This window comes from Hyla sarda (assembly GCF_029499605.1).
Source record: "Hyla sarda isolate aHylSar1 chromosome 1 unlocalized genomic scaffold, aHylSar1.hap1 SUPER_1_unloc_1, whole genome shotgun sequence".
Taxonomy (NCBI): Eukaryota; Metazoa; Chordata; class Amphibia; order Anura; family Hylidae; genus Hyla; species Hyla sarda.
The window spans coordinates 36870-108958 of record NW_026607570.1 but is presented as its reverse complement, the minus strand read 5'-3'; the positions used below and the strand labels follow the sequence as shown (position 1 = coordinate 108958).

The 72089-nt window shown below is 44.6% G+C and overlaps 2 protein-coding genes across 2 annotated transcripts; both read left to right on the top strand.

Moving 5' to 3' along the window:
- Window positions 1-16661: 16661 nt before the first annotated feature.
- LOC130297895 (gastrula zinc finger protein XlCGF26.1-like) lies at window positions 16662-18840 on the top strand (the record flags this gene model as incomplete). The annotated part of the gene is given in 1 exon segment (XM_056550743.1): window positions 16662-18840. A coding segment is annotated over 1 exon segment (1806 nt), but the record flags the coding sequence as incomplete, so codon positions are not given.
- Window positions 18841-38843: 20003 nt separating this feature from the next.
- Window positions 38844-57470, top strand: LOC130297892 (oocyte zinc finger protein XlCOF8.4-like). The gene is made up of 6 exons (XM_056550737.1): window positions 38844-38986; window positions 39627-39806; window positions 41756-41882; window positions 41966-42030; window positions 42197-42578; window positions 56281-57470. The coding sequence occupies exons 1-6, from the start codon at window positions 38909-38911 to the stop codon at window positions 57201-57203; spliced, it is 1755 nt and encodes a 584-aa protein (XP_056406712.1). The 5' UTR covers window positions 38844-38908; the 3' UTR covers window positions 57204-57470.
- Window positions 57471-72089: the final 14619 nt, after the last annotated feature.

The following is a 72089-nucleotide window of genomic DNA, read 5'->3' as shown; positions in this document are numbered from 1 at the left end:
TGTGGGTGCACAACAAGGCTCAGGAGTGAGAGCTCCATGTACATTTGAGGTGATTTGCACAGGGGTGGCTGATCGTTACAGCGGTTCTGACATAAACGCAAAAAAAAAAGAAAACACCCATATGTGACCCCATTTTGGAAACTTCACCCCTCATGGAACATAACAAGGGGTATAGTGAGCCTTAACACCCCACAGGTGTTTGAAGAATTTTTCGTTAAATTTGGACGTGAAAATGAATTTTTTTTTTTCACTAAAACGCTGGTGTTATCCCAAATTTTTCATTTTCACAACAGGTAATAGGAAAAAAGCCCCCCAAAATTTGTAACCCCATTTCTAATGAGTATATAAATACCCCATATGTGGACATAAAGTGCTCTGCGGGCACACTACAATGCTCAGAAGAGAAGGAGCGCCATTGGGATTTTGGAGAGAGAATGTTTCTGGAATTAAAGGCCATGTTTGTTTACAAAGCACCCATGTTGCCAGAACAGTGGACCCCCCCCCCACATGTGACCCCATTTTGGAAACTAAACCCCCCCATGGAATGTAATAAGGGGTACAGTGAGCATTTACGCCCCACAGGTGTCTGACAGATTTTTTGAACAGTGGTCCATGAAAATGAAAAATTTTATTTTTCATCTGCACAGCCCACTATTCCAAAGATCTGTCAAATGCCAGTGGGGTGTAAATGCTCACTGCCCCCCTTATTAAATTCTTTGAGGGGTGTAGTTTCCAAAATGGGGTCACATGTGGGAGGGTCCACTGTTCTGGCAACACGGGGGCTTTGTAAATGCACATGGGCCCCCGACTTCCATTCCAAACAAATTCTCTCTCAAAAAGCTCAATGGGGCTCCTTCTCTTCTGAGCATTGTAGTTCGCCCACAGAGCACTTTATGTCCACATATGGGGTATTTCCATACTCAGAAGAAACAGGGTTAAAAATTTTGGGAGGCTTTTTCTCCTATTACCCCTTGTGAAAATAAAAAATTTTGGTTAACACCAGCATTTTTGTGAAAAAATCTAATTTTTCCTTTTTACGTCCAAATTTTGTGGAAATTTGTCAAACACCTGAGGTGTTAAAGGGGTTATCCAGCATAAGGTGATTTTAGTACGTACTTGGCAGGCAGTAATGGACATGCTTAGGAAGGATCTGCGCTTGTCTTGGGCTAAATGGCTATGCTGTAAGATTACCATAACACTGTGGCTAGCTTTCTGTGAACTTGTATTTCCTGTTTAAAGTTTTCTTGTTTGCCTACAAATCCCATGATTCCATTTTCCTCCTTCCCACACATCAGCTACTCCACCCAGACCTGTGGTCTTCAATCAGGGTGCCTACAGCTGTTGCAATAGTTGCAGATTGATCGCTCCACCCATTGAAGCAGACAGGCTCCCTGTCATCAGCTGACTAGTGATGTCAGGTCTCGGCCTCATTGCAAGCTGGGAAAAATCCGAGACAACAGTCATTTTGTATGCTGGTAAAAATAAATATTGGGGTGAAAATCACAGAAGAATTGTGAGAAAACCGTCACACACAGATACAGACATTATATTATGAACTGAAGCATAGTCAACTAAAAGAAATTCCTGGAATACTCCTTTAAGGCTCACTGTGCCCATTGTTACGTGCCTTGAGGGGTGTAGTTTCCAAAATAGTATGCCATGTGTTATTTTTTTTTTTTTTTTGCTGTTCTGGCACCATAGTGGCTTCCTAAATGTGACATGCCCCCCAAAAACCATTTCAGCAAAATTTGAGCATTGTAGCGCGCCCGCCGTGCACTTGATGTCCATATGGGGTATTTCCATACTCAGAATAGATGGGGTTACAAATTTTGGGGGGCATTTTCTCCTATTACCCCTTGTAAAAATGTAAAATTTGGGGAAAAAAAGCAGCATTTTAGTGAAAAAAAAAATCATTTACACATCCAAATTTAACGAAACGTCGTCAAACACCTGTTGGGTGTTAAGGCTCACCGTACCCCTTGTTACGTGCCTTGAGGGGTGTAGTTTCCAAAATGGTATGCCATGTGGGGGGTTTTCTGCTGTTCTGACACCATAGGGGCTTCCTAAATGTGACATGTCCCCCAAAAACCATTTCAGCGAAATTCACTCTCCAAAATCCCATTGTCGCTCCTTCCCTTCTGATCCCTCTAGTGCACCCACAGAGCACTTGACATACACATGAGGTATTTCCTTACTCGAGAGAAATTGGGTTACAAATATTGGGGGGCTTTTTGTCCTATTACCCCTTGTAAAAATTCAAAAACTGGGTCTAAAAGAACATGCGAGTGTAAAAAATGAAGATTTTGAATTCTCTCCTTCACTTTGCTGCTATTCCTGTGAAACACCTAAAGGGTTAACACACTTACTGAATGTCATTTTGAATACTATACTATAATTTGAGGGGTGCAGTTTTTATAATGGGGTCATTTGTGGGGTATTTCTAATATGAACACCCCTCAAATCCACTTCAAACCTGAACTGGCCCCTGAAAAATTCCGATTTTGAAAATTTTGTGAAAATTGGAAAATTGCTGCTGAATTTTGAAGCCCTCTGATGTCTTCTAAAAGTAAAAACTCGTCACTTTTATGATGCAGATATAAAGTAGACATATTGTATATGTGAATCAATACGTAATTTATTTGGAATGTCTGTTTCCTTACAAGCAGAGAGCTTCAAAGTTAGACAAATGCTAAATTTAAAATTTTGTCATCAAATTTTGGAATTTTTCACAAAGAAATGATGCAAGTATCGACGAAAATTTACCACTAACATAAAATAGAATCAGAATGAAAGGTAAAAGCATCCCAGAGTTATTAATGCTTAAAGTGACAGTGATCAGATGTGCAAAAAATGGCCGGGTCCTACAGTGAAAATTGGCTGGGTCCTTAACCCCTTAAGGACCAAGGACGTACCGGTACGTCCTTGGTCCTGCTCTTCTGATATAACGCGGGGTTACACAGTAACCCCGCGTCATATCATGGCGGGCCCGGCGTCATAGTGAAGCCGGGACCCGCCTCTAATAGCGCGCAGCGCCGATCGTGGCTAAAAGTGAAAGTGAAAGTTCCCGGCTAGCTCAGTGGGGCTGTTCGGGATAGCCGCGGCTAATCGCGGCATCCCGAACAGCTGACAGGACAGCGGGAGGGCCCCTTCCTGCCTCCTCGCTGTCCGATCGCCGAATGACTGCTCAGTGCCTGAGATCCAGGTTTTCTTATGAGAAACCAGTGATCAATGATAAAGATCAGTGTGTGCAGTGTTATAGGTCCCTATGGGATAACAATGATCAGTATAAGAGATCAGTGTGTGCAGTGTTATAGGTCCCTATGGGACCTATAACACTGCAAAAAAAAAGTGAAAAAAAAAGTGAATAAAGATCATTTAACTCCTCCCCTATTAAAAGTTTGAATCACCCCCCTTTTCCAATAAAAAAAAAAAACAGTGTAAATAAAAATAAACATATGTGGTATCACCGCGTGCGGAAATGTCCGAATTATAAAAATATATCATTAATTAAACCGCTCGGTCAATGGCGTGCGCGCAAAAAAATTCCAAAGTCCAAAATAGTGCATTTTTGGTCACTTTTTATATCATTTAAAAATGAATAAAAAGTGATCAATAAGTCCTATCAATGCAAAAATGGTACCGTTAAAAACTTCAGATCACGTCGCAAAAAATGAGCGCTCATACCGCCCCATACACGGAAAAATAAAAAAGTTATAGGGGTCAGAAGATGACAATTTTAAACGTATTAATTTTCCTGCATGTAGTTATGATTTTTTCCAGAAGTCCAACAAAATCAAACCAATATAAGTAGGGTATCATTTTAATCGTATGGACCTACAGAATAAAGATAAGGTGTCATTTTTACCGAAAAATTTACTACGTAGAAACGGAAGCCCCCAAAAGTTACAAAACAGCGTTTTTTTTTTCAATTTTGTCGCACAATGATTTTTTTTCCCGCTTCACCATAGATTTTTGGGCAAAATGACTGACGTAATTACAAAGTAGAATTGGTGGCGCAAAAAATAAGCAATCATATGGATTTTTAGGTGTAAATTTGAAAGAGTTATGATTTTTTAAAGGCAAGGAGCAAAAAACGAAAATGCAAAAACGGAAAAACCTCCGGTCCTTAAGGGGTTAAAGGAGTAGTCCAGTGGTGACCCAGTGGTGAACAACTTATCCCCTATCCTAAGGATAAGGGATAAGTTTGAGATCACGGGGGGTCTGACCGCTGGGGCCCCCTTCGATCTCCTGTACGGAGCCCCGACAGCCCACGGGAAGGGGGTGTGTCGACCTCCGCACGAAGCGTCGGCCGACACGCCCCCTCAATACAACTCTATGGCAGAGCCGAAGCGCTGCCTTCAGCAATCTCCGGCTCTGCCATAGAGATGTATTGAGGGGGCGTGTGGGCCGCCGCTTCGTGCGGGGTTCGACACCCGCTATCTGGCCGGAGAGCCTGGCCCCCGTACAGAGAGATCACAGGGGGCCCCAGCGGTCGGACCCCCCGCGATCTCAAACTTATCCCCTATCCTTAGGATAGGGGATACATTTTTCACCACTGGACTACCCCTTTAACCCCTTCACGACCACGAACGTAAATGTACGTCCTGGTTTGGCGGGACTTCCCGCACCAGGACTTACATTTACGTCCTGTGTATGACCATGGCAGGTATTGCTGCTTGCATAAATGTCCGAACTATAAAAATATATCATTAATTAAACCGCACGGTCAATGGTGTATACTTAAAAAAATTCTAAATTCCAAATTGCGTATTTTTGGTCATTTTGTATACCCAAAATGTATGAAAAGCAATCAAAAAGTCTCATCAAAACAAAAATGGAACAGATAAAAACTACAGATCACAGCGCAAAAGATAAGCCCTCATACCGCCCTGTATGCAGAAAAATAATAAACTTATGGGGGTCACAAGATGACAATTTTACACATACTAATTTTGGTGCATGTAGTTTTATAATTTTTTTAAAGTAGTAAAATTAAATAAATCCTATATTAATTAGGAATCATTGTAACCGTATGGACCTACAGAATAAAGATAAGGTGTCATTTTTACCAAAAAGTGCACTGCATAGAAACGGAAGCCGCAAAAAATTACAAAATGGCGTTTTTTTCAGTTTTGTCCCACAAATAATTTTTTTTGGTCTCGCTGTAGATTTTGTGGTGAAATGATAGATATCATTACAATGTAAAATTGGTGGCACAAAAAACAAGCCTCATATGGGTCTGTAGGTGGAAAACTGAAAAAGCCAGAAATTTTCCAGTTTTTCACAATATTTTGGAGTTTTTCACAAAAAAATGCTGCATGTCTTATATAAAGTACATTATGTCGCGAAAGAACAATCTCAAAATCGCTCTGCTTAGAAAAAGCGTTCTAAAGTTATTACCATTTAAAGAGATACATGTCAAATAAAAAAGAGCCGGTCATTAGGGTAAAAAGAGGGTCCGTCCTTAACCCCTTAAGGACGCAGGGTTTTTCCGTTTTTGCATTTTCATTTTTTCCTCATCACCTTCTAAAAATCATAACGCTTTAAATTTTGCACATAAAATTCCATATTATGGCTTATTTTTTGCGCCACCAATTCTACTATGTAATGGCATTAGTCATTTTACCCAAAAATCTACGGCGAAGCGGAAAAAAAAATTGTGCGACAAAATCAAAGAAATTTTTTTATTTTGTAACTTTTGGGGGCTTCCGTCTCTACGCAGTGCATATTTCGGTAAAAATTACACCTTATCATTATTCTGTAGGTCCATACGGTTAAAATGATCCCCTACTTATATAGGTTTGATTTTGTCGGACTTCTGAATCATAACTACATGCAGGAAAATTTATACATTTAAAATTCTCATCTTCTGACCCCTATAACTTTTTTATTTTTCCGCGTATGGGCCGGTATGAGGGCTCATTTTTTGCGCCGTGATCTGAAGTTTTTAGCGGTACCATTTTTGCATTGATAGGACTTATTGATCGCTTTTTATAAATTTTTTCATGATATAAAAAGTGACCAAAAATGCACTATTTCGGACTTTGGAATTTTTTTGCGCGTACGCCATTGACCGAGCGGTTTAATTAATGATATATTTTTATAGTTCGGACATTTCCGCACGCGGTGATACCACATATGTTTACTTTTATTTTTAGTAACACAGTTTTTTTTTTTTTTATGGGAAAAGGGGGGTGATTCAAACTTTTAATAGGGAAGGGGTTAAATGACCTTTGTTAACTTTTTTTTAAACTTTTTTTGCAGTGTTATAGCTCCCATAGGGACCTATAACACTGCACACACTGATCTCTTATACTGATCATTGTTATCCCATAGGGACCTATAACACTGCACACACTGATCTCTTATACTGATCATTGTTATCCCATAGGGACCTATAACACTGCACACACTGATCTCTTATACTGATCATTGTTATCCCATAGGGACCTATAACACTGCACACACTGATCTTATACTGATCATTATTATACCATAGGAAACTATAACCCTGCACACACTGATCTCTTATACTGATCATTATTATCCCATAGGGGACTATAACACTGCACACACTGATCTCTTATACTGATCATTGTTATCCCATAGGAGACTATAACACTGCACACACTGATCTCTTATACTGATCATTATTATCCCATAGGAGACTATAACACTGCACACACTGATCTCTTATACTGATCATTATTATCCCATAGGGGACTATAACACTGCACACACTGATCTCTTATACTGATCATTGTTATCCCATAGCAAACTATAACACTGCACACACTGATCTCTTATGCTGATCCCTGCAAAGCCATAGTTTTGCATGGATCAGCGAGATAGGGGCTTGATTGCTCAAGCCTGTAGCTCAGGCTTGGAACAATCAAACGACAATCGGACACGACGGAGACAGGTAAGGGGACCTCCGCTCGCGTCCTAGCTGATCGGAACATTGCGATGTGCCGATCAGCCCGACTGAGCTGCGGGGAAGCGTTTACTTTCATTTTTAGACGCGGTGATCAACTTTGATCGCTGCGTCTAAAGGGTTAATAACGAGCGGTGCCGCATGCTATTAGCCCAGGGTCACGGCTATCGTCAGCAGCCGGGACCGACCCGGTGTGATGCGGGGTAACACCGAGACCCCGTTTTAAACACCGGGACCGGGCGAGGGGCGTACAGGTACGCCCTTTGTCCTGAAGGAGTTAAGGGGTTAAAGAAGTACTCCGGTGGAAATTATTATCAACTGGTGCCAGAAAGTTAAACAGATTTGTAAATTACTTCTATTTAAAAATCTTAATCCTTCCAGTACTCATCAGCTGCTGTATGCTTCACAGGAAGTTCTTTTCTTTTTGAATTTCCTTTCTGTCTGACAACAGTGCTCTCTGCTGACACCTCTGTCTATGTCAGGAACTGTCCCGAGTAGGAGAAAATCCCCATAGAAAACCTCTCCTGCTCTAGACAGTTCCTGATATGGACAGTGGTGTCAGCAGAGAACACTGTGGTCAGACAGAAAAGAACTACACAACTTCCTGTGGAGCATACAGGAGCTGATTTTTTAATAGAAGTAATTTACAAATCTGTTTAACTTTCTGGCACCAGTTAATTTAAAAGAAAAAAAAGTTTTCCACCGGAGTACCCCTTTAAGGAGTTAAACCTTTTAGACAGCATCGGGACTTTCTCAGATTTTTTTTTCCATTCAGCTTTGCATCAAACTGGAAAGGGTTTCATACACCTTAACCCCTTAAGGACCAGGCCATTTTATACCTTAAGGACCGGAGCGTTTTTTGCAATTCTGACCACTGTCACTTTAAACATTAATAACTCTGGGATGCTTTTAGTTATCATTCTGATTCCGAGATTGTTTTTTCGTGACATATTCTACTTTAACTTAGTGGTAAAATTTTATGGTAACTTGCATCCTTTCTTGGTGAAAAATCCCAAAATTTGATGAAAAAAATGAAAATTTTGAATTTTTCTAACTTTGAAGCTCTCTGCTTGTAAGGAAAATGGATATTCAAAATAAAACATTTTTGGGTTCACATATACAATATGTCTACTTTATGTTTGCATCATAAAATTTATGAGTTTTTACTTTTGGAAGACACCAGAGGGCTTCAAAGTTCAGCAGCAATTTGGAAGTTTTTCACAAAATTTTCAAATTCGCTATTTTTCATGGACCAGTTCAGGTTTGAAGTGGATTTGAAGGGTCTTCATATTAGAAATACCCCATAAATGACCCCCATTATAAAAACTACACCCCCCAAAGTATTCAAAATGACATTCAATAAGTGTATTAACCCTTTAGGTGTTTCACAGGAATAGCAGAAAAGTGAAGGAGAAAATTCACAATCTTCATTTTTTACACTCGCATGTTCTTGTAGACCCAATTTTTGAATTTTTGCAAGGGGTAAAAAGGAGAAAATTTTTACTTGTATTTGAAACCCAATTTCTCTCGAGTAAGCACATACCTCATATGTCTATGTTAATTGTTCGGCGGGCGCAGTAGAGGGCTCAGAAGGGAAGGAGCGTCAAATGGTTTTTGGGGGGCATGTCACCTTTAGGAAGCCCCTATGGTGCCAGGACAGCAAAAAAAAACACATGGCATACCATTTTGGAAACTAGACCCCTCGGGGAACGTAACAAGGGGTAACGTGAACCTTAATACCCCACAGGTGATTCACGACTTTTGCATATGTAAAAAAAAAAAGTTTTACCTAAAATGCTTGGTTTCCCAAAAATGTTACATTTTTAAAAAGGATAATAGCAGAAAATACCCCCCAAAATTTGAAGCCCAATTTCTCCCGATTCAGAAAACACCCCATATGGGGGTGAAAAGTGCTCTGCTGGCGCACTACAGGTCTCAGAAGAGAAGGAGTCACATTTGGCTTTTTGAAAGCAAATTTTGCTCTGGGGGCATGCCGCATTTAGGAAGCCCCTATGGTGCCAGAACCGCAAAAAAAAACCACATGGCATACCATTTTGGAAACCAGACCCCTCGGGGAACGTAAAAAGGGGTAAAGTGAACCTTAATACCCTACAGGTGTTTCACGACTTTTGCATATGTTAAAAAAAAAAAAAAAAAAATGTTTACCTAAAATGTTGGTTTCCCAAAAATTTTTGATTTTTAAAAAGGGTAATAGCAGAAAATACCCCCCATAATTTGTAACACAATTTCTCCCGAGTACGGCGATACCCAATATGTGACCCTAAACTGTTGCCTTGAAATACGACAGGGCTCCAAAGTGAGAGCGCCATGCGCATTTGAGGCCTAAATTAGGGATTGCATAGGGGTGGACATAGGGGTATTCTACGCCAGTGATTCCCAAATAGGGTGCCTCCAGCTGTTGTAAAAGTCCCAGCATGCCTGGACAGTCAGTGGCTATCTGGTAATACTGGGAGTAGTTGTTTTGCAACAGCTGGAGGCTCCGTTTTGGAAACAGTGGCGTACCAGACGTTTTTCATTTTTATTGGGGAGGGGGGCTGTGTAGGGGTATGTGTATATGTAGTGTTTTTTACTTTTTATTTTATTGTGTGTTAGTGTAGTGTAGTGTTTTTAGGGTACAGTCGCACGGGCGGGGGGTTCACAGTAGTTTCTCGCTGGCAGTTTGAGCAGCGGCAGAAAATTTGCCTCAGCTCAAACTTGCAGCCGGATACTTACTGTAAACCTCCGCCCATGTGAGTGTACCCTGTACATTCACATTGGGGGGGGGGGGGAACATCCAGCTGTTGCAAAACTACAACTCCCAGCATGTACGGTCTATCAGTGCATGCTGGGAGTTGTAGTTTTGCAACAGCTGGAGACACACAGGTTGTGAAACACCGAGTTTGACAACAAAAGTGTTTTGCAACCAGTGTGCCTTCAGCTGTTGCAAAAGCTACAACCCCCAGCATGTACGGACAGCGGAAAGGCATGCTGGGTGTTGTAGTTATGCAACAGCCGGAGGCATACTACTTTGGCTGGGGATGCTGGGGATTGTAGTTATGCAACAGCTGGAGACACACTGGTTTGCTACTTAACTCAGTGTGCCTTCAGCTGTTGCAAAACTACAACTCTCAGCAGTCACCGACAGCCAACGGGCATGCTGGGAGTTGTAGTTATGCAACCAGCAGATGCACCACTACAACTCCCAGCATGCCCTTAAGCTGTTTGTGCAAGCTGGGAGTTGTAGTTACACAACAGCTGAAGGTACACTTTTCCATAGAAAGAATGTGCCTCCAGCTGTTGCAAAACCATAAGTCCCAGCATGCCCATAAGTGCATGCTGGGAGTTGTGGTGGTCTGCCTCCTCCTGTTGCATAACTACAGCTCCCAGCATGCCCTTTTTGCATGCTGGGAGCTGTTGCTAAGCAACAGCAGGAGGCTGTCACTCACCTCCTGCTGCTGCTTGATCGCCGCACAGGTCAGTCCCGCCGCCGCCGCCGTCGTCGCTCCTGGGGCCCCGATCCCAACATTAACGCGGGGGATCGGGGTCCCCAGCACCAGGGGTGCACGTCCCACACCCGCTCACGTCCTCCGGAAGAGGGGCGGAGCGGGTGCGGGAGCGACACCTGCAGCAGGCGCCCTGATTCGTCGGCCGGTAATCCGGCCGACGAATCAGGGCGATCGTGAGGTGGCACCAGTGCCACCTCACCCCTGCAGGCTCTGGCTGTTCGGGGCCGTCTCTAACGGCCCCGATCAGCCAGTAATTCCGGGTCACCGGGTCACTGGAGAGCCGATTGACCCGGAATCGCTGCAGATCGCTGGACTGAATTGTCCAGCGATCTGCTGCCATCGCCGACATGGGGGGGCATAATGACCCCCCTGGGCGATATGCCGCGATGCCTGCTGAACGATTTCAGCAGGCATCGGGCACCGGCTCCCCTCCGGCTAGCGGCAGGGGGCCGGGAAAGGACAGGACGTACTCCTACGTCCTCGGTCCTTAAGGACTCGGAAATGGGGGCGTAGGAGTACGTCCATTGTCCTTAAGGGGTTAAAGGGGTACTCTGGTGAAAAACAATTTTCTTCATAACAACTGGCTCATGAACGTTAAACATATCTGTAAATTACTTCTATTAAAAAAATCTTAATCCTTCCACTACTTATCAGTGGCTTCCTCTGTATGCTCCAGAGGAAGTTGAGTTGTTGTTTTCTGTCTGACCACAGTGCTCTCTGCTGACATCTCTGTCTGTCTCAGGAACTGCACAGAGCAGGAGAGGTTTGCTATGGGGATTTGCTTCTACTCTGGACAGTTCCTGTCATGGACAAAGGTGTCAGCAGAGAGCACTGTGGTCAGACAGAAAAGAACAACTCAACTTCCTCTGTAGTATACAGCAGAGGATAAGTACTGGAAGGATTAACATTTGTTAATAGAAGCAATTTACAAATCTGAATTCGGGTAGAAAACAGACATGGTCGCACATCTACAATCTTGTATAATGATCTGATTGCTTCTCAGCATAATATCAAAAACTAACAGGTTGTTATTATACATTTTTGATCAAAAAGTACAAGCCACTCGCCACGTCAAGGCCACCTATCCAGAGTGGGTCCCTAACGTCCCTAGCATAAAATGGCGCAGCACCGGGTGGCGACCACCTCCGCCGCGACACCAGTGCCCACGGGGGGGAAACGACCCACTGGCAGAGCGGCCCCAATGCCACTCAAACCAGTCTATGGGCCGCACCCCCCCGCAGAGACAGCGCCACAGACACCGCACAGCACCACACCAGTGTGAACAGGGGGTTACAGCTCACTTACCATGTTCTCCCAGTCAGACTGGGAGGCTGCTAGGAAAGAAATGGCCCATGTGCAGCTAACTACTACTTATATAGGGTTGGGCTGAGGGGGTGGGGAAGAGTGCAGACACATGTTCAAACAAAAAAAAGGAGGGGATAGAAAACACAGTGTGAATTCGGGTAGAAAACAGACATGGCCGCACATCTACAATCTTTGATATTATGCTGAGAAGCAATTAGATCATTATACAAGATTGTAGATGTGAGATCATGTCTGTTTTCTACCCGAATTCACACTGTGTTTTCTATCCCCTCCTTTTTTTTGTTTTAACATGTGCTGCACTCTTCCCCACCCCCTCAGCCCAACCCTATATAAGTAGTAGTTAGCTACACATGGGCCATTTCTTTCCTAGCAGCCTCCCAGTCTGACTGGGAGAGCATGGTAAGTGAGCTATTACATCCCTGTTCACACTGGTGTGGTGCTGTGCGGCGTCCGTTGCTGCCGTGGCGCCGTGTCTGTGGGGAGGTGCGACCCATAGACTGGTTTGAGTGGCATTGGGGCCGCTCTGCCAGTGGGTCGTTCCCCCCCCCCCCCCCCCCGTGGACACTGGTGTCGCGGCGGTGGTGGTCGCCTCCCAGTGCTGCGCCATTTTATGCTAGGGACGTTAGGGACCCACTCTGAATAGGTGGCCTTGAAGCGGCGAGTGGGCTTGTACTTTTTGATCAAAAATGTATACTAACAACCTGTCAGTTTATGATATTATGCTGAGAAGCAATCAGGTCATTATACAAGATTGTAGATGTGCGATCATGTCTGTTTTCTACCTGAATTCAATTTACAAATCTGTTTAACTTTCTTGAGCCAGTTAATAGGAAAAAAAAATGATAAAATCTTAACAATATATATATCTGGGAAAATACAAAGGGAGGCATTCATCATTGTAGGTGTAAGTGAAGCATTTGTGCCAAAGTAGCGCCAAATATAGATGGAAAAAAAGGGTAAACACAATGAAAAACACCATCCAAAATTCTTCCCAAAAAGAGAAGCGTCCAAAACAGGGACAGTAACAAAAAGCCGACTACATAGGACGAAATAAACTGTAGGGGTGTGGTTTACTGGAGCCTTATATCCCTTATGGGAGCCTCCTATAAAGGGGTACTCCACCCACAGACATCTTATCTCCTATCCTGTGGATCGCTGGATTCGGCATTCTTAACCCCTTGGGGACCAAGCCCATTATGACCATAAGGACGGAAGCATTTTTTTGCAAATCTGACCACTGTCACTTTAAGCAATAATAACTCTGGGATGCTTTTACTTATAAATTTGATTCCGAGATAGTTTTTTCGTGACATATTCTACTTTATGTTAGTGGTAAATTTTTGTCGATACTTGCATCATTTCTTGGTGAAAAATTCAAAAATTTTATGAAAAATTAGAACATTTTGTATTTTTCTAACTTTGAAGCTCTCTGCTTGTAAGGAAAATGGACATTCCAAATGAATTATATATTGATTCACATATACAATATGTCTACTTTATGTTTCCATCATAAAGTTGAGATGTTTTTACTTTTGGAAGACATCAGAGGGCTTCAAAGTTCAGCAGCAATTTTCCAATTTTTCACAAAATTTTCAAAATCTGAATTTTTCAGGGACCAGTTCAGTTTTGAAGTGGATTTGAAGGGCCTTCATATTAGAAATACCCCACAAATGACCCCATTATAAAAACTGCACCCCTCAAAGTTTCCAAAATGACATTCAGTAAGTTTGTTAACCCTTTAGGTGTTTCACAGGAATAGCAGCAAAGTGAAGGAGAAAATTCAAAATCGTCATTTTTTACACTAGCATGTTCTTATAGACCCAGTTTTTTTATTTTTACAAGGGGTAATAGGAGAAAAAGCCCCCCAAAATTTGTAACCCAATTTCTCTTAAGGAAATACCTCATATGTGTATGTCAAGTGTTCGGCGGGCGCAGTAGAGGGCTCAGAAGGGAAGGAGCAACAATGGGATTTTGGAAAGTGAATTTTGCAGAAATGGTTTTTGGGGGGCATGTCACATTTAGGAAGCCCCTATGGTGCCAGAACAGCAGAAAAACCCCCACATGGCATACTATTTTGGAAACTATACCCCTCAAGGCACGTAACAAAGGCTCCAGTGAGCCTTAACACCTCACAGGTGTTTGACGACTTTTCGTTAAAATCGGATGTGTAAATGAAAAAAAAAAATGTTTACACTAAAGTGCAGTTTTTCCCCCAAATTTACCATTTTCACAAAAGGTAATGGGAGAAAATGCCCCCCCAAATTTGTAACCCCATCTTTTCTGAGTATGGAAATACCCCATGTTAGGATGTAAAATACTCTGCTGGCGCAATACAATGCTCTGAAGAGAAGGAGCGCCATTGGGCTTTTGTAAAGTGAATTTGTTTGGAATGGTAGTCAGGGGCCATGTGCGTTTACAAAGCCCCCCGTGTTGCCAGAACAGTGGACCCCCCCCCCACATGTGACCCCATTTTGGAAACTACACCCCTCACAGAATGTAATAAGGGGTGCAGTGAGTATTTACACCCCACTGGCATTTGACAGATCTTTGGAACAGTGGGCTGTGCAAATGAAAAAAAAAAATGTTTCATTTTCACGGATCACTGTTCCAAAAATCTGTCAGACATTTGTGGGGCGTAAATTCTCACTGTACCTCACTGCACTTACATTACATGAGAGGTGTAGTTTCCAAAATGGGGTCTCATGTGGGTGGGGTCCACTGTTCTGGCACTATGGGTGCTTTGTAAACACACGTTGCCTTCAATTCTGGACACATTTTCTCTTCAAAATCCCAATGGCGCTCCTTCTCTTCTGCGCATTGTAGTTCGCCAGCAGAGCACTTTACATCCACTTATGGGGTATGTTCTTACTCAGAAGAAATGGGGTTACAAATTTTGAAAAATGAAAAATTTAGGGTGACACCAGCATTTTAGTGAAAACTTTTATTTTTTTTCATTTTCCCATCAAAATTTAATGAAAATTCGTCAAACACATGTGAGGTGTTAAGGCGCACTATACCCCTTGTCACGTTCTGTGAGGGGTGTTGTTTCCAAAATGGGGTCACGTGTGGGTATTTATGTTTTTGCGTTTATGTCAGAACTGCTGTAAAATCGGCCACCCCTGTGCAAATCACCAATGTAGGCCTCAAATGTACATGGTGCGCTCTCAATCCTGAGCCTTGTTGTGTGTCCGCAGAGCATTTTACACCCACATATGGGGTATTTCTGTACTCAGGAGAAATTGCGTTACAAATTTTGGGGGTCTTTTTTTCCTTTTACTGCTTGTGAAAATAAAAAGTATGGGGCGCCACCAGCATGTTAGTGTAAAACATTTTTTTTCTTACACTAACAGGCTGGTGTAGACTCCAACTTTTCCTTTTCATAAGGGGTAAAAGGAGAAAAAGCCCCCCAAAATCTGTAAGGCAATTTCTCCCGAGTACGGCGATACCCCATATGTGATCCTAAACTGTTTCCTTGAAATACGACAGGGCTCTGAAGTGAGAGAGCGCCATGTGCATTTGAGGACTGAATTAGGGATTGCATAGGGGTGCACATAGGGGTATTCTATGCCAGTGATTCCCAAACAGGGTGCCTCCAGCTGTTGCTAAATTCCCAGCATGCCTGGACAGTCAGTGGCTGTTCAGAAATGCTGGGAGTTGTTGTTTTGCAACAGCTGGAGGCTCCGTTTTGGAAACACTGGCGCACGATACATTTTTCATTTTTATTGGGGGGGACAGTGTAAGGGGGTGTATATGTAGTGTTTTACCCTTTATTATGTGCTAGTGTAGTGTAGTGTTTTTAGGGTACATTCGCACTGGCGGGTTACGGTGAGTTTCCCGCTAGGAGTTTGCGCTGCGGCGAAAAATTTACCGCAGCCCAAACTTGAAGCAGGAAACTTAATGTAAACCTGCCTGTGTGAATGTACCCTGTACGTTCACATGGGGGGGGGCAAACCTCCAGCTGTTTCAAAACTACAAATCCCAGCATGCCCAGACAGCAAAGAGCTGTTTGGGCATGCTAGGAGTTGTAGTTTTGCAAGATCTGGAGGGATACAGTTTAGAGACCACTGTATAGTGGTCTCAAACTGCAGTCCTCCAGCTGTTGCAAAACTACATATTCCAGCATGTCCAAACAGCAAACAGCTGTCTGGGCATGCTGGGAGTTATAGTTTTGCAACATCTGGAGGGCTACAGGTTAAAGACCACTGTATAATGGTATCAGACTGTAACCCCCCCAGATGTTGCTAGGTGCCTATCGCCGACATGGGGGGGGTCTGATGACCCCCCTAGGCATTTGCGCGGGGTGCCTGCTGATTGATATCAGCAGTCACCCCGGTCCCCGCCGGGGACGTGGTGTGGCGTGGTGTGACGAAGGGGCGTGGCGTCTCTGGACGCCCAAACCCAGCGTTCTAAACATACTGTGTAGAATGTCGGGTGCTGCAGGGGATCCAGCAATGGGACCCCATGATCAGACATCTTAACCCCGATCCTTTGGGTAGAGGATAAGATGTCTGTGGGTGGAGTAACACTTTAATTATTCTAAGGTCCTGCTAGTACACAGGGGCGGAGTTACCCCATCATTGTACTGCTGACTAGATAATAGGGAACCTATATTATGTGCACATTAACTATTTATTATTGGGAGGACAGGGAGAAGGTTCCATGATGTCACATGCTGCACTTATAATGTTCTACTAAAAAGACTATAAATATGGGCACAATTATTAATAAAATCTGTGTTATTCTCTGCAGATTCTTGTACCAGGAGATCAGAGGAGAATCTTATATCTTCAGATTATAAAGCAGATGATGATATCACACAAGATACATATGAAGAACATTCCATTATCCCAGATACACCCTCAGCCCTTCACAGCCAAGATCTGTCATCTCATCCTTATATACAGGTCCTGTCTTCTCATTCATCACAGGATGTTCAGCAAAATAAAGGTCACAGAAGGGGTGTTGGACATCAAGGAGCTCATACAGGAAATAAACCATATTCATGCTCAGAATGTGGGAAATGTTTTACTAGGAAATCAGATCTTGTAAAACATCAAAGAACTCACACAGGGGAAAAGCCATTCTCATGTTCAGAATGTGGAAAATGTTTTAATGTTCAATCAAATCTTGTTCAACATAAAAGATCTCACATAGGAGAGAAGCCATTTTCATGTTCAGAATGTGGGAAATGTTATACTCGTCAGCCAAGTCTTATTAGACATCTAAAAACTCACACAGGGGAGAAGCCATTTTCATGTTCAGAATGTGAGAAATGTTTTGCTCAGAAATCAGATCTTGAGCAGCATCACAAAATTCACACAGGAGAGAAACCATTTGTATGTTCAGAATGTGGAAAGTGTTTTAATAGTATATCACATCTTATTCAACATAACAAAACTCACACAGGGGAGAAGCCTTTTTCATGTTCAGAATGTGGAAAATGTTTTACTAAAAAATCATATGTGGTTGAACATCAGAAAATTCACACAGGAGAGAAGCCATTTCCGTGTTCAGAATGTGGAAAATGTTTTACGTGGAAATCAGATCTTGTTGAACATTAGAAAACTCACACAGGAGAGAAGCCATTTCCGTGTTCAGAATGTGGAAAATGTTTTACGGGGAGAACAAATCTTCTTCTACATCAAAGAACTCACACAGGAGAGAAGCCATTTTCATGTTCAGAATGTGGGAAATGTTTTGCTCAGAAATCATATCTTGTTCAACATCAAAGAACTCACACAGGGGAGAAGCCATTTTTATGTTCAGAATGTGGGAAATGTTTCTCTCTCAAATCAAGTCTTCTTCATCATCAAAGATTTCACACAGAGGAGAAGCCATTTTCCTGTGCAGAGTGTGGGAAATGTTTTACTCAGAAATCAGACCTTGTTGTTCATCAAAGAACTCACACAGGAGAGAAGCCATTTTCATGTTCAGAATGTGGAAAATGTTTTACTAAAAAATCATATATTGTTGAACATCAGAAAATTCACACAGGGGAAAAGCCATTCTCATGTTCAGAATGTGGAAAATGTTTTGCTCAGAAATCAGATCTTGAGCAGCATCACAAAATTCACACAGGAGAGAAGCCTTTTTCATGTTCAGAATGTGGAAAATGTTTTACTCAAAAATCATATGTTGTTGAACATCAGAAAATTCACACAGGAGAGAAGCCATTTCCATGTTCAGAATGTGGAAAATGTTTTACGTGGAAATCAGATCTTGTTGAACATCAGAAAACTCACACAGGAGAGAAGCCATTTTTGTGTTCAGAATGTGGAAAATGTTTTACGGGGAGAACAAATCTTCTTCTGCATCAAAGAACTCACACAGGAGAGAAGCCATTTTCATGTTCAGAATGTGGGAAATGTTTTGCTCGGAAATCATGTCTTGTTCAACATCAAAGAACTCACACAGGGGAGAAGCCATTTTTATGTTTAGAATGTGGGAAATGTTTCTCTCTCAAATCAAGTCTTCTTCATCATCAAAGATTTCACACAGACAAGAAGCCATTTTCCTGTGCAGAGTGTGGGAAATGTTTTACTCAGAAATCAGGCCTTGTTGTACATCAAAGAACTCACACAGGAGAGAAGCCATTTTCATGTTCAGAATGTGGAAAATGTTTTACTAAAAAATCATATCTTGTTGAACATCAGAAAATTCACACAGGAGAGAAGCCATTTCCCCGTGTTCAGAATGTGTAAAATGTTTTACCTGGAAATCGGATCTTGTTGAACATCAGAAAACTCACACAGGAGAGAAGCCATTTTCATGTTCAGAATGTGGGAAATGTTTTACTCGGAAAGAAAATCTTCTTATACACCAAAGAGCTCACACTGGAAAGTAATCTTCCAACTTGTGAAATAGAACAAATACTACAACCATTGCAGTCCAAGTCACAAGAGAGAGCAATAAACTAACATTGAAAAAGTATAATTATTCATTAAAAAATACTCAACCAGGTCGGGGCGTGTATGGCCATGGTGGTGTAGAGACGCACGTGTACAGAGCTCCTGCCTTATTCCACAATCAGCACTTTCATAATGGAGCGATCCACCAGAAACAAGAAGGGGAACACTCCTGCCATCCCCCTGTCCCCTCTGCTGGACTTAGAAACCTAACTACACCAACAAAAAAAGATACCAGTATACTGATTTGAATACAAAAATAGTGAATAATCTTTATTCAAGTGCATTATAAAATCATACATAAAATACAAGGTACTATACAGATGAAAGCTACAGAAAGAGGTAGTGATACTAAATCCACAATGGTAAACAGTACAGACGGCAGGAATACAGTCCACAGATGTCAAATTGCAACATGCCCATAGATAGTAAAATTAAATAATGAAACATACATATAATGAGTGTACAGAGCTGGTATATATCCTCAAACGGGCTATGAGTAAAGTGCACGTAACAAATTATATAGCACCTAGCCCTGTTCAGAGGTAAATCAGCAGCATTATATAATAGAAAAGAGGAGAGCATGAAAAACAGAAAAAAGTAACAAATACCTGCCATACACCAATAAGGGAGATCACTACCTGTACCCCAACGCGCGTTTCGCGTATGGGCTTCGTCAGGGGGCGACGAAGCCCATACGCGAAACGCGCCTTGGGGTACAGGTAGTGATCTCCCTTATTGGTGTATGGCAGGTATTTGTTACTTTTTTCTGTTTTTCATGCTCTCCTCTTTTCTATTATATAATGCTGCTGATTTACCTCTGAACAGGGCTAGGTGCTATATAATTTGTTACGTGCACTTTACTCATAGCCCGTTTGAGGATATATACCAGCTCTGTACACTCATTATATGTATGTTTCATTATTTAATTTTACTATCTATGGGCATGTTGCAATTTGACATCTGTGGACTGTATTCCTGCCGTCTGTACTGTTTACCATTGTGGATTTAGTATCACTACCTCTTTCTGTAGCTTTCATCTGTATAGTACCTTGTATTTTATGTATGATTTTATAATGCACTTGAATAAAGATTATTCACTATTTTTGTATTCAAATCAGTATACTGGTATCTTTTTTTGTTGGTGTAGTTAGTTTATGATAGGATCCAGTTTACGCAATTGCCTGTTAGCCAATTGTGTTTGTTCAGTGACAGAAGCACTTAGAAACCTACTTTACCCGGTCACAGCCTTCCAAACCGGGTACCTCACTGCCCGCTCCTGCAGCCGGCACCATCTTGAAGCCGCCGCCATGCGTGCTCACAGATCCAGCTCAGCACCGCACACCTCCGGCACTGGGGTCCTGCAACGCTGCCCATAGCGCACCATCCCCACTCCCTACCTGCTACCCGTCGGATCTCCTGCTGCCTCTCCGGGACTTGGCGCTGCTCCGTCCCCTGGCTCCGGTGACCTGCGACCTCCTGCGCCTCCCCAGCACATCGCTCCCCAGCTGCTACTCCGGCCTGGCCTTGCAAGCCTCCTCAGTGTCCGGTGAGTGTCAGCTCTGTCTCGGGGTGGGACCTGTTCTCTCTGGTGCCCTTGACTATGGAAGTAGTCCCCCTGCCTGGCTGCAATACTGGGGATACTCTACTGGTGCCTCCTGCTAGTCCCCCCTTGGGGCCCTCTCCCCCCCTGTTCTAAATAAGGACGCTATGCTGCTGAAGGGGGCTTCTAGCCTGGCCCCATGTGGCTCTCCAGCCTCCCCCGAGATGCTACCTGCCTTGGCTCCCCCTGTCTCCCCCCTGGGTGGCGTTCTGCCTGCTGAGCCCCCCTCTCCCCAGTGGTCCACTGGTTCTTCGTGGGAAGGAAATATGGTCCCTGCTGCCAAGTCACCTCCTGGGCCTACTGCCCCTTCTCCTACCCTCACCTCCCCCTGCGTGGGACCTCTGATTGACTCTCCTCCATGTGTGCTACTCCCAACTGTGCCGGAAGCACCTGCATGTAGCTTGGATGGCACCCCTATGCTGTTTCGCTCCCAGTCTCAGCCTCCTGACCCCTTGCCTTCCTCCAAGAATCCTTGTCAGGACCAATTGAGATATGCTTGGGCCACATCCTCCACCTCTGTACCTGTCACTCTGGCTGACCTGCAGGCCTTGACCCGCTCTCTGCCTACAAAAGATGATATCTTTGCTCTTACTAGACGGGTAGTTGATGAGTGTAAACAGGAATTTGCGCAGCTCAAGAGTGACTTGTCCTCGGTCACTGTCCAGGTGGATGCTATAGAAGTGGCTCAGGACTCCACTTTGGCCTCTCTTCAAGCCCTAGAGTCTGTTGTCAGTGGCCACACGGATCACCTTTTTCTATTTCAACAACACCTTGATGACATCGAAAACCGCAGCAGACGGAATAATATACGAATCCGTGGTCTGCCAGAGGCGGTATCCCCTGGGGAGCTGTGGGATGCCCTTACCGTTATCTTCAGTGATCTCCTGGACTGTCCTCCTGATTCACATATAGAAATGGACAGAGCCCACCGGGCGCTGCGCCCTCCTAGTGCTGATGATCGGAATCCTAGGAATGTTATTTGCCGCATCCATTTCTACACTCTCAAAGAAGATATCTTGTACTGTGCTAGATAGACTGAGGCGGCGGATCACCTACAAGGATGTACCTATACAACTGTACCCTGATCTCTCCCGCCATACATTGGCTCAACGTGCTGCTCTTAAACCACTTCTGCAAGTCCTTCGGGACCACGGGCTCTCATATCGGTGGGGATTCCTTTTCCCTCACGGTTCGTCAGCAAGGCCGTGTCTTCACTCTACGATCACCTGACGATCTACCAGGCTTCCTATAGGACTTAGATCTCCCAGATGTTGTCCTCCCGGACTGGCCTAAGCTACAGCCTTCTCAGTTCAAGAGACCGCTTCGCCCTGGTACTGCTTCACCTGCAAAGACTGTCCGCTCTGGTCCTTCTCCAAGTGATTCCCGCACTAGGGGTCCTCCTGCTGTATCCCGAGCACCTCCTGAGAAGTCGATTCCTGTTGTTCCGGCTGCTTCCAAGGCAGGGTCGTCTGATGAGTCATCCTTATGATATTGACTCCCCCCCCCCCCCCCCCTTTTTTTTTTTTTTTGTTGCATTATTTTTTTTCAGATGTTGCCTTATCTACTTGTACCTTTTAGCCTATGTTCTCTTCCTGGCTTTGGGGACTCAGTGTTCCCAATTATGGGGAGGGGGGGAAGGTAGCTGAATGTTGATGTTTATACTTACGGTTTCTATTGGCAGTCCCTCTCTGTCCTTGGTTAGGGCTTTAGTCCTGCCCTCTCCCTGGTTTCCCCCTATTGCACATTTCCCTTTCTCTCACTCAGTAAGGCACCTCTTTCTGACCCTTTGCATGCGCTATTTTACCTCCCTCATTCTCTTCTTGTATTCTAGGTAGCGTGGGAGCTCCGGTGTTTATGCTGACTGACCTACTCTTTCCCCCAATAGGTGTAGGATCCCTGCAGTGGGGTTTTTTCTGACTCCCTGGAGTGTTTTCCTTTCTTTACCTCTTTGGATAGTCATTAGTTGTTGCAGCGGTAGTTCTCTTTTCTACTACCGCTTGTTAGTGTTTTCCTCTCCCTCTCCTCTTTTTTGTTGTGGTCTTCTGTATCTTTGTATGTCCTTTTGGTGTTCCCATTCCCTACCTTGTGTTTCTGCGCCCACGTTTCAGTTCTCCAAACACCCCCTTTGTATTCCTTTCCCTTTCTCTTTTCCCTGCCTTCCTTGCTACTGGGTTCCCTCTTTCTTTCTCCCACCTCCTTCTACTAACCTCTCCCTCTTTTCTCCTCTCTCTCTGCTTGTCTCATGGCGGACTTCAAGATTGCCTCTTTCAACGCGAACGGCCTGAATCCTCCGGAAAAGAGAGCCCAGGTATTGCATCACTTTCACAAACAAAGGACCCATGTGGTGTGTTTTCAAGAAACTCACTTCAAGGTAGGACACAAACCCTCTCAAACACCCTCACTACACAACATGGTTCTGTGCCAACAACCCTCTTTCCAGGTCCTGTGGGGTGGCGATTGCAATCCATAAGTCCCTCCCCCACCAGGTCCTGAATTGTACGGTTGCTCCGGATGCCCGCTACCTCATAATCTTATTGTCAGTCGGGGGTCATGTCCTCACGATCCTCAATGTGTACTCCCCTAATCATAGCCAGGTCTCCTTCCTGTTGGACTTTAGAGACGTTGCCCTTCCCTTACTCAAAGGCACGGTTCTCCTGTGTGGCCACCTGAATCTCACTTTGGATCCCACATTGGACATCTCCACTGGCCGTTCCTCTATGGCTTACTCAGCCATTAAATGGGTCAAGAAGGCATTCAATTTATTGCAACTCTGTGACACATGGCGGATGCTTCATCCGGCTGACAGGGACTATAGTTTCTACTCTACCCCCCATGGCTCTTATAGTCGTATTGATTATGTTTTACTCCAACATAGTGCCCTCCCGTGGCTTGTTTCTTCCTCCATAGGCAGTATTCTATGGTCGGACCATGCTCCGGTGATCAGCACTTTACGTCTGCCTTTCCTTTCTAAAGGGGAATGGACCTGGCGATTAAACAAATCCCTTTTGCTCGACGCTGTGTGTGTACTGCCGAGGTGGAACAAACAATTTCCGATTTTATTTTAGATCATTCCCAGGTCTCTACTTCTCCTATGGTGAAATGGGAGGCTCTTAATTTTGTGTTACGGGGGTCTTCATTAAACATGGTGCACGCCTTAAGATGGAACATGCTGGTACATTGCGACAGGCCTTACACCGTATTGCTGAGTTGGAACTGGCCCACAAACGTGCACTCTCTGCTCCTGTTCTTGTCGAGCTTCTTTTGGCACGCCAGGAGGCTAGGCGCTTGCTTGATGCCTCCTCAAAGCGAGCCCTTCAAATGTGTTGCAGCAAATTCTATGACTTTGGCGACAAAAGTGGACGAATGTTGGCCAGAGCCCTTCGGGAACGCGTAGCTAGATCTCACATCCCCTGTATTAAGACCCCGTTAGTTCCAGTTGTACATGAGACCCCGTCCATAGCGGAGGTGTTCCATGCCTACTACTCTTGCTTATATAGCCTCCCCTCTCGTACAGATACTAGCTCTCGGTCAGACTCTTTCCCCCTCACCACACTCCCTCAGATTCTGATGGAAATGCTGGAGACCTTAGAGGCCCCGTTTTCATCTTCCCAACTCCAGGAGGTCATTATGTCCTGTCCAGGAGGAAAGAGTCTGGGCCCCGACTGCTTTACTGCTGCGTTTTACAAATCCTATAGCGAGCGTTTAGCTCCCCTGATGCTTGCAGCCTTTAACGCTGTCTCCCCAGATGCCCCCTTCTCTCCCCAATCTACCCTGGCGCATGTCGCGGTCCTACCTAAACCGGGAAAAAGGCCTGTAGCAGGTCAGTGCTAGCTACAGGCCTATTTCTCTGCTGAATGTAGATCTGAAGATTTTTTCCAAATGAAAGGAGTACTCTAGTGCAGAGTATTCCTGTTCCGTCCTTCCCGGGCTGCAAAATAAATGAAAATGAACCATCACTCACCTCCCTAAGTTCCCGCGGAGCGTCACTACAGCTGATCGGTCCTCCGGTCCATCTCCTTCATACTTCCGGGTGTAACGAAGCGTCACATGGCGCTCAGCCTATCCCCAGCTGCCGCGATGTTCTGCCTCGGCCGGCGATAGGCTGAGCGCCATGTGACGCTTCGTTACACCCGGAAGTATGAAGGAGATGGACCGGAGGACCGATCAGCTGTAGTGGTGCTCCGCGGGAACCCAGGGAGGTGAGTGATGGTTCATTTTCATTTATTTTGTAGCCCGGGCAGGACGGAGCAGGAATACTCTGCACTAGAGTACTCCTTTAATTGCTATTCGCTTAGGTCCTCTCCTGCCAGACCTGATTCACCCTGACCAGGCGGGCTTTGTCCCGGGGAGGGAGGCCCGCGACAACACTCTGAAAACCCTAGATATTATCCACCATGCTAAGTCCCGGGGGATCCCACTTATGATTCTATCCTTGGACGCTGAAAAGACCTTCGACCATATATCTTGTTCCTCTTTAAAGCAAGCCCTATCTACGATCGGTCTTGGCTAGTGTTGAGCGGCATAGGCCATATTCAAATTCACGATATTTCGCGAATTTATGGACGAATATTCGTCATATATTCTCTAAATTTGCATATTCATAATATTCTCGTTTTTTTTCCGCCTAGGCGAAAATTTGCATATGTGAAAATTTGCATATGTGAAAATTTATGAACTTTACATGTATATTGCTAATCTCCAACAACTGTATTTGCATCATTCTCATTGGCCCACAAGCTAAAAGAAGGGAGGGATCAATATTCGCGAATATTCCCATATGCGAATATTCGCCCGGAGGTCCCACACAGTAGTATTAGAGCCTTCTTACACCACACAAGCTGGAAGCAGAGAGGGATGATCACTGTGATGTGTACTGTGAAAAAAAAAAAAAGCAAATATTCGTAATTTCGAATATATAGTGCTATATTCGCGAATATTCACAAATTCGCGAATATGTTATATCCGCACATAGAATTCGAATTGCGAATATTCGCAAGCAGCACTAGTCTTGGCCCTATTCTTACTTCCAAAATTCTTTCCCTTTATCAGACCCCTTTTGCGCGGCTTAAAATTAATGGTACCCTGTCTAGGCCCTTTACCATACACAACGGTACTAGACAAGGGTGTCCACTGTCCCCGCTGTTGTATGTCTTGATCATGGAACACCTCTTAACGGCCATTCGCCAGAACCCTGACATCTCGGGCATCTCCATAGGTAATACTGAGTATAAGTGTTCAGCGTTTGCTGATGACCTTTTAATATATATAACTAATCCCCATATTTCACTCCACTCCTTGATGGTGGAGCTGTCTGGGTTTGGTGCGTGGTCCAACTTTAAGATTAATGTGGCTAAATCTGAGGTGCTTAATGTATCCTTTCCCCTGGCCTCGGTTAACCTTGTTAGACTTAATTTTCCTTTTGCATGGCCTACCACGGGTCTCTCCTATCTGGGTACGAAGATTCCCGCCGACCTATCTCTCTGTTTCACTGTAAATTTGTCCCTCTCCTATCACAGTTTGATGCTCTCTTACAGTCTTGGCGGAGGAAAAATTTCTCGTGGTTCGGAAGAATCAATATACTTAAAATGACTCTATTACCTAAAATGCTCTATTTAGTGCAAACTATCCCCATCTGTATTCCCTCCTCATTCTGGCGTGATATGCAGAGTAAATTTGGCTCCTTTGTGTGGGCCTCGGGTCGCTCCCGGATATGGCGGGAAACACTGTACTGTCCGAAAGAGAGTGGAGGTGTGGGCTTGCCTAATTGCCGCATGTACTGTATGGCGGCGATGCACGCCCGTTTGTTGGACATGTTGCATAATATTGATTCTAAACTCTGGGTGCGTATAGCACATGATGTCTCACCCATGGCAGTTGCTGGTCTTCCTTGGACTTGGCCCCCACCTCCGTCCTCTTTGCCCTTGCTTTCATTTACCATGCGTTAGACGCTTTCTGCCCTTAAGAGTTCTCCGTCCAATGGATCTCTTGTAGATCCCTTGGTCCCGATGTTGCCCATCACCAATCACCCAGATTTTCCCCCAGGGGCATTATCCCATTCCTTTCTGGGGGGGATGGGGGGGGAACTCCGCTGCGTTTTACACATGTGCTCTCTCCATCTGGTGTACTACCTCTATTTGACGTCTGCCCTGATGTGTCTTCTAGGCCCTGTAGTCCATCTGAGTATATACAGTTGAAACATTTCTATGCATCTGTCTCTCGCTCTGCCCGCCTACATCGGGACCTCACTCCATTTGAACACCTATGCCTCACTCCTCCTGTACCTCCTCATACCATTGGCTTCCTCTATCAGCTATTACTAACCAGATACTCCTCTTCCTTACCTTCCTTTTGCTCAGCCTGGGAGACCGAATAGGCAATTTACTCCGGCTCAGTGGCGGAAATGTTTCCTTCTCACACACAAATCTGTTATTGCTAACAAGGCTCAGGAGACTAATTATAAGATCTTATCTCGTTGGTACCGCACCCCAGAGATGCTGCATGGCTGATATCCTTCAGTTTCTGAACTATGTTGGCGTTGTAACAACGCGATCGGCACTTTATCCCACATTTGGTTTGTCCATGCGCCCTTTGTAGACTGCGGTACGCACCACTGCCCGTAGGGTTACCGGTGTGTCTATACCAGATTCCCCAGAAGCAACTTTGTTGTTTATGTTCGATGTCTCCTCTTCCTCTTATAAGAAGTCTCTTTTGCGCTACCTTCTGCAGGCAGCCAAATCGTTCATTCCTCGCAAATGGAGATCGTCGGATCCTCCCACAGTTAGTGAGTGGATGGCGGAAATTAACCATCTGCAGCGTATGGAGGAACTGATTGCTTTGTCCCCTGCAGAGAGCGAGCGCTATAGTAAAACCTGGTTCGATTGGCTGTCTTTCCAATCTACGCCGGAATATCGCACATTGTTGGCCTCTGGGAACCCAGTAGTCTCCTAAGTGTTCTCCGTCTTTTCTCCCCGTCGTGTCTTTGCCCTTTGTTGTCTAGTGGTGTCGATCTCTGTAGACCCCGTGTTCCTTGTCTGATTTCCCTCTTTTGGGTTCTCTCTTTTCGTATCTATTGTCTGGCTTTTAAATAAAGTAATTGGTCTCACCCTTCCTTTTTTCTGTCTTTTCCGTAAACAGTTGCTTTGCCCCATTTTTATTTTTTTACCTATGCTGTATTTGCATTACTGTTATTTCTACTCTCTTATACCCGATTGGTACTAGGTTCAGCGTACTACTTCCACTTGCTTGGATATTGAATGTAAACTACATTACTTATGCTTGTTTTGGTTTTTTTCAATAAAATTTTATTTGGTTTTCATAATACAACAAGGGTTCCGGGAAGTTCCCAGAGAGGATATATAAGTGCCGTAGTAAATAGCATATACATCATATCAGCCAAAACACCGCTAACAAAGTACAGCAGATATTACATGTTTGCTATGACATCCCCAGTCCCTCCCACCCTCACCCTCCCCCTCCCCCTCCCCTTATAACATCCAACTCAGCCCCAATAAACACAACAAAGCTAATGTGGGTCTCCCATTCCCGACTCTTATGCTTGTTTTGATCCATTGTCCTTGTTGACACCAGCGATTTTCTCTGTTATTGTTTGTCTCTTTATTTAAAACAAAACTTTGAATAAAAAAAAATAAAAATACTCAACCAGGTACTCGAATATTTTACCTTAATGTATATAAACTGGTCCCAAACCTTGTTAGGGTGCATTCACACCACGTTTTTGCAATACAGTTCCCGTATCAGGTTTTTGATGAAAAACGGATTCCTCAAAACCAGACTAAACTGTATGAAAATGTGTGTACAAAATTTTACCCGTACAGAGTTAAAAACCATATACAGTTTGAAAAATGATGTCCGGTTGCATCAGTTTTTTAAGAAAAAAGTGTATGTTTTTAACTTTTCATTCCATTATGAATAAAGTTTCACTTGTTTGATTTTCCAATAATAAAACTGTGCAAAGTCAATAACCATATGGTGCAAACGGGATGGAACCGTACGCACATACAGTTTCCAATTGACTCCCATGTTTTAAAAAAAACGTATACGGTTTAATACAGTTTTTCACCCGGACCAAAAACTGTGGTAGGCTACGGTTTTGGGTATGGGAAAAAACTGACATAACCGCACAGGATGCAAAACAGACACAACTGGATGCATCTTTTGGCATACGGTTTTCAATGGAGAGTCAATGCGTACGGCTTTCAATACGGTTCTGTGCGGTTTTCACATTGAAAACGTATATGGGAACTGTACTGCAAAAATGTGGTGTGAATGCAGCCTTACAAATGTTTAATAAAAATTTGCTTTTCAATATTAGTTTCTTCTCCATCCAATGGTTCTATTCCATGGGGAGCTGCTACTGATTCCTGAACTCAATAAGGTGGTCATGGCAGTCTGTAAGGCAATGTTTCCCAACGAGGGTGCCTCATAGCGATGGATGTTTACAGTGGGGAATCCACCATGGAGGGGGTTGGCGTGATGGCACAATAGGGCGTGGTGTTACATTACGTCTCCCGCCACGGGAACCCAGACATATTGTTTAGAATTCTGGGTGCTGCACGGAGATTGCAGGGGGTCACAGCAGTGGGACCCCGGCGAGCAGATACCTTTAAAGGGGTACTCCGCTTCTATACATCTTATACCCTATCCAAAGGATAGGGGATGTCTGATCGTGATGTAATGGCACGGTCCTCCATTCATGTCTATGAGAGGGGGCGTGTCTGCCGACATGACCCCTCCCATAGTCATGAATGGAAGGGGTGTAGTGTGACATCATGAAGAGGCGTGGCTGTGATGTCACAATCATGGCCTCCGGCATCGAGCGTTCTGAAGAAAATGTTCAGAACGCTGGAGTACCGGAATACCCCTTTATGAACAGTGACCAACGGCAGCTGCTGTGGGACAAGACGGTCCTGCAACACACCTATGGACTGTCGCCAACACACTCATGGGTCACGGTACCCAGTTTGGAAAGCTCTGCCCTAGGTTTTGGTGGGGAAATGATGTTGCTGGTGGGGGGCGACGACTAGGAGGTTGGTCAATGATGTGGCACAGGGCCTGATAAAGGGGGGGGGGGGGGGAAATGATATGTCACTGGAGGGTTCACAGGGAAGGAACAACGTGGCATTGCAGGGATAGAGGGAAAATGAAACGGCCCAAGGGGTATGAAATGGTTCAGGGGGTGATGAGGGGGGGGGGATGAAAATGCACAAGGTGGTGAGAACCACATTTATAGTGCTGATACTGGTATCATGAAGTAGGACACACAATGAAAAGTGGACACGGGCCTGTCACTTATGTGGGGTCTAAAACTATATAAGTGGGCGTGACTAGCCACTCCCTCCTGCCCCTCCATTCTTCCAGCCCCTCAGCCATTGCCTGTGCCCCTGAACTTTTAAAGGAGTACTCCAGCCCTAAGACAATATATCCTCTATCCAAAGGATAGGGGATATGATGTCTGATCGCGGGGGTCCCGGCGCTAGGGACCCCCGCAATCTTGCATTCAGCACCCACCTCTTTGAGCTGCATGCCGCACTGCCAGCTCACAAACTGCTGGGTGCTGACCAGGGGGCCGGAGTATCATGACAACTCCGCCCCCGTGTTACGTCACGCGTTCCTCCCATAGACTTGCATGGTGCTGCGTCACACAGGGGTGGAGTCATGACGTCACGATACTCCGGCCCCGTGGTCGGCACCTGGCAGTTTGTGAGCTGGCAGCGCAGCATGCAGCTCAAAGAGGTGGGTGCCGATTGCAAGACTGCGGGGGTCCCCAGCGGCGGGACCCCTGCGGTCAGACATCTTATTCCCTATCCTTAGGATAGGGGATAAGATGTCTTAGGGCCGGAGTACCCCTTTAAAGACGTAACAAGGCCCCTGGTACTGGCGAAGGATGAATGGGTAAATTTACAGACTCATCTTGACAAAACTCTGCTGCCATCTACCGGGATGATAATGAGACAAGGGCGAGAAGAGGACAACGATCCCAAACACACAGGGAACTCTCAAATGGTTCCACAGAAAATAAAGCTCTAGAAAGGCCGATCACATGACCCATTGAAAATCTATGGAAAGAACTGAAGATTGTGATTCGTAGAAGAGGCCCGCAGAACCTTCAGGATTTGAAAACAGTTTGTGTGAAAGAATGGGACAAAATCCCCCCAGAACAATGCAGAACACTACAGTCTCCATACAGGAGGAAGAAGACGTCATCAACAACAAAGGGTCTGTACAAAGGATTACAGAAATATCCGGAAATGTCTTCAATACGTTTCCCTGTATCATTTCACATTATTACACATCATTTCTGATATTATTTGTTTATTATGAAGAAATCAATATCATACAACAAAAACATGAAAAAAAGCACTACTGTGTGGGGTATAACAAATCAATAAATATTAGAAATGTATAGGATTGCCCGAAATTGGGTATTCATGTAAAAGATAATAAATGTATATATGCAACTCAACCCCTAGCCACGTGTACAAAACAGCCTCTTTGTTAGACTCCCCTGACGAAGGTCAGCAGCCCGAAACACGTGTAGGGGTGGCGGCATCCTGGGACTTGCAGTACTTTCTCCATATTACTGTGGTATGTATATGTTACTTATCGGTTACTATATGATCAATGTTTAGGCCTTATCTTGTTTGCACTTGCACTTTAACCGGAATTGCCAGCATATGCACTTATTGTACTTTCCTGCCTACTTATTGTACACACGAACTTAATGAGATTTAACAGTATTTACACATCCATTGCCATTGTCCCAGGTATCCCGCCTGTCTGTGCCGTATTCCTCCTTTTTTAACAAATTGCACTATGTTTTTAATATTATGAAATAAAGTTTATATTTGATATTTTGACCTATAATTTTTGAGTAGCTCCTTTTTTCTTTGGGTTCATTATGAAGAAATCAATTAGATTATTACCAACATCTGCTGAAAGTTTCACATGAATAGCAAATTATATATATTTAGAGGAAAATGGTGACGTGTTCAATACTTTCAATTTCACTTGCTGTACAGCTTAACTACATGTACATTACACATATACAGCTCTACTGTGTACACATACAGCTCAACTACATGTACATTACACATATACAGCTCTACTGTGTACACATACAGCTCAGCTACATGCACATTACACATAGCTCTACTGTGTACACATACAGCTCAACTACATGCACATTACACATATACAGCTCTACTGTGTACACATACAGCTCAGCTACATGTACATTACACATATACAGCTCTACTGTGTACACATACAGCTCAGCTACATGGACATTACACATATACAGCTCTACTGTGTACACATACAGCTCAGCTACATGTACATTACACATATACAGCTCTACTGTGTACACATACAGCTCAGCTACATGCACATTACACACATACAGCTCTACTGTGTACACATACAGCTCAGCTACATGTACATTACACATATACAGCTCTACTGTGTACACACAGCTCAGCTACATGTACATTACACACATACAGCTCTACTGTGTACACATACAGCTCAGCTACATGCACATTACACACATACAGCTCTACTGTGTACACATACAGCTCAGCTACATGCACATTACACATATACAGCTCTACTGTGTACACATACAGCTCAGCTACATGTACATTACGCATATACAGCTCTACTGTGTACACATACAGCTCAGCTACATGTACATTACACATATACAGCTATACTGTGTACACATACAGCTCAGCTACATGCACATTACACATATACAGCTCTACTGTGTACACATACAGCTCTGCTACATGTACATTACACATATACAGCTCTACTGTGTATACATACAGCTCAGCTACATGTACATTACACATATACAGCTCTACTGTGTACACATACAGCAAAGCTACATGTACATTACACATATACAGCTCTACTGTGTACATATACAGCTCAGCTACATGCACATTACACATATACAGCTCTACTGTGTACACATACAGCTAAGCTACATGTACATTACACATATACAGCTCTACTGTGTACACATACAGCTCAGCTACATGCACATTACACATATACAGCTCTACTGTGTACACATACAGCTCAGCTACATGCACATTACACATATACAGCTCTACTGTGTACATATACAGCTCAGCTACATGTACATTACACATATACAGCTCTACTGTGTACACATACAGCTCAGCTACATGCACATTACACATATACAGCTCTACTGTGTACACATACAGCTAAGCTACATGTACATTACACATATACAGCTCTACTGTGTATACATACAGCTCAGCTACATGTACATTACACATATACAGCACTACTGTGTACACATACAGCTCAGCTACATGTACATTACACATATACAGCTCTACTGTGTACACATACAGCTCAGCTACATGTACATTACACATATACAGCTCTACTGTGTACACATACAGCTCAGCTACATGTACCTTACACATATACAGCTCTACTGTGTACACATACAGCACAGCTACATGCACATTACACATATACAGCTCTACTGTGTACACATACAGCTCAGCTACACGCACATTACACATGTACAGCTCTACTGTGTACACATACAGCTCAGCTACACGCACATTACACATATACAGCTCTACTGTGTACACATACAGCTCAGCTACATGCACATTACACATATACAGCTCCACTGTGTACACATACAGCTCAGCTACATGCACATTACACATATACAGCTCTACTGTGTACACGTACAGCTCAGCTACATGTACATTACACATATACAGCTCTACTGTGTACACATACAGCTCAGCTACATGCACATTACACATATACAGCTCTACTGTACACATACAGCTCAGCTACATGCACATTACACATATACAGCTCTACTGTGTACACATACAGCTCAGCTACATGCACATTACACATATACAGCTCTACTGTGTACACATACAGCTCAGCTACATGCACATTACACATATACAGCTCCACTGTGTACACATACAGCTCAGCTACATGCACATTACACACAGCTCTACTGTGTACACATACAGCTCAGCTACATGCACATTACACATATACAGCTCTACTGTGTACACGTACAGCTCAGCTACATGCACATTACACATATACAGCTCTACTGTGTGCACATACAGCTCAGCTACATGCACATTACACATATACAGCACTACTGTGTATACATACAGCTCAGCTACATGTACATTACACATATACAGCACTACTGTGTACACATACAGCTCAGCTACATGCACATTACACATACAGCTCTACTGTACACATACAGCTCAGCTACATGCACATTACACATATACAGCTCTACTGTGTACACATACAGCTCAGCTACATGTACATTACACATATACAGCTCTACTGTGTACACATACAGCTCAGCTACATGTACATTACACATACAGCTCTACTGTGTACACATACAGCTCAGCTACATGCACATTACACATATACAGCTCTACTGTGTACACATACAGCTCAGCTACATGCACATTACACATATACAGCTCAGCTACATGTACTTTACACATATACAGCTCTACTGTGCACACATACAGCTCAGCTACATGCACATTACACATATACAGCTCTACTGTGTACACATACAGCTCAGCTACATGTACATTACACATATACAGCTCTACTGTGTACACATACAGCTCAGCTACATGTACATTACACATATACAGCTCTACTGTGTACACATACAGCTCAGCTACATGCACATTACACATATACAGCTCTACTGTGTACACATACAGCTCAGCTACATTACACATATACAGCTCTACTGTGTACACATACAGCTCAGCTACATGCACATTACAAATATACAGCTCTACTGTGTACACATACAGCTCAGCTACATGCACATTACACATATACAGCTCTACTGTGTACACATACAGCTCAGCTACATGTACATTACACATATACAGCTCTACTGTGTACACATACAGCTCAGCTACATGCACATTACACATATATACAGCTCTACTGTGTACACATACAGCTCAGCTACATGCACATTACACATATACAGCTCAGCTACATGTACTTTACACATATACAGCTTTACTGTGCACACATACAGCTCAGCTACATGCACATTACACATATACAGCTCTACTGTGTACACATACAGCTCAGCTACATGTACATTACACATATACAGCTCTACTGTGTACACATACAGCTCAGCTACATGTACATTACACATATACAGCTCTACTGTGTACACATACAGCTCAGCTACATGCACATTACACATATACAGCTCTACTGTGTACACATACAGCTCAGCTACATTACACATATACAGCTCTACTGTGTACACATACAGCTCAGCTACATGCACATTACAAATATACAGCTCTACTGTGTACACATACAGCTCAGCTACATGCACATTACACATATACAGCTCTACTGTGTACACATACAGCTTAACTACATGTACATTACACATATACAGCACTACTGTGTACACATACAGCTCAGCTACATGTACATTACACATATACAGCTCTACTGTGTACACATACAGCTCAGCTACATGCACATTACACATATACAGCACTACTGTGTACACATACAGCTCAGCTACATGCACATTACACATATACAGCTCTACTGTGTACACATACAGCTCAGCTACATGTACATTACACACATACAGCTCAGCTACATGCACATTACACACATACAGCTCAGCTACATGTACATTACACATATACAGCTCTACTGTGTACACATACAGCTCAGCTACATGTACATTACACATATACAGCTCTACTGTGTACACATACAGCTCAGCTACATGCACATTACACATATACAGCTCTACTGTGTACACATACAGCTCAGCTACATGTACATTACACATATACAGCTCTACTGTGTACACATACAGCTCAGCTACATGTACATTACACATATACAGCTCTACTGTGTACACATACAGCTCAGCTACATGCACATTACACATATACAGCTCTACTGTGTACACATACAGCTCAGCTACATGTACATTACACATATACAGCTCTACTGTGTACACATACAGCTCAGCTACATGTACATTACACATATACAGCTCTACTGTGTACACATACAGCTCAGCTACATGTACATTACACATATACAGTTCTACTGTGTACACATACAGCTCAGCTACATGTACATTACACATATACAGCTCTACTGTGTACACATACAGCTCAGCTACATGTACATTACACATATACAGCTCTACAGTGTACACATATAGCTCAGCTACATGCACATTACACATATACAGCTCTACTGTGTACACATACAGCTCAGCTACATGTACATTACACATATACAGCTCTACTGTGTACACATACAGCTCAGCTACATGTACATTACACATATACAGCTCTACTGTGTACACATACAGCTCAGCTACATGTACATTACACATATACAGCTCTACTGTGTACACATACAGCTCAGCTACATGTACATTACACATATATACAGCACTACTGTGTACACATACAGCTCAGCTACATGCACATTACACATATACAGCTCTACTGTGTACACATACAGCTCAGCTACATGTACATTACACATATACAGCTCTACTGTGTACACATACAGCTCAGCTACATACACATTACACATATACAGCTCTACTGTGTACACATACAGCTCAGCTACATGTACATTACACATATACAGCTCTACTGTGTACACATACAGCTCAGCTACATGTACATTACACATATACAGCTCTACTGTGTACACATACAGCTCAGCTACATGTACATTACACATATACAGCTCTACTGTGTACACATACAGCTCAGCTACATGTACATTACACATATACAGCTCTACTGTGTACACATACAGCTCAGCTACATGTACATTACACATATACAGCTCTACTGTGTACACATACAGCTCAGCTACATGCACATTACACATATACAGCTCTACTGTGTACACATACAGCTCAGCTACATGCACATTACACATATACAGCTCTACTGTGTACACATACAGCTCAGCTACATGTACATTACACATATACAGCTCTACTGTGTACACATACAGCTCAGCTACATGCACATTACACATATACAGCTCTACTGTGTACACATACAGCTCAGCTACATGCACATTACACATATACAGCTCTACTGTGTACACATACAGCTCAGCTACATGTACATTACACATATACAGCTCTACTGTGTACACATACAGCTCAGCTACATGTACATTACACATATACAGCACTACTGTGTACACATACAGCTCAGCTACATGTACATTACACATATACAGCTCTACTGTGTACACATACAGCTCAGCTACATGCACATTACACATATACAGCTCTACTGTGTACACATACAGCTCAGCTACATGCACATTACACATATACAGCTCTACTGTGTACACATACAGCTCAGCTACATGCACATTACACACAGCTCTGCTGCAGACATATATAACACACACATACACAGCTCTGCACCACGCACATCACACACACACACAGCTCTGCTGCATACACATAACTTCAGCTCATCCAGCAGCGATCACAACCAGCACAGCAGAGTCCTGCATACACTGAGCAGAGGAGCCTAGAGCAGCAGCCCCTGATCATGTGACTCCTCCATGTGACTGATCACATGACGGTGACATCATCGCAGGTCCTGTAAGCACACGGCTCCCGTACAGTCTGCAGGTGGAGGTATATACGGTTGTGGTGACATCAGGAGCGCTGGGGGAGGGGACATTACTATTAACCCCTTCAGGTACACAAGGTTTTATGGGTAGCTCTCACCAAACCTCTGTTTTTCTTTCTGTCATTGTCTATTACCCATCTATCCCTAACCCCCTCCCTGCCTTTAATTTTAGTTTTTTACTATATTAAAAATGGCTTTTTGTCTGCCTGGTTGTGTGCTCAGTATCAGGCAGACTTCCCCAGCAGGTACGATGTCACTGATGCCTGCTGGGGGGCCGACTTCTGCCCTTAGTTCATCTACACAGGGTGCCTCCAGCTGTTTCATTACTACAACTTCCAGCTTGCCCTGACACCTATTGGCTGTCAGGGCATGCTGGGAGTTGTAGTGGTGAAACAGTTGGAGGCACCCTGTGTGGAAAACAATAAGTTAGGGCCATGGCCGTGGCGCTACCTCCTCCGCTTGCCCCCCCCCCCCCCACCCCTACCTGTTGAAAGCTCCGCTCTCCCCCAACCCTGCTCTCCCCAAGACATACCCAAGTGCAGAGTGTACCCGTCATGCAGGAGACATCCCCGGCGTGCAGCAGATATAATAGTGTAGAAGACATCCCCGGCGTGCAGCAGATATAATAGTGTAGAAGACATCCCCGGCGTGCAGCAGATATAATAGTGTAGAAGACATCCCCGGCGTGCAGCAGATATAATAGTGTAGAAGACATCCCCGGCGTGCAGCAGATATAATAGTGTAGAAGACATCCCCGGCGTGCAGCAGATATAATAGTGTAGAAGACATCCCCGGCGTGCAGCAGATATAATAGTGTAGAAGACATCCCCGGCGTGCAGCAGATATAATAGTGTAGAAGACATCCCCGGCGTGCAGCAGATATAATAGTGTAGAAGACATCCCCGGCGTGCAGCAGATATAATAGTGTAGAAGACATCCCCGGCGTGCAGCAGATATAATAGTGTAGAAGACATCCCCGGCGTGCAGCAGATATAATAGTGTAGAAGACATCCCCGGCGTGCAGCAGATATAATAGTGTAGAAGACATCCCCGGCGTGCAGCAGATATAATAGTATAGAAGACATCCCCGGCGTGCAGCAGATATAATAGTGTAGAAGACATCCCCGGCGTGCAGCAGATATAATAGTGTAGAAGACATCCCCGGCGTGCAGCAGATATAATAGTGTAGAAGACATCCCCGGCGTGCAGCAGATATAATAGTGTAGAAGACATCCCCGGCGTGCAGCAGATATAATAGTGTAGAAGACATCCCCGGCGTGCAGCAGATATAATAGTGTAGAAGACATCCCCGGCGTGCAGCAGATATAATAGTGTAGAAGACATCCCCGGCGTGCAGCAGATATAATAGTGTAGAAGACATCCCCGGCGTGTGAGGCCAGGGAGCCGATGCGCTCTCAGTGCTCGCTCCCACCTGTCTGATTGACAAGCAGGGAGCCAGCGCAGGCTGAATGAATTCGGACCGATTGCCCGGCATCGGTCCGAATTCATGCGTGACGTGACGCCAGCCAGCAGTCGGCCACTAGGAGGGAGACCCCCTAGTGGCCGGTTTTTAAAATTAAATTAACTATTTTAATGAAGAAAAAAATAATGGGTGCATATTAGAGATATGTTGTAGTACTTAAGTACTACAACATATAAAAAAAAAAAAGTTTGGTGACAGTGCCCATTTAAGGAAGAAGATCACAAGATCCAGAACTTTCTGTATATTTGCCTCTTTCCTTGTTGTTTCTATTAGCAGCCGCCATTTCTCATCTCCTCTTCTTCCCTTCAGGTTTCTCCAATCCAGGATCCTCTGCTGATATCTTCTATATAAGAGAATTCTCCTGGATGACCCATCAACCATGGAGAGAGACAGGAACAAGATGGCCGACAGGATCATAAACCTCACCCTACAGATACTCTTCCGGCTTACTGGAGAGGTGAGGGATTCTGGGAGTGATGTCACATGACCTCATTCTTATCTATGTAATAACTGATGGATATGACTGGAGAGGTGAGGGATTCTGGGAGTGATGTCACATGACCTTATTCTTATCTATGTTATAACAGATGGATATGACTAGAGAGGTAAGGGATTCTGGGAGTGATGTCACATGACCTCATTCTTATCTATGTAATAACAGATGGATATGACTGGAGAGGTGAGGGATTCTGGGAGTGATGTCACATGACCTCATTCTTAATTATGTAATAACAGATGATATGACTGGAGAGGTGAGGGATTCTGGGAGTGATGTCACATGACCTGATTCTTATCTATGTTATAACAGATGGATATGACTAGAGAGGTGAGGGATTCTGGGAGTGATGTCACATGACCTCATTCTTATCAATGGAATAACAGATGGATATGACTGGAGAGGTGAGGGATTCTGGGAGTGATGTCACATGACCTCATTCTTAATTATGTAATAACAGATGATATGACTGGAGAGGTGAGGGATTCTGGGAGTGATGTCACATGACCTCATTGTTATCTATGTAATAACGGATATGACTGGAGAGGTGAGGGATTCTGGGAATGTATGTAGTGATATTAATGTGTCTCTCCATACACAGGATTACACAGTAGTGAAGAAGTCCTCTAGTGGGCGCTGTCGGGCCCCTGTGTGTGAAGGATGGGGAATAACCCTGAGTCCAATCCCGGGGGCCCCACCTCACTCCCTGATACATGAGGAAATGGATGAACAGAAGATCCGAGAACTCATCAACAAGATGATGGAGCTGCTGACTGGAGAGGTGACCCTGCTGGGACATTATACAGTAATGGAGGGGTCTGGTGATGACTGGAGAGGTGACACTGCTGGGACATTATACAGTAATGGAGGGGTCTGGTGATGACTGGAGAGGTGACCCTGCTGGGACATTATATAGTAATGGAGGGGTCTGGTGATGACTGGAGAGGTGACACTGCTGGGATATTATACAGTAATGGAGGGGTCTGGTGATGACTGGAGAGGTGACACTACTGGGAATGCTGGGACATTATACAGTAATGGAGGGGTCTGGTGATGACTGGAGAGGTGACACTGCTGGGACATTATACAGTAATTGAGGGGTCTAGTGATGACTGGAGAGGTGACACTGCTGGGACATTATACAGTAATGGAGGGGTCTGGTGATGACTGGAGAGGTGACACTGCTGGGACATTATACAGTAATGGAGGGGTCTGGTGATGACTGGAGAGGGGACACTGCTGGGAATGCTGGGACATTATACAGTAATGGAGGGGTCTGGTGATGACTGGAGAGGTGACACTGCTGGGACATTATACAGTAATGGAGGGGTCTGGTGATGACTGGAGAGGTGACACTGCTGGGACATTATACAGTAATGGAGGGGTCTGGTGATGACTGGAGAGGTGACACTGCTGGGACATTATACAGTAATGGAGGGGTCTGGTGATGACTGGAGAGGTGACACTGCTGGGACATTATACAGTAATGGAGGGGTCTGGTGATGACTGGAGAGGTGACACTGCTGGGACATTATACAGTAATGGAGGGGTGTGGTGATGACTGGAGAGGTGACACTGCTGGGACATTATACAGTAATGGAGGGGTCTGGTGATGACTGGAGAGGTGACACTGCTGGGACATTATACAGTAATGGAGGGGTCTGGTGATGACTGGAGAGGTGACACTGCTGGGACATTATACAGTAATGGAGGGGTCTGGTGATGACTGGAGAGGTGACACTGCTGGGAATGCTGGGACATTATACAGTAACACCACTGGAGGGGTCGGGGTGATGACTGGAGAGGTGACACTGCTGGGACATTATCCAGTAATGGAGGGGTCTGGTGATGACTGGAGAGGTGACACTGCTGGGAATGCTGGGACATTGTACAGTAATGGAGGGGTCTGGTGATGACTGGAGAGGTGACACTGCTGGGACATTATACAGTAATGGAGGGGTCTGGTGATGACTGGAGAGGTGACACTGCTAGGACATTATACAGTAATGGAGGGGTCTGGTGATGACTGGAGAGGTGACACTGCTGGGACATTATACAGTAATGGAGGGGTCTGGTGATGACTGGAGAGGTGACCCTGCTGGGACATTATACAGTAATGGAGGGGTCTGGTGATGACTGGAGAGGTGACACTGCTGGGACATTATACAGTAATGGAGGGGTCTGGTGATGACTGGAGAGGTGACACTGCTGGGACATTATATAGTAATGGAGGGGTCTGGTGATGACTGGAGAGGTGACACTGCTGGGACATTATACAGTAATGGAGGGGTCTGGTGATGACTGGAGAGGTGACACTGCTGGGACATTATACAGTAATGGAGGAGTCTGGTGATGACTGGAGAGGTGACACTGCTGGGACATTATACAGTAATGGAGGGGTCTGGTGATGACTGGAGAGGTGACACTGCTGGGACATTATACAGTAATGGAGGGGTCTGGTGATGACTGGAGAGGTGACACTGCTGGGACATTATACAGTAATGGAGGGGTCTGGTGATGACTGGAGAGGTGACACTGCTGGGAATGCTGGGACATTATACAGTAATGGAGGGGTCTGGTGATGACTGGAGAGGTGACACTGCTGGGACATTATACAGTAATGGAGGGGTCTGGTGATGACTGGAGAGGTGACACTGCTGGGAATGCTGGGACATTATACAGTAACACCACTGGAGGGGTCGGGGTGATGTCTGTATCATTATGTGTCAGGTTCCTATAAGGTGTCAGGACGTGGCGGTCTATTTCTCCATGGAGGAGTGGGAGTATGTAGAAGGACACAAGGATCAGTACAAGGATCAGGTGATGATGGAGGATCAGCAGCCCCTCACATCAGCAGGTAATAGACATGACTATATACACACGTCCTCTCATTATTTGTATGTAAAGAATGAATTCAGTCTCTGTATGTGTTCCCTACAGTCAGATCCAGTAAGAGAACAGCACCAGAGAGGTGTCCCCGTCCTCTTCTCCCACAGGATGATCAGGTAGATGGAGATATTCCCTATGATCTGTAGAAGGGCTGTGAAGCTCTTGTGGTCAGTCCCCTCACCCTCCATGACTCCTCATCTCCTGCTCATCTATAACATCCCACGTGACTTCTCCTACTGTCTGATGACTTTTACAATATTTCTTCTACATCTTATGAATCAGGGTGAAGATCCGAACAATATTAATGCTCGAGAGACAGATGTGAGCGGTGATGAGCAGTATAAGGAGAACATTCCTACAGGGAAAGATCTGATCTGCATTAATGCTACAGACATAAAGGAAGAAAGAGAAGAGACAGATGTGAGCAGTGATGAGCAGTATAAGGAGAACATTCCTACAGAGAAAGATCTCATCTATATTAACGGTACAGACATGAAGGAAGAAGAAAAGACAGATATAAGCAGCAGTGAGCAGTATAAGGAGGACATTCCTATAGGGAACGATCTGATCTATTATAATATTAGAGATTTAAGGGAAAAAAAAGAAACAAATGTGAGCGGTGATGAGCAGTATATGGAGGACAATCCTACAGGTAACCGCCCAGGTGAGTAGTAACCATGAAATGCAGAGAACAGTCACAGATTCTGCTTAGTCACCGACTTTAATAGTTTTTAATGGAATTTTTTTAAAGGGGTATTCCGATGGAAAACTATTTTTTTTAAGCAACTGATGCTAGAAAGTTAAATTACTTCTATTTAAAAATCTTTAGCCTTCTGATTAGGGATCGACGATATCTTTTTTATTAGGGCCGATACCGATAATCGGTGGAGGTTAGGGCCGATAGCCGATAACTTATACCGATATTCCGGTATAAGTTATCGGCTATTTATCCCCCCGCGACTCCTCTGTAGATCATTGATTTAAAGCGGGCGCTTTAAATCAATGCACTGCAGTGGCTTTTGCGGTGCCACAGACCGCCGCCGCCACCCGCTTCTCTCCCCCTGCCTGTCCGGGGGTCCTAAAACCTATCACCGCCACCGCTCCCCCCACCACCGCACCGCGACTGCCGCCACCGCACCACACCCGCGATCGCCACCCCCCCCCCCTTACCCGCCGCACCGCGACCAACCCCCCGCACCGCAGCGGCACCATTGCCTCCCCAATCTCCGGTTTTATAATTACCTGGGTCCACTCCACATCTGGCTCCGATGGCGTCCTCCTGAACTGTCACTGTGCACACTGAGTCACGTCACTCGTCATTGCGCATAGCGTAACGCAGAACGCAGCAGGAGCAAGAAGTAGCGTGGGCTCCGGGAACAGGTAATTATAAAACCGGGGATGGGGGAGGCAATGGGGGCGGTGCGGTGGGGGGTGCGACGCGGTGCTGCGGTTCGGGGGGGCGGTCGCGGTGGGGGCGTGGCATTATCGGCAAGGTAATTGCCGATACCGATAATGCCCAAAATCGTGATTATCGGCCGATAATATCGGCCATACCGATAAACGGTCGATCCCTACTTCCGATACTAATCAGCTGCTGTATGCTGCAGAGAAAGTTGTGTAGTTCTTTTCAGTCTGACCACACTGCTCTCTGCTGCCACCTCTGTTCATGTCAGAACCTGTCCAGAGTAGGATAGGTTCGCTATGGAGATTTTTTTCCTACTCTGGACAGTTCCTGACATGGACAGAGGTTTCAGCAGAGAGCACTGTGGTCAGACACAAAAGAACTACACAACTTCCTCAGGAGCATACAGCAGCTGATAAGTACTGGAAGGATTAAGATTTTTAAATAGAAGTAGTTTACAATTCTGAATAACTTTCTAGCATCAGTTGCTTAAACCCTTAAAGGGGTAGTCCAGTGGTGAAAAACTTATCCCCTATCCTAAGGATAGGGGATAAGTTTGAGATCGCGGGGGGTCCGACCGCTGGGGCCCCCTGCGATCTCTCTGTACGGGGCCCCGGCTCTCCGCCGAGATAGCGGGTGTCGACCCCCGCACGAGGCGGCGGCCGACACGCCCCCTCAATACATCTCTATGGCAGAGCCGGAGATTGCCGAAGGCAGCGCTTCGGCTCTGCCATAGAGTTGTATTGAGGGGGCGTGTCGCCCGCCGCCTCGTGCGGAGGTCGACACGCCCCCTTCCAGCAGGCTGTCGGGGCTCCGTACAGGAGATCGCAGGGGGCCCCAGCGGTCGGACCCCCCGCGATCTGCAACTTATCCCCTATCCTTATGATAGGGGATAAGTTGCTCACCACTGAATCACCACTGGACTACTCCTTTAAGGACTCAGGGTTTTTCCGTTTTTGCACTTTCGTTTTTTCCTCCTTACCTTTTAAAAATCATAACCCTTTCAATTTTCCACCTAAAAATCCATATTATGGCTTATTTTTTGCGTCACCAATTCTACTTTGCAGTGACATTAGTCATTTTACCCAAAAATACATGGCGAAATGGAAAAAAAAATCATTGTGCGACAAAATCGAAGAAAAAACGCCATTTTGTAACTTTTGGGGGCTTCCGTTTCTACGCCGTGCATATTTCGGTAAAAATGACACCTTATCATTATTCTGTAGGTCCATACGATTATAATGATCCCCTACTTATATAGGTTTAATTTTGTCGCACTTCTGGAAAAAATCATAACTACATGCAGGAAAATTTATACGTTTAAAAATGTCATCTTCTGACCCCTATAACTTTTTTATTTTTCCACGTACAGGGCGGTATGAGGACTCATTTTTTGCGCCGTGATCTGAAATTTTTATCGGTATGATTTTTGTTTTGATCAGACTTTTTGATCACTTTTTATTCATTTTTTAATGGTATAAAAAGTGACCAAAATACGCTTTTTTGGACTTTGGAATTTTTTTGCACGTACGCCATTGACCGTGCGGTTTAATTAATGATATATTTTTATAGCTCGGACATTTACGCACGCGGCGATACCACATATGTTTATTTTTATTTTTTTACACTGTTTTATTTTTTTTTATGGGAAAAGGGGGGTGATTCAAACTTTTATTAGGGAAGGGGTTAAATGACCTTTATTAACACTTTTTTTTTTATTTTTTTTGCAGTGTTATAGGTCCCATAGGGACCTATAACACTGCACACACTGATCTCTTATACTGATCATTGTTATCCCATAGGGACCTATAACATTGCGCACACTTATCTATTACATTGATCATTGTTATCCCATAGTGACCTATAACACTGCACACACTGATCTCTTATACTGATCATTGTTATCCCATAGGGACCTATAAAACTGCACACACTGATCTCTTATACTGATCATTATTATCCCATAGGGACCTATAACACTGCACACACTGATCTCTTATACTGATCATTGTTATCCCATAGAGACTATAACACTGCACACACTGATCTCTCATGCTGATCACTGGTGTGTATTAACACGCCTGTGATCAGTGTTATCGGCGCTTGACTGCTCCTGCCTGGATCTCAGGCACGGAGCAGTCATTCACCGATCGGACATCGGGGAGGCAGGTAAGGGCCCTCCCGGTGTCCTGTCAGCTGTTCGGGACGCCGCGATTTCACCACGGCCGTCCCGAACAGCCCAACTGAGCAGCCGGGTCACTTTCACTTTAGAAGCGGCGGTCAGCGATCGGTGATGTGTGGTATTAGCCACAGGTCCCGGCCGTTGATGAGCGCCGGGACTGACGCGATATGATTAAGGGGTCATTAAGGGGTTAAAAAGAGTACCCCTTTAAGCCCTGTGTCCTGTCAGTCTTTTCTGCTGTATATTCCTTTATTCAGTTGGAATACAAGGATTCCTGATCTCCCTCCATACTGATAACGCTCTATCCCGGGGGAATCCTCTTTGGAGACTGATAAATGTATTATCTACGACTACAGAGACATTTCATCTCCCTGTCCGTTTTCCCTCTGCGGCAGAGCAGCTCATGTCCATGTAACAGGGGACGAGAACTGTGGCCAAGAATTCAATAGAGTTCTGTATTGTAGCAGCAGAAGTGTGCTGGGATAAGGAAGCGCTGGTGGAAACGTTCTCTCGTGGACTCTCCGATATTATACAAGATGAGATTGTGGCCTCCTGGATCATCTGAAATGGTGAAACCAATGCAGCTCAGGACCACCCCCCTTTCCGTGGAGGAGAAGGAATATATTAGGGGGAGGGGATGTGTCTTTATTGTGGCCCTTTGCTCAGATCATGCCAAACCTGGTGAGGAAACACTTGGGGTCCTGCTAGGGACAGATATTGGGTGGGCTTTCTTCATCCCCAGAGTTCCACAAAGACAAAGCTATGATTAGGATTATCCTATCGTGGTATATTTCCTCTGTGGTCACGCAGGTCCTCGTGGTCTCCAGTGCTGATGGGTATTTTGATGATGTGTTTGTAGCCAAAAACTCTATTCCACTCCAGCTTTGAGTCCTCTGGCCATGGAAGTGATTTATAGAAGACCCTACAGCCCCCTCACCTTATCCATGAGACAGTTCCCTTGTCTGTGGTGTTGGGGGCACTTTACCAGGGGACCCTCTAGTTCCAGGTGATTATCTCTCGGCATTATCCTGTTGTGCTCAGTTCTCTTTGTTTCCAGAGACATAATCCCCGTTTGGACTGGGTCACAGCTGAGGTTTGTCTTGGTCCCCTCAGTTTGCTTCTACCTGTATATATAGATCAGTTTGGTTGGTTTGTATCTCCTCGGTCTGTCGTATAATTGTACACGACAAAGATCTTCTCTTCCTAAAGTATACCAGGAGTACCGCAATGTGTTTGATAAGATGTAGGCGGGGGGCACTACCTCCCCACAGACCCCATGATTGTACCATTGAGCCTCAACCAGGTGCTATACCCCCAAAGGGCCGAGTCTACCCTCTGTTTGTGGCAGAGAACCAAGCCATAGAGGAGTATGTTACAGACGGACTGTCCCAGGGGTTCATAAATAAATCTAGTTGAGGCCCTGTATCAATTGCAGGGGCCTCAATCACATTACAGTCTTATCCAAAGTAACTTATAGAGAATCTGACCCCTTGTTCTCCCACACTAAAGCCAATATACGGGGTTATAGTGGGGTAAACAGCTTTACAAAGAGGGGTCACTTACTCACATCCGTGTAGTATATGCAGAGTTCCGGCGCTGTAATCTTTAGCTGCATTGCTACGTTGTGAGAGATTGTTCTGTATTACAAACTGGAGAAATGTGAATTCCACGAAGGTCACAAACGTTTTCCACCCTGAAAGCTGCCGTCACCACAGCTCCCATCCTGGGTCACCACAACCCAGCTTTCCCGTTCATACGATGCGTCTGAGACAGAATAGGTGTCTCACCTTCCTACCCCAGAGAGACCATTTTATCCTTATAGCTTTATTACCAGGAAACGTTCCTCAGTGGCCATCATTTGTCCCTCAAGGAGTGGCCGCACTTGTCTGTGGGTACTACCGGACCTATTCTAATTCTTATGGACCACAAACACTTCATTTACCTCCCTGCGGCCAAATGTTTATCTCTAGGACAGGCTAGGTGGGCTCTCTTCTTCTTCTCCCCATTTTATTATGTGTCTCCTTTCTCTTGGCACTAAGAACACTAAGGCCGGGTTCAAATGGCTGAAAAATGTGCGGAATGAACACCCAAAAAAACGGGCGGACATTTGGCACATTTGAATGATCCGACAGGCGGTAGGACCGTTCTGAAATGCGGCGTCTCATAGACTGTAATACATTTCCGAGCAGAATCTGCAGAAAGAATCGTCAAGTCTGATCTGTAAATTCCGTTGTGTGCACAGTGCAGCAGAATCTTATTGAAATCGCCTCGACAGAACATATACTAAAATCTTCTTAAAATCAAGCGGACTCTGCTGCAGCCCCTCTTTACCTGGTGGATCTTGGCTGCATTCTTCAGCTGAGTGCCGCTGCTAGTAGCTGACATGGAGCAATCTCTTATACTGTATATTAACCACTTAGATGCTACAGTCAAAGCTGACATCAGCATTTATACTTGTAATAACGTGAGAAAAAACCTTGAAGAGGTTCTGCTGATTCCGTAACAAACCAAAACCAGAGATGCAAAAGTATAAAACACTGGAAGGTTTATTTGAATAAAACAAATAAAAGATTACGCATTTCGAGAGAGCCACACCCTTCTTCAGATCAGTATACATACAGTGAATACAGTCAGACTTTTAATAGGTCCAAACAAGGCGCCAACAACTTAGTGGGAGGGGCCTGAGAAAACACTCATCACATGGTATACAGTTAAAACAGTACAAATTAAACATCAGTTTTAAAAATACACTTAGTTAAAATAAGAAATAGGAGGATGCATGAATAATGTATTAATAATAGGTAGGTGTCAGGATTCGGCAGGCTGGTGGTGGATCCTCTGTGTCAATGAGGGATTGGCGTGGACCGTACTGGAGGATCGGTTCTAAGTTGCTACTGGTTTTCACCAGAGCTCGCCGCAAAGCGGGAGGGTCTTGCTGCGGCGGTAGCAACCAGGTCGTGTCCTCCGGTAGCGGCTCAACCTCACTGACTGCTGAGACAGGCGTAGTACAAAGGAGAAGGCAGAAGCGTGGTCGGACGTAGCAAAGGTCAGGGCAGGCGGCAAGGTTCACAGGCGAGAGGACAATAGCAACGGGCAAGGCAAAACACAACTGTAGGGAACGCTTTCAAAATGACACTAGGCACAAAGATCCGGCAAGGGCAGGAAGGGGAAAAGCTCTTAAATAGGCAGGGACACAGTAGCGGAATCAGGAACCAGCGCATCAATTATTGGTGCGCTGGCCCTTTAAATTTATCATAGACGGCGCGCGCCCTGGGGAGCGGGGCCGCGCGCGCCGGAATGACGAGGACGGGGCCGCAGCGCGCCGGAGCGCAGGTGAGAAGGACGCGGCGCATGAGGGGTGGCCAGCCGCCACGCGAGCCGCGTCCCCAGTACAATAGGACCCGCGCTCCCAGTCTCTGACCGGGAGACGCCGGGGACCGGGGGCAGCGGAGGTAGGCAGCGGGCGCTCCGATCCGGAGGCGGGGATCGGAGCGCTCGCTGTAACAGTACCCCCCCCTTAGGTCTCCCCCTCTTCTTGGTACCAAGAAAGTTGAGAACGAAGCTGCAGTCCAAGATGTTACTCTCAGGCTCCCACGACCTTTCCTCAGGGCTGCAGCCCTCCCAATCAACCAAAAAAAATCTTTCCCCCCGGGAGATCTTAGAAGCTAGAATTACTTTGACCGTGAAGATGTCAGAGGTACCAGCAACAGGGGTGGGAGAAAGAAGTTTGGGAGATAAGCGGTTAAAGACAGCGGGTTTAAGGAGGGAGACATGGAAAGAGTTATGGATACGAAGGGAGGGAGGAAGATGGAGCTGGTAGGCAACCTGATTAATGCGGCTTTTGACCCTGAAGGGACCCAAGAAACGAGGGCCCAGCTTGTAACTTGGTACCTTGAATCTGACGTACTTAGAAGAAAGCCACACCTTGTCCCCAGGACGGAATTCTGGAGGAGATCTGCGACTCTTATCAGCCTGGATCTTCATACGTGTCGAAGCCTTGAGGAGAGCTGAGTGGGTCTCTTGCCAAATGGAAGAGAAGTCTTGAAGAAGATCTTCGACAGCAGGTACAGAAGAGGAAGTGGTGGTTAGAGGCAGAGGTGGCAGGGGATGACGACCATACACCACGAAAAACTGAGATTTGTTGGAGGCGTAGGATGGCTTGAAATTATAAGAAAACTCCGCCCACGCGAGTAGATTCGACCAATTGTCATGACAGGAAGACACAAAATGACGATGATAGTCTCCCAGGATTTGGTTGATTCGCTCCACTTGACCATTAGACTGTGGATGGTACGAGGAGGAAAAGTCCAATTTGACTCCGAGTTGACCACAGAGAGCCCTCCAGAATTTTTAACAAACTGCACTCCACGGTCCGAGACGATGTGTCTGGGAAGACCGTGGAGGCGGAAGATGTGAAGAAAAAACTGTTTGGCTAGTTCAGGCACGGACGGAAGACCAGGCAGGGGCACAAAGTGAGCCATCTTCGAGAACCGATCCTCCACAACCCAAATGACTGACTTGAGGAGGGAAGATCAGTAATAAAGTCCATGGCTATGTGAGACCAGGGGGTCTCAGGCACAGGAAGGGGCAGAAGAAGGCCCGCTGGTTTCTGACGGGGAACCTTGTCACGGGCACAGACCATGCAGGATTGAACGAATTTGGTGACGTCTCTCTCCAGAGAGGGCCACCAGTACCTTTGAGAGATTAGTTGAAGAGTCTTCTTGACCCCAGGATGACCAGCAAAAAGGAAAGCATGGCCCCACTTGAGAATCTGTAGCTGTTTACGAGGAGGAATGTAGATCTTGCCAGGAGGCAGTAGGCGCATGTCCGTGGGAGCCACAGAGATGAGACATTCAGGTGGGATAATGTGCTGGGGAGAAGGTAGGTCCCCAACAACGTCAGAAGAGCGAGAAAGGGCATCAGCCCTAATGTTCTTGGCAGCAGGACGGAAATGAATCTCAAAGTTGAAGCGGGCGAAAAACAGGGACCAACAGGCTTGACAGGAGGTTCAGTCTCTGGACAGACTGGAGGTATGCTAAGTTCTTATGGTCTGTGAAAATGTTCACTGGGTGAGGAGCACCCTCAAGAAGATGTCTCCATTCCTCTAGGGCCAGCTTAATAGCCAACAGTTCTCTGTCCCCAATGGAGTAGTTCCTTTCAGCGGAGGAAAAAGTTTTAGAAAAGAAGCCGCAGGTTATGGTCTTACCCTTGGACGACTTCTGGGTAAGCACAGCTCCGGCTCCCACTGAGGATGCGTCCACCTCAAGAAGGAATGCCTCTTCAGCCTCAGGAGGCCAGGTCTTAGGATTAGCTCCTTTTCTGGTTAATGCCACTATGGGAGCCACCAGGGTAGAATAATGTGGAATAAATTGCCTGTAGTAGTTAGCAAAACCTAAGAATCTTTGTATGGCCCGGAGTCCAGTGGGGCGTGGCCAATCCAGAACTGAGGAAAGCTTAGCAGGATCCATTTGCAATCCCAGAGCAGAGATGATGTAACCGAGAAATGGCAAGGAGGAACGTTCAAAGAGACATTTTTCGATCTTGGCATACAGGCGGTTTCTTCTAAGACAAGTGAGGACTTGACGAACATGAGCCCGGTGCTGGTCCAGGTTAGAGGAGAATATAAGGATATCATCCAAATATACTACCACACAGGTATAAAGCAAGTCCTGGAAGATATCGTTAACAAATTCCTGGAAGACCGCAGGAGCATTACAAAGACCGAAGGGCATAACCAGATACTCGAAGTGTCCATCCCTGGTGTTAAAGGCGGTCTTCCATTCATCTCCCTCTCGGATGCGGATCAGGTTATAAGCCCCACGAAGATCCAATTTGGTAAAGATCTTAGCACCTCTGAGACGATCAAACAGTTCTGAGATCAGGGGCAGAGGATAGTGGTTCTTGATGGTAATCTTATTAAGTCCTCTGTAGTCAATGCAGGGGCGGAGAGAACCATCTTTTTTAGAGACAAAGAAAAAAACGGCTCCGGCAGGGGAGGAAGACTTCCTAATAAACCCTCTTTGAAGGCTTTCTCGCAGATAGTAAGACATGGCTTGAGTCTCAGGAGGAGAGAGAGGATAGATTCTGCCCCGAGGTGGAGAAGAACCAGGTAGCAGGTCAATAGGACAATCATAAGGCCTGTAAGGTGGAAGAGTCTCTGCTTGTTTCTTACAGAAGACATCTGCAAAATCGTGGGAAGACTTGGGAAGACCCGGTGGCGGAAGCACTGGCGGGACTCATTTAATAGGAGCAGGCTTGAGACATCGGTCAGAGCAGGATGAACCCCAGCGAAGAATCTCCCCGGTGGTCCAATTAAGGACAGGACAATGGCGTTGCAACCACGGAAGACCCAGCAGGAGCTCTGAGGAACAAAAAGGAAGGACAAAAAACTCCAAAGCCTCTGTATGAAATATCCCAATGTCCATCCGAAGAGGCTGGGTACGGTACTGAGCCGTGGCAGAAAGTCTCTCTCCATTTACAGTAGAGATGAGGAAGGGTTTAGGCAGACGGACTATGGGAATTCGGTACTTCTCGACCAAGGAGGCATGGATAAAATTGCCAGCAGACCCGGAGTCCAAGAAGGCGGCAGCCGTAAAGGAGGACTTGGACGGTAGGAACAACTGCACAGATAAGATGAGTCGTGGAGAGGAAGAATCCACACCCAGCAACGCCTCTCCCACGTTTACTAGGTGCGGGCGTTTCCCAAACGTGGAGGACAAAGAGGACAGTCTCTCAGGAAGTGCTCGGTACTGGCGCAGTACAGACATAGATTCTCGTCTCTATGACGGCTTCGTTCTTGTGGGGTCAGGCGAGACCGGTCCACCTGCATGGCTTCCACGGCGGGAGGCCCAGGAACAGGTTGAGGTGGACGGAAAAAAACGGGAGCCAGACGAGGAAAACGTCTTGGACGAGTCTTTTCTTTCTCCTGGAGGAGTTCCTCTTGTCTTTCAGAAAAACGTTTATCAATCCTGGTGGCCAGCAAGATGAGGTCACAGAGGGTAGAAGGCAGCTCTCGAGCTGCAAGGACGTCCTTAATATCAGAATTAAGTCCTTTCTTGAAAGTAGCGCAGAGGGCTTCATTGTTCCAATTAAGTTCTGCGGCGAGTGTGCGGAACTGTATAGCATAGTCCCCCACAGAGGAACCTCCTTGGGTCAAGTTCAGAAGTTCAGTATGGCAGTCTCTGCGGAGGTAACCCGGGCGGGTTCCTCAAAAACGTTACAGAATTCCCGGCAGAAGTTCTGTACAGAGGTGGTGGCAGGATCAGCGCGGTCCCAAAGTGGTGTAGCCCAGGCCAGGGCCCTCCCGGTAAGCAGACTAAGGATAAAGGCAACCTTGGCTCGCTCAGTTGGAAACTGATCTGAGAGTAGCTCGAGATGGAGGGAGCACTGAGACAGGAACCCTCGGCACTGCTTGGGGTCTCCGTCGTATTTGTCCGGCAAGGACAAACGGATTCTGGATCCGGAAGCAACTGCAGGAGGAGAAGAAGCGGCAGAAGCAGACGGAGGTACTGGCTGTTGCTGAGACGGCAGAAGCTGCTGAATCATAGTGGTTAGCTGAGCCAGCTGTTGACCTTGCTGGGCGACAATGGTGGTGAGGTCCGCCAGACTAGGCAATGGAACGTCAGCGGGATCCATGGCCGGATCTTACTGTCAGGATTCGGCAGGCTGGTGGTGGATCCTCTGTGTCAGTGAGGGATTGGCGTGGACCGTACTGGAGGATCGGTTCTAAGTTGCTACTGGTTTTCACCAGAGCCCACCGCAAAGCGGGATGGTCTTGCTGCGGCGGTAGCAACCAGGACGTGTCCTCCGGTAGCGGCTCAACCTCACTGACTGCTGAGACAGGCGTAGTACAAAGGAGAAGGCAGAAGCGTGGTCGGACGTAGCAAAGGTCAGGGCAGGCGGCAAGGTTCACAGGCGAGAGGACAATAGCAATGGGTACGGCAACGGGCAAGGCAAAACACAACTGTAGGGAACGCTTTCAAAATGGCACTAGGCACAAAGATCCGGCAAGGGCAGGAAGGGGAAGAGCTCTTAAATAGGCAGGGACACAGTGGGGGAATCGGGAACCAGCGCATCAATTATTGGTGCGCTGGCCCTTTATATTTACCATAGACGGCGCACGCGCGCACTGGGGAGCGGGGCCGCGCGAGCCGGAATGACGAGGACGGGGCCGCAGCGCGCTGGAGCGCAGGTGAGAAGGAGGGGGACGCGGCACGTGAGCGGTGGCCAGCCGCCACGCGAGCCGCGTCCCCAGTTCAATAGGACCCGCGCTCCCGGTCGGTGTCTCTGACTGGGAGACGCCGGGGACCGGGGGCAGCGGAGGTAGGCAGCGGGCGCTCCGATCCGGAGGCGGGGATCGGAGCGCTCGCTGTAACAGTAGGATTGAAATAATAAACAGAATAGAAAATTGGGCCAGTGGTGGCCACATCTGGGCTGCTGAGAACATCCGGATTTCAGATTTAAACAAAGCTGACGTCAAGAGAAGCGCATAGCCATGTGATGATGCGCTTGTGAAAACCACTGCTTAGTACAGAGAGGTGTAGTCACGGATGCTTCGCTATGGAGCGGCCGTCACATGACTACAGGTGCCCAAACATCAGAGTGGAGACCCCGGCAGGAGAAAGCTAGACTGTCAGTAAATGTCAGCGTGGACTGTGAGCGTCGGCATCAGCAGTTGTGAGCTATGCGCGGCGTCAGTGATCGCTGGCAGCAGTTCAGCAGCTACGTCATAATAAACTAACTGTGCTGGGAACAGTTCGGCAGTTATGTATGTGCAACACTGAATATATTGTGTAGGGGACTGCATGGTGACATAACCAGCTAATGTGTGTGCGAGAGGGGGAAGTACTATAAGAGACAAGAATGTAAACAGTATACACAAGAGGCAATACAAAGAGCTGGTAATAGGAAGAACATAGTGCTATATTACCATGATACTGAAAATGTAATATAAAGCAATATAATACTTATAGAGAAAGGCGTGATGAGCCATAATAGAGAAAGATAATAAGAAAGGGATACTAAAATCATATATATAGTCATACGGGCAACCAGCAGGTGTATAAGAGGTGTATATAGGGATATAAATACATGAAACATACTTATATATAAAAATACATATATATATATTACATAAAATATATAAAAACATATAGAAGAGGAAGCGATAAATAGATAAATAAACATAAGTATGGGCGTGCACACTGACATGTATGTGGATGTTCAGTGTGAAACGACTGGAGGCCAAAATCAGAGCACAGTGCAATTATTATTCGCACATGTATTTGGATAATAAAGGGAGTGTTTATAAGAGAAAACATCAGGATGGTTAATGTATTAAAGGTTACACTAAATCATTTCATTCAGACCCCGGGGACAGGGTGCGGAGGGTTTGTCTTCTCCTTAGTGAGTTATATCTCTGGTTCACATCTTTAGCCACCTGTTCAATGGGAGTTGCCCATATGGAGTTGAAATGGCCATTGTGGCGTTCTGTTATGTGAAACACTATGCAGTAGGAACCCATGTGCTGTGTTGCTGCCGTGTTTGTTCAGGCGTTCCCTGAAACAGCCAATGGTCCTACCGACATATTGTAGGTTGTCCGGGCATTGGAGCAAATAGATGATATATTGTGACCCACAGTTAAGAAATTACTTAATAGGGAATGATTCCCCAGTAACAGTAGAAGAAAAGGTTTTACATACCAGTCATACCTGCTGACCGTATTCTAGCCCTATATGTACTAGTGCCACCTGAGTGATGGGTGTTTTGTGCCTAAAAAACTCAGGCTACCTCTGTTCTGTGTGCACCATGATCCCAAAGCAGCCGGACACCTCAGGAGAAATCAGTTATTATGGGCCCTGTTGCGAAAATTCTGGTGGCCCCGTGTTCTGACCTCTACACAGTGATCATTGGGTTTGAGACAGAACACAAGGTAGGATGAGGAGATTGTTCCATTGTGTAATATTCTGGACAAGATGTAACTATGAATATATGAAACGTTTAACCCCTTAATGACCCATTATGTTTATTTACCCCCTCTATACCTGGTGGCTCTTGGCCACATTCATCAGCTGAGGGCCGCTGCTAATAGCAGACACGGAGCAATCTCTGGTGCTGGCTATTAACCACTTAGATGCTACTGTCAAAGCTGACATCAACGATTAAACAGCCTTAGTGAGAATCATTGGCGGAGCAGTGGTCTGGATTGGCTCCTCACGAAGTGAACATGGGGGGCTCATCCATTGTCATGGCAGCCCAAGGCCTTTGCTAGGACTCTGTCACTGCCGGGACTCTGCTATTGATACAGCCTGACTATGGTCGGCTCTGATGGATCAATGCAGTAAATACATACTGTACTGATTTGTATGAGCAATCCAATGACTGCTCATACAAGTCCTATAGAGGGACCAAAAAGTGTATAAAATTCTAAATATGTTTTAAAAATGTAAATGACCCCCCTCCAATAATATTTAAACATTTTTGTTTTAAAAATTTAAAAGCTATTTTTGTTGTAATTGTTTTTAAAAAGTAGTAAAGCGTAATGAAAACTATGCAAATTAGATATCGATGTGATTGTATGGACCGGACTTAATATTTTAATGCTTGTTGATATAATGTAAGATCAGTCCCACAAAAAACAAGCTCTCAAACGCAGTGTAGATGGATACATTTTAAAAGTTGTGGCTATGAGGCTAGGAGAAAAAAAATATATCACAAAAGCTTACATTTCCTGGGTTGTTAAGGGGTTAATACTGATAATAAAATCTGTGTTATTCTCTGCAGATTCTTGTACCAGGAGATCAGAGGAGAATCTTATATCTTCAGATTATAAAGCAGATGATGATATCACACAAGATACATATGAAGAACATTCCATTATCCCAGATACACCCTCAGCCCTTCACAGCCAAGATCTGTCATCTCATCCTTATATACAGGTCCTGTCTTCTCAGTCATCACAGAAAGGTCACAGAAGGGGTGTTGGACATCATCAAGCTCATACAGGAAAGAAAACATACTCATGCTCAGAATGTGGGAACTGTTTTACTTTTAAAACAGGTCTTGTTGTACATCAGAGAACTCACAAAAGAGAGAAGCCGTTTTCATGTTCAGGATGTGGGAAATGTTTTACTCAGCAATCACATCTTGTTACACATCAAAGAACTCACACAGGAGAGAAGCCATTTTCATGTGCAGAATGTGGGAAATGTTTTGCTCAGCAATCAGATCTTATTAAACATCGGCGAACTCACACAGGGGAGAAGCCATTTTCATGCTCAGAATGTAGAAAATGTTTTACTCAGCAATCACATCTTGTTTCACATCAAAGAACTCACACAGGAGAGAAGCCATTTTCATGTGCAGAATGTGGGAAATGTTTTGCTCAGCAATCAGATCTTATTAAACATCGGCGAACTCACACAGGGGAGAAGCCATTTTCATGTGCAGAGTGTGGGAAATGTTTTACTCAGCAATCAACTCTTGTTAAACATCAAAGAACTCACACAGGGGAGAAGCCATTTTCATGTGCAGAGTGTGGGAAATGTTTTGCTCAGCAATCAGATGTTGTTAAACATCAAAGAACTCACACAGGGGTAAAGCCATTTTCATGTTCAGAATGTGGGAATTGTTTTACTGACAAATCAAGTCTTGTTAGACATCTAAGAATTCACACAGGAGAGAAGCCAATTCAGAGCAGTAAATGATGCAGATAACACATCTATATATTATCCATGTACATAGGATATCTGACATTTATACATACAGTGATCCCCCGACTTATGATGGCCCCGACATATGATCATTTCAACATATGATGGCCTCTCAGAGCCCATCGTATGTTGAAGGCAGCCTCGACATATGATGCTGCTGTGTGTCGGGTCCATCGTACAAACAGCTATCTGACAGCGCTGACAACTTCAGCAACTGACAGTTGTTTAATGTGCCCCGTTCTGCCTCCTGTTACTCACATGCTGTCCTGCTAACTCATACAGGCTTCCACTGTGAGCTCCGTGTAAGCCCCCCCCCCCCCCACCCAGTGCAGCCATAGCCAATAGCCTGCAGCATCTTGCTGCAGGCATCCAATGAGCTGCTCCCCTTCCTTTCCTATAGAGCTGTAGTCGGCAGGATGGTAATGGAGGACATTCTGTCCCCCCTGAAGGTATATAAAGAACTGTACAGTACTGTATGCGATGTCACACATCACATACAATACATATACACACTATACACCCCATACATCAATGTTTCCCTATCAGTGTGCCTCCAGCTGTTGCAAAACTATAACTCCCAGCATGCCCAGACAGTCAATGGCTGTACATGCATGCTGGGAGTTGTAGTTGTGCAACAGCTGGAGGCACCCTGGTTTGTTAAACACTCCCCATACACTCCACATACAATGGTCATCCCAGAACCAATTAGCAGTTTCCCATAGAGATATGTATTCAACATACAATGGTTCCGAGGCCCCAGAACCAATTACCATTTTTACATAGACATATGAACTCGACATATGATGGTTTCAACATATGATGGTTCTCCTGGAACCAATTAATATCATATGTTGAGGGACCACTGTTTATCATATACTGCATCTCCAAACTTGTTACCAATTGTCAATAAACATTTTCTTTCTTATATGATTTATTATCTTACATTCATCTCCGCACACTGGACTTATAATAAATGTAATATTGTCCCTGACGTTGTGTATAGGGAATGTAACGCGTCAGTGTTGTCCCCGCCCCCTTCTCATTATGATTATAGAGACTTTAATTCAAGGCATCAGACAGGATCCGCGCGTCTCCCTTGAAGGTCGTCTCTTCTGAACATAACTGTTTATTAGATTTTTTCAATTTTATAAGAACAGCAATAAAAGTAAGATTAACTACATTGCACAGGTGTAACAGACATGAGTAGTGCAGTACCCTCAGAGTCAAGAAAGTAAAACACAATAAACAGGTCATAATAGCAAGGTCATAAATGACTTTGATGTTAACCTGTCCACTAGCATCAAATACCGGCATAAATAGGACAGAGCATACAACCACCCATGTGCACCGACAACACAAGACCAATAAGCTGACACACAAACAAACAGACAAGCAGAACAAAATATAACAATACAACACACGAAAAGGGGGAAGAGGGGAGGGGGCCAGGAAAGACAAAGAAAAGGAAAAGATAGAAGACCTGCAGACACATGTGAAACCCCAGGAAGCTCACTCCAGACCAGCTGAAAGACGAAGAGGACCAAGGGAATTAGTAAGGGACGCCAGGGAGTACCATTCAGTGTGACGGAAAGGTAACACTATGGCATCAATTTGGGTTTTGGTATAGTGAGCGGACAGGAAAGTACACCACTTTGCAAAGAATTTCCTCGCATTGTGTTCTCTGTGTCTTTCTGTGTCCAGTCTGTCCACCTACACCTACCACATCGGCTATGGCCGGCATGGGAGTCTTTATCCAGTCACACATAATTATGCGCGTACTTTGCAACAGAAAGATCAACAGACTGAGGAGTCAATGGAACCCGAACGGTCCAATACCTAGTGATATAGTCTACAACGTCCCCCCAAAAGCTCTGCGACTTGGAACAGGACCAAAGGCCATGATAAAAATCCCTGTCGGGAGTATTGAATTTCGGACAGGCAGTATGTCTGTCTGGGAATGCAGAGGTAGCCGGGATATTAAAGCCCAAGTAGCCAAAGTGCATTAGCTTAAAAAATTTTTCGCACCAGCGCTCATTGATGACATTAACCCTCACTTTTCACCAACCCCCCAATATCCGCTCGCGTACATCAGGATCCTGAAGAATTGACTCCTATTTAGCAAAAAGTGTATGTTTGGAGACCTTTAAAAGACGGTCATTAAAGTATCTATACAAAGCCGAAATAGACGCCTTCCTAATTTATGGACCTACCTTGTCTTCAAAAGAGGAGGAAGACAATTCGGAGGACAGTTCCTGAGCCGGGACTTGCAAAAAGAGAGAAGTTGAGACACTTGGAGAAAATGAGAAGGCGGCAGAGAGAAGTTAGTAATTTCCTTCGGGCGGAGCCACCGTCTTTCCTCAGCATGCATCAACTGTCTTGCCACATTTATCCCCTTCCTACGCCAAACCTCAGACAAACTGTTCTCTCTGCTGTGGAGAAATTCTGGATGACCCCAGAGATTGAGACACCCAGATAGCAAAAAAGGTAGACCATAGGCCCTACAAACAGCTTTTTACGTTAACATCGTGTCCATAATTACTAATGAACGCATTATATGGGTGGGAAGGCATGGGATGCGGATATGGAGGCACGAAACCAAATTCCAAGGAGAAGTGAGATCCGCCTCCAGAGAATTGTTGGAATGAAAACTAGACTCATGGAGCCAGTCTATGACATGTCTAGAGAGGCATAAGAGTTATAGCCATATAAAGCATGTGAAGGCTGAGTTTAGAGTAGTCACAGCCTTATGTTTAAATAAAACAAGCAGGGTTTGTAACTGGTATAAGAGTTGAGGAAAGCTGATCATTTTGATCAAATGACATTTGCCTAGGAAGGAGATTGGTAATTGATGCCAGCGACGAAGCTCATCCTGGATCTGCTCGAACAAAGGGGGATAATTCAAGGTGTAGAGGGAAGAGGGGTCTCTACCAATTTTTATACCTAAGTAAGTGATATGGGGCTTGACAAGATCCCCGGGTATGCCCAGGGTATTCCAATAAGAGGTAGACCTAGAGGGTCCCAGCGGGAGTAGTTCACTTTTTAGTTGATTGATTTTATACCCAGAGAAGGTACCAAAATGAGCTAAAGTGGACATCAGGGGGGGTGTAATGGGCACTCGGATTGGCTAGGAAGATCAAAACATCATCCACAAAAAGGGTCAATTTGACTGTTTTGCGCTGGATTGCAATGCCTCCAGGTGACGGCTAAAGGTTCCAGATTGAATAAAAGAGGGGACAGGGGACATCAATGTTGCATCCCTTTAAAATGAGGGAAGGAGGGAGATAATATGCCTGGTGTGAATTTGTGCCTGGGGGGGAAGCATAGAGACCCCCTAAAAATTTATGGAAATGACCAGTAATGCCAACCTTGTCCAACACCATCCCAAGCCAGTCCCACCTGACATTATCGAATGCCTTTTCGGCATCAAGTGCCAGAAACAGTGGTTGTTCCCCAGGCTCAGGACGGTGCTGCATCCTATCCAGGACAGTTAACACTTTGCAGATATTAGTCACTGATGACCCAAAGCCCACTTGGGAAGGACCTATTAACAAGAGCAGAAACACACTTAAGCGATCAGCAAGCATTTTAGACACTAGCTTAAGGTCTTGGTTAATAAGGGATATGGGATGTTAGGATTGGGGCAGGAGGGGATCCTTGCCGGGCTTTAGAAGGATATTAATGACGGCTGTGTTTGAGTGCAAAGGCCAAGAGCCAGAATGCAGGAGATGGTTAAAGTAAGACGTTAATGGGGGCGTCACTTCATCAATCAAGACCTTATAAAATTCACCGGAGAAACCATCAGGGCCCGGCCCTTTCGCATTATGGAGACCTTTAATGTTCTGCCGAACTTCATCTTCAGTGAAGTCCCCATTAAGAGCATCTTGGTGATCGGAGGACAGTGAGGGCAATTGAACCGACTCCAGAAATGTCTTACCAAATACCATATCCACAGGGGAAAATGTCATAATATCCTGGTACGTAGCGCACCGTGATGTACGTTTACGTCACGTACATAGGTGAGTGCAGGCGCTTCCTCTCACTTCATAGTCGGCGGGTCATGCAGCTGATGTCCGCCATTAACCCTTCAGATGCTGCAATCGATCAATTGCTGGACTATTGTATTGTATGCAGAGGAATCGTGGGGGGCATACAATACAATAGTCCAAATGGTGGCCAAAGTCGCCCCTCAAATCAGACTATATTAGAAGAGTGCAGATATCACTGATCAGGGCTATCCTATGGCAGAGCACTGAACAGTAAAATTATGTTTTCTTTACATTTTGTCCCACAAATAATTTTATTTTTTCATATCATCACATCAGCACCACAATGAGATTGCCCCCATTGATCCTAAAGGAACAGGAAGCAGAAAGAGGTTAAAAGGCCCCTCCCCGGACAACCCCTCAGTGTTTCCTGTTCCTTTAGGAAGCATTGAGGTTTTACATCCTGGTCCTGGGGCTGGTGTCAGGATCAGTGTGGGCCAAGCCAGGCGGCAGAGGTCGGTCGTCCTAGGATTTCCCCCTCTCAGATGCCGCTCCGGGTTGCGCGCTCTGCGCTAGTCTCCCGGACCCTCCAAGTCCCTGCCGCGGCGCTCGGTGAGTTTAAGCAGCGGGGAGATAGGCGTGCGGGACCTCGGGCGCACGCGCGTGTCCCCCCTGGTCTTTTCTGTTCTCCGGCGGTTCCGGCGCTGGCTTGTGACATCACGTTGCGCAGGGTGCTGGGATTGCCAGAGACCGGAAGTTCCGCCTCCTCTCTCAGCGCGGATTTTGAATCATGGCCGGGCGGTGCTGCACGTGGGGACGCCGATTGGAAGGCGCCAAAACCCGAATCAGCTGGGCTATTTAAAGGTAAGACTCACCCATTTTATGTCTTATGCTAAAATGGACGCTACCTCTGCAATTCGCTCTGAGTCTGCGGAGTTAGGGAAGTCGATCAGCCCAGTGAGTATCTGGCCCTCAAGTCAAGCCTAAGAAATGTGCCATATGATTTGAAAAATTACCTGAAGGACATCTAAAATCCTTATGTAATTCCTGTACGGCCCAGATTGGTCAGCAGGAGACTCCGTCTTTTATGTCCATTCCAGCAGTCCCATGGTGCCAGAGTCACACAAGAATCCTTCAGAAACACATTCTCAAAGTCTGGAACCGCTCGCAGAGTTCGCTGGAGAAGAAGACGAAAATTCCTCTTTCTGTCAAAAATTCTCTCATTTGGTGCATGAAGAGGAAAAACCTGGAAAAAGGAGTATCCTGGGTTCCCCTTCCTGTGGTGACAGTCACAACAGACGCCAGTCAAAGAGGTTGTGGCGCATGTTCAGAATTCTTACCTACAGGGCACTTGGTCAGAGGAAACTCGTCTGCGCTCCTCCAACTTCATAGAACTGAAAGCCGTATTCAAGGCGCTGAAGGCTTCTCAACACCAAATCTGGAATCATCATGTGAAGGTTTACACCGACAACGCTACCACAGTAGCCTTCCTAAATCATCAGAGAGGAACAAGACACAGCCTTCTACAAGCCTTGACAGAAAAGATGTTTCTTTGGGCGAAAGACAAGATATTGTCACTTTCTGCTGTGCATCTCAAGAGAAGCGAAAACATCCAAGCAGATTATTTAAGCCGACATCAGATCAATCCAGGGGAATGGGAGCTCAATCCACAAGTTTTTCAAGATCTTGTCCTGAAGTGGGGCATTCCAGAAGTGGATCTATTCGCCACAAGGAAAAATGGGACAGTAAACAAATTCTTTTCCCTGTTTCCAGGCGATCTCCCGGAGAAAGTAGATGCACTTCAACATAGCCTATGCGTTCCCTCCTTTCCCTCTGATCAGCTGGTCTCTACAGAAGATATGGATAGAGAAGACCAAAGTGATATTCATAGCCCCAAGGTGGCCCAAAAGAGGTTGGTACACTCTACTTCAACATCTCTCCATAGATCACCCTTACCCTCTACCAGTAAGAGAAGATCTCCTGCAGCAGGGTCCTCTACTATTCAAGGATCTAACAAACCTGCAGTTGACAGCCTGGCTTTTGAGCGGTCAGTGTTGATTCAGAGGGGCCTGTCCCACAGAGTAATAGATACTCTATTAAAAAACAAAAAACCTTCTACTTCGGCTATTTATTGGAAACAATGGACAAAAATTTGTCTCCTGGTGTGGTTCCTCCCCTCCAAATCCTTTGAACCCTGATATACCTCAAATCTTAAACTTTCTTCAAGAAGGATTTGACAAAGGATTATCCATCAGTACTATGAAAGGACAGGCAGCAGCCTTAGGTTGCTTTTTTGATACAAGTATCGCAGAGCATAAGTGGGTCAGAAGATTTTTTGGTGCGGTGTCAAGACTGAAACCGAAAATATCTAACCTGTCTCCGCCTTGGGATCTCAATTTAGTGCTTTCTAGTCTCACCAAGGAACCTTTTGAACCACTTTCAGACTCCTCTATAAAATTCCTAACCTGGAAAGCGGTCATCCTGACAGCCATCACAACTGCAAGAAGAGTAAGTGAGATTCAAGCATTATCAATTGAAGAACCCTACCTTACCGTGCTTGAAGACAGAATTATACTCAAACTAAATCCAGCTTTTTTACCGAAAGTGGTAACAAACTTTCACAGGTCTCAAGATATTATCTTACCAACTTTTTGTAATTCCCCAAAAAATAAAAAAGAAGAGATATTCCATTCCTTGGATGTCAGGAGAACCATCCTTTTCTACCTACAACAGACCAAGGATTGGAGGAAAGATCAAAATCTCTTTATTCAGTTCCAGGGCCCTAATAAAGTGAAGAAAGCCTCTAAAAGCTCTATTGCCAGATGGGTGAAGTCATCTATTACTGAAGCTTACAGAAGATCTGGAGAACAAGTTCCTGAACAGCTAAAAGCTCACTCAACCAGAGCAATGGCGGTCTCCTGGGCTGAAAAATCTTCTGCTTCATTGGAGCAGATCTGCAGAGCAGCGACTTGGTTGACACCTCACACCTTCTTTAAACACTACAAATTGGATGTAGCCTCGTCTCAGGATTTGGCCTTTGGACGGAAAGTGCTGCAAGCTGTAGTCCCTCCCTAGACATCATTAATCTGGTATGTCTCATTGTGGTGCTGATGATATGAAAAGGGGGAATTATGACTTACCGATAATTCGGTTTTCTTGAATCATCACATCAGCACCCTTTAATCCCTCCCTAAGTAGTGTACATATGTTTAGTTCTTTATATGTATGCTTCTTAGTAATTTGTAAACCCTGAGGGGTTGTCCGGGGAGGGGCCTTTTAACCTCTTTGTGCTTCCTGTTCCTTTAGGGTCAATGGGGAGCAATCTCATTGTGGTGCTGATGTGATGATTCAAGAAAACCGAATTATCGGTAAGTCATAATTCCCCCTTTATTATTTATTTTTTATTATTATGGTTTTATGTTTATATGTGTAGTCATATTTGTTCCTCTTATCTCCTCCTTATGTCATATTTGTTATTTTTTCAGCTTGCTGCTTTGGGATGATGCCTCCATCCGGATTTTCCTCTTTCTCGTATCAGTTTTTTTCTTATATGATGAGCCTTATCCAATATACATTGTGGTTTTTTACTTATTATTATTGGGATACATTTCTTATTTATAATATTTATTACAATCTTTGAGGGTACCCTCCTTATTTACAATTATTTCACTGATAAATTTTATGAGTCAAAAATATATTATTATTTAGTTATTCTATTATCCTTACTAATTATAACTTTCATCATTAAATTCATTATTAATAATATTATTTTAATTATTATTATTATTTTTGTCTTATACACTTATAATTTTATGCCACTATTTATCATTATGGATTATATATACTTAGTTCACATACACATTATATTATTATATAATTTTTTTAATATTTTTCACAATATTTCATATATACACTCTAGCACTTTATTACACTATTTTCCTTACATACACATTATTTTTTATATTTATTTCATTATCATATTTATTTTATTATGACTTTTATTGGTCGCACATTATATAGTCATTATTTTTATACTGATTAGCACTTTATATTATATATATATATTTATATATTTTATATCATTTATTGATAGACACTATAATTTTTTTTATATATATAACTACATAATACACTACTTTTTGCACTTTATGATTATGTACCAGTAGGTGGCACTGTTACACCTTATATATTAGAATTATACTAGATTTATTATGTTATATTTATATTCATTCATGTACTTTCTTTTTCAGATCATACTTGGGATGTCGGGTGCTTCATTCACTTTGTTCTCTTCACTTACCTGATTTTCCGGATGGTGGTAGGTATAACACTTTATTGTTACATACACTTGTTTTCACATTTATCACTTTTTTGTACACATATAACACTGGTGGCTTTTCTGATTAGCTTTTTCTTTCTTTTCTTTTTTATTTTGATCTCCCTTATTGTTTTTGACTCTAGTTAGCGGTGCGTTACTACTATATTCTTACCTGCGCATGCGTCTCAGCGTTGCTACGGTTACTCAGCCCGCTTCTATTCACTGCATTATACTGCCGGATGTGCACCATCTTCGATACACAGTTCTCGCGAGAGCTGTTTCACCGGCCGGTCATGTGATCCATTTTGATCACGTGATCCGGCCGGGTGTAAGACTTCCGGTATTACGGCCGGAACAGGATATATTACGTGTTACAGGCGGCAAGCGGAGTAAGGTAGGATTGTGTTTATTGGAGGACAGATAGAGCGATGCATACATGGAGTATTGTTATTGGCTGCATATGCATATAAATAGTGTCACTATACCCGTTGGTAGCCACGCCCCCTGAGGAAGCTCAACGGAGCAAAACATATGTAGGGGTATTGCATGTGTATTTGGTAAGGCTCATCATGTATTTGTGTATTATTTACGGCGTCTATCTCCCTCTCTGCCTATTTACTCCTATTGTTAGGATTGTAATATTTTACTATGGTAGAATAATAGTAATAATTTAATAATTATTTATTTATATAGCGCCTACAGATTCCGCAGATTCCGGGTGTGATACTTTTTTTGTCATTTTTTTTTACTGGCCTACCTTTTTGCTTGTATTCCGTGATCTATTTCCTGTGAGTGTCATTTTAATTCATTTTATATTGTGTGTACTTTAATAAAGTTGGTTTATATTTTCATTATAATTTTGGAGTGTTTCCCTATTTTTTGGAGTATATGGTGTTAGTTGGGACACTGTTTTCTACTACCCTGGTGGACGGTTCTAGTCCTCAGGAGGATTTATTTGGAGTCTAATTTACAAATATGTTTAACTTTCTGGCTCCAGTTGATTTAAAAAGAAAAAAATATATAGTTTTTCCACCGGAGTACCCCTTTAAAGTACAAGTTAGTACAGAGAATACCTGCTATGTATGTTTTGGAGTTTTTTTGTAATAATATACGGCTTTATTGGGACAGGGACCATACGTTTTTATTTAGGACCTGAAGCTGCTTTCGTCTAATCGCTGTTATACTACACCACCATACATCTGTACTACAGCGCAGTATAACTGTCAGTGTTACCGAGGTCGGGCCTCATAGGCAACAGCGCCTGGTAGACCTGGAGGCCATGACTGGGGGAGCAAGACAGTTTAACCCTATAGATGCCACAATCAGTACTGACTGCGGCATACATAGGGTTACACTGCCAAGACAGTCGGGAAAGTAATCCCGCCCAGGATATAAAAGTACATCACGGACTTGCGGGAGGAGTTTGCTTTACCGCGCTCCTCGTTTTATCGGTACCTGCAACTCTGTCACGTGTACGAAACTCAAAATCGTCTGCGGCTGATGGAGGTGAAAACTAACAGGGTCCTAGAATCGGTTATTGTGAGACGGGAATCTGCTGGAGTTATTTCTTGGCTGTACGGTGAGCTATTGAGTTTTTACCATGAACAGTTCCCTTTGACGGTCCGACATAAGTGGGAGAGAGACCTTGGTGGGCTGAGTGATGAGGAATGGTGTATAGTCTTGTCGCTTACCCCGTCGTTGTCTCTGTCGGAGGCTAACAGGCTGTAACAGCTGTTCTTTCTACATAGGGTGTATAAGACCCCTCTGTTCTTATATAAGGTTGGTGTTCGGTCCGACTCTGCCTGCCCTAGGTGTGGGGAGCTGGAGGCTCACTTGCTTCACATGATGTGGGAGTGCCCTGTTTTAGATGCTTATTGGGCTGATGTGTTACGCCTTGTCAGGGATGTTTATGGGGTTACTCTGCTTAGAGAACCTAAGGTATGCTTACTTGGTCTTATTGGATGTGATAGGGAACCTTCCATGAGAGAGGTGGGGATCTTACGTGTGCTGTACCAAGCCAGGAAACTCATTGCGCAGTATTGGATTAGACCGGCTCCTCCGGGTGTAGCTGATCTTATTAACAGAATATGGCAGATAGTACGCTTGGAGAAAGGGATATATATTAAACGTAACGTTGAATGGAAATTTAATAATATTTGGGGACCCTGGGTACACCATTTTGACCCCCTGAGGACTGGTTCGTAATTGCTTGTGACCCCTCGGCCTGTGTATATCTTAGGATTGGCTTATGGTCTGGGGACTCTCTGTATGTCACTCTCTTCCTTGTCTGCCCTTTTCTTTTTCTCCTCTTCTGGTGGCTGTGTTGGATTGCCTGGGGGTGCTGCATGCTGGAGTCGTGTGCGCTGGGATTGGGGGAGTCTCCCTAGTGGAATTTGAGTATATTGAAACCTATAGTTTACTGCTTGTGTATATTCCTGCTCCTGTAGAGGGAAGTGACAGATTGTTTGTATGTATGGTGGGTGGGGGGTTTATTGTTGGGGAAATATTGTTGTATGTTTAAAAATGGTTAAACTATTAATAAAAATATCTGATTTAAAAAAAAAGTACATCACGGGGTGGTGAGGGGGTTGTGTCATGTACCCCTGTATCTCAATAACAGGGACCCCAGTGTCCCCAGGTAGGGAGGAGGTACATTCACTATGGGAGCTGCAGAAACAGCCGAGCACAGAGTGAGGTGTCCAGTGATCGGACACCACATGATCAGCTAGGATCGGGGATAACACAATCTTTCTAAAAGGGTCTCAGCAGGTGAAGCCCGGACCGTCCTGGAATTCTTCATCACTGGAATAAGTCCCTTCTCTGTGAGGTGTTTGGGTCTCCAGTAGCAGCTCCCCATGGATTATGCCTGTTGGGTCTTCTCCATGAGGAGCAGTGAATATCACAACCATATACCACACTCTTCTCCTACCATGTAAACTATAGTGATGACATCGCTGGATCGGTGACTACGTTCTAAAAGAAAACTTTTATTATCAATTGGGAACAAGTTTGGAGATGCAGTATATGATATATGTATAAATGTCAGATATCCTATGTACATGGTGAATATATATATGTGAAATATGCATCATTTATTGCTCTGAATTGGCTTCTCCCCTGTGTGAGTTCTTTGATGTTTAAAAAGACATGATTTTTCAGTAAAACATTTCCCACATTCTGAACATGAAAATGGCTTCTCCCCTGTGTGAGTTCTTTGATCTTGAACAAGATGTGATTTTTCAGTAAAACATTTTCCACATTCTGAACATGAAAATGGCTTCTCCCCTGTGTGAGTTCTTTGATGTTGAACAAGACGTGATTTTTCAGTAAAACATTTTCCACATTCTGAGCATGAAAATGGCTTCTCTCCTGTGTGAATTCTCTGATGTTTAAGAAGATTTGATTTGCAAGTAAAACATTTCCCACATTCTGAGCATGAAAATGGCTTCTCCCCTGTGTGAGTTCTTTGATGTTTAACAATATTTGATTTCTTAGTAAAACATTTCCCACATTCTGAACATGAAAATGGCTTCTCCCCTGTGTGAGTTCTTTGATGTTGAACAAGAGCTGATTTCTGAATAAAACATTTACCACATTTTGGACATAAAAATGGTTTCTCTCCTGTGTGAATTTTCTGATGTTCAACAAGACTTGACTTCTTAATTAAACATTTCCCACATTCTGAGCATGAATATGGTTTCTTTCCTGTATGAGCTCGTTGATGTCCAACACCCCTTCTGTGACCTTTCTGTGATGACTGAGAAGACAGGACCTGTATATAAGGATGAGATGACAGATCTTGGCTGTGAAGGGCTGAGGGTGTATCTGGGATAATGGAATGTTCTTCATATGTATCTTGTGTGATATCATCATCTGCTTTATAATCTGAAGATATAAGATTCTCCTCTGATCTCCTGCTACAAGAATCTGCAGAGAATAACACAGATTATATCATTGAGTATTAACCTTATTTACATTTTTCCATCTAGAGTCACATGAGAGTTTGTTTTTTGTGGGACCAATTTTACTGTGAAATAGAAAAAAATTGTGGGATAAAATTCAATTGAAATAAAGTACAATTTTGCAAATTTGGGATTTTTTCATCACCTACCATATAACGTGATGTCACAACTGACGTTATACTTATCCATCAGGTCAGTATCATCTTGTATAGTTTTCCTTATGCTTTAATTTTAAAAAATGCTTTAACCCCTTAAGGACTTTTTAAGGGTTTTTTCACTTTTGTTTCTTCTTCCTCACCTTCTAAAAATCCGAACGCTTTCAGTTTTCTACCTACAGACCCATATGAGGTTGTTGTTGGTTTTTGCGCTACTAATTTTACGTTATAATGACATCAATCATTTCACCACAAAATCTACGGCGAAGGCAAATAATAAATAAACACTATTTTGTAACATTTGGGGGCTTCCGTTTCTACGCAGCACTTTTCGGTAACAATGACCCCTTACCTTTATTCTGTAGGTCCATACGGTATAAGGACACCCAACTTATATAGGTTTGATTTTGTTTTACTTCATTTAAAAAAATTAGAATTTTTTGTATATAAATTTGCATGTTTAAAATTGTCCTCTTCTGACCCCTATAACTATTATTTTTCCGTATACAGGGTGTGTAAATTTTTATCTGTACCATTTTTTTAATGGGACTTTTTGTTCACTTTGTATACCCTAAAAAAATGTATAAAAAGTGACCAAATATACGAAATTTTGGACTTTGGTATCTTGACCGTGCGGTTTTAGAAACGTAAAATTTTTATAGTTTGGACATTTACACATGTGTCAATACCACATATGTTTATTTTTTGTTATATGGGAAAAGGGGGTGATTCAAACATTTATTAGGGAAGGGGTTAAATCATAGGGGACTATTACATACAATCCTTGATTACATACACTGAACAATACTGCAGCATAGCATTGATCAGTGTTATCAGTACTCCATTACTCCAGCCTGACATGGTGGACTGGAGCCTTGGAGAACCGATCGGACAGCGAGGAGGCAGTTAAAGGCCCTCCCACCATCCTCTCAGCTGATCGGGACATCGCGATTTCCCCGCGATGATCCCGATCAGCTCCACTAAGCTCCCTGCAGTGTATATTTAACCCTTCCAGTACTTATCTCTGCTGACACTTCTGTCCGGACAGGAACTGTCTAGAGTAGGAACAAATACCCATAGCAAACCTCTCCTGCTCTGGACAGTTCCTGACATGGACAGAAGTGGCAGCAGAGAGCACTGTGGTCAGACTGAAAGAACTACACAACTTCCTCTGAAGCATACAGCAGCTGATAAGTACTGGAAGGGTAAAGGTTTTTAAATTAAAATAATTTACAGATCTGTATAACTTTGTCATCAGTTGATTTTAACTTTTTCCCCTCCGGAGTACCCCTTTAAGCCACAGAACATAAATGGTTTTCTCATCCTGCCTACATTTCCCATGATTCTTCTGACTTTGCAGAGAGAGAGGTGGAGTCTGATCACTGCAGTTCACCTAATGAGACCAACCTGATCACATGACTAGACTCTACCGACCAGAAGCCTAAACTGCTAAGACTTGTTCTTATTTTCAAGCTTCATATCCTGTACAGTCACTTTGCTGACATGGCTTTAGCTGAACTGTCCTTCCCATAGGGTCTATGACTGATCGTCCGGCATCGAGGTCTCTTCCTCTTAGTCTCTACTGAGCAGCAATGTTTCCATCCAGGGGTGTAATGATCATGGCTGCAGGGGGGGCTCCTCTGGGGATCCGGGGTATATGTCTCAGCTCCTCGGGGGACCACCGCTTCAACTGCCTCCGCTTCTTTGTCTCTCTGCCCCATGATTTCCGCACCACTTGTATCCCGCAGGCAGTGTTCTGGAGCAGCTAGTAATGTCTGCCAGGTACAGGCCACATGATCAGATCATAAAGCAGCCAACACCAGGTGACATCTGCCGGAGGACACAGCCGCTCTGGGGGGATGATGGGGAGAGGTATTTATTCTTCCACTGGAACAAAGTGGGTATATACACAGTGTGGGGTGAAGAGAAGATGCAGAACAGTCTGTGGGGCACAGTAATAGTGTGGGGGCATAAAAGGTGAAGAATCTATAGTAAGAGCGCACAGAAGGGCCTGTGGTCCAAGATTTGCCTTGGAGCCCCAAAAAAACTCTAGTTACACCAATAGAGTTACACCCAAGAATAACTGCAGCAAGTGACCAAGAAGAATCTAGGACTGTTCTCTGCATTTAGTGGTTACTACTCACCTGGGTGGTTACCTGAAGGAAAGTACTCCTTATACTGCTCAACACCGCTCACATCTGTCTCTTCTTCCTTTATCTCTGTAGCATTAATATAGATCAGATCTTTCCCTGTAGGAATGTCCTCCTTATAATGCTCATCACCGCTCACATCTGTCTCTTCTTCTTCTTCCTTTGTGTCTGTAGCTTTAATATAGATCAGCTCTTTCCCTGTCGGAATATCCTCCTTATACTGCTCGTTACCGCTCACATCTGTCTCATCTTCTTCCTTTATGTCTGTAGCATTAATATAGATCAGATCTTTTTCTGTAGGAATGTCCTCCT

What these genes read in the sequence shown, in the direction of transcription:
- LOC130297892 (XM_056550737.1), top strand. Translation starts at nt 38,909, where the DNA reads ATGGAGAGAGACAGGAACAAGATGGCCGACAGGATCATAAACCTCACC. An exon ending in TCTTCCGGCTTACTGGAGAG is followed by an intron (nt 38,987 to 39,626) that starts GTGAGGGATTCT and finishes CTCCATACACAG; the next exon opens with GATTACACAGTAGTGAAGAA. An exon ending in TTCTCCCACAGGATGATCAG is followed by an intron (nt 42,031 to 42,196) that starts GTAGATGGAGAT and finishes CTTATGAATCAG; the next exon opens with GGTGAAGATCCGAACAATAT.